The sequence below is a fragment of the Myxine glutinosa genome, chromosome 6 (genome assembly GCF_964187855.1).
Source record: "Myxine glutinosa chromosome 6, kmMyxGlut1.1, whole genome shotgun sequence".
Lineage (NCBI taxonomy): Eukaryota > Metazoa > Chordata > Myxini > Myxiniformes > Myxinidae > Myxine > Myxine glutinosa.
The window spans coordinates 7263537-7335625 of record NC_136266.1 but is presented as its reverse complement, the minus strand read 5'-3'; positions in this window follow the sequence as shown (position 1 = coordinate 7335625).

Below are 72089 nucleotides of genomic sequence, written 5' to 3'. Positions count from 1 at the left end.
TTTGCAGGGAAGTTTGTCATAACCAAGTACATATGAGAAGATTCTCCGTTGACTGAGATCCAGGTCGGGAAATTGACAGATTGTGTCAGTCCTAACGAGATGCAGAAGTCCTTTGCTGAGGAGCCGTGGCTGGTGAGAGAGATACCCACACCCAGCCAGCTGACATGATGACAATTAAATCACCACATATGAGGAAAAGAGAGTTGGGATGAGTGGATAGAAGTTGGTCCATGTTATCAGACAGCGAGATGTAGATGGAGTCATCACTGTTTGGTGGATGTGTTACGGATTCGCCACTTCCGTTGTTGTGGTTCTCATCCACTGTAAACATTTTTGGTTGCATGTACTATTATTGTTATCGTTTCAGTGAATTGGAAATAACTGTTTTCAAAAGGTAAAAAATAATAATCTTTTTAAAAGAAACAGGAAACCGGATCGGGACCCGGATGAAGAAGAAGAGGAAGAAGAGGAGGAGGAAGAGGAGAAAAGGGAGGCGGAGCGAGTGAGGTCGGAGAAGGAGCCGAGCTGTGTTGAGGTTTTGAGCAAACGCTGGCGAACGGGGGTCACAAGTGAACTTTGGGTTTCCTGGGAAAGGGATTCCTGTGACAGAGCTGTTATCGCTGTGACAGTTAAACCTGCGTGACAGGTTTTGCAGTTGATTCCGAAGAGAATCATTGGAGTGCCGTTACGTCTCGAGAACGGACCGTTGGACATTTTGCCTCACGCCGGATTTCGCATCGCTCCAGGTTTTTCACCTCGCTTCAACCATTTCACCGCATCCAGACGTAACCTGGTGTGTGCGTGTAACGTGGATTTTGAGTGGGAATTTGCGGTTCGCCGATTGGGAGCCTTTGAACGTCCATACCCGAAGGTGTGATTTCCCAGCCGCCTCTTGAGGACACTTTTGCCTATCTTTGGCAGTGTGACTGTCAACCGAGCGGGATTCTGGTCTCGATACAACATCGTTCTGACGATCACTGGAGCGTAGATCGACTTTGGTTTGAAGCTGGGACAGAGACATTGGGAATGTTATTTTCACTCACTTGGAGCACTGTGAGTTATATTGTGCAAAACTGATGGTACCATCATTGGAATGATATATTGGTTGTACAATTGATTAATATTGTTATTGTACTGTTATTCTTGTGTGACCTTAATACAATACTTGTTTGTTGGTAACAATTGGTGTGGTTTCACCATTGATCTTTGACACACAGAAGAACACATCTTTCTGCCGTGACTCCTCTCGGGGCTCGGAGGTACACCATGACCGGTGTTTGGGGACAAGCATGTAACAGAAATTGAGTGCTCATCCGGGATAGAATTCCCCAACATTCCCAAAATTCCCAAATTAGGAATTTTCTAACATTCCCAAATTTTTCGAAAAAATTGAAAATTTTTGTGTGAAGGTTAACAGGTGCTAACTGAGAGTCACCATGGTGTTTGATGCAGAAAAGTTTGGGGCGTCCCCTAATGAGGCACAGTTCCAGGCATTAAAAAGATCTGAACTCATGCTATTGGCCAAATATTTTAACTTGGAGGTCCGAGTTAGTATGAAGAAAGCAGAGATGCAGACATTGGTGGTGGAGTCTCTAGTGGGACAAGGAACATGGGAAGAGCCTGAACTCTCCAGCCTGAACAGGAAGAGGAGATGAGAGAAACCCATTCAGGGCCACACGTTGACTACGACTAGAGAGGAAGTCCGCCAGCCATGCGTGGAGAATTCCATGGATACCAAAGGAGGAGAGTTTGGTGAAATCGAAATTGGAAATTGGAATGGAAAGCCGAGGAAAGAAGAGCAAAGGAACGAGCAGAACAGGAACGAGAACTCGAGGAAAGAAGAGCAGAGGAAAGGAGAGCCGAAAGGGAGTTAAAGGAACGTGACATGGAGTATCAGAAGGAACTTAAACTCAAGGAGCTGGAATTACTGGGAGAACCGAGAGAAGTAGTATCCATGCCGGCTAGTTCGACAACTTGTGAGAACTCTTGGTATGTTGGTAGGCATGTGAGGCTGGTTACACCCTTCAATGAAAAGGAGGTGGCCAAGTCATTTTTACATTTTGAGAATGTGGCTCAAATGCTAAAATGGCCTGTGGGGTCCTGGACTATGTTAGTGCAAAGTGTTCTGGTGGGTAAAGTTCAAGATATCTATTCGGCTTTACCGATTGACCAATGTGCAGATTATGAGATAGTGAAGAAAGCCATTCTCAAAGCCTATGAATTGGTCCCTGAACCTTACCGGCAAAAATTCAGGAATGCCAGGAAGAGGGAAAGTGAGACCCATGTGGAGTTTGCCAGAATGAAGAAACCATGTTTGATAGGTGGTGTGACTCGAAGGAGATTGAGAAAGACTTCAACCTGTTACGACAATTGATCTTGGTGGAGGAATTCAAACAGTGTGTCCACGTGGACATTAAAGTACATCTGGATGAGAAGAAAGTACCAGAGTTGTATGAGGCAGCAACCGTGGCAGATGACTATGCCTTGACACACAGGATGGGGTTCCACAAACCTAACTTCCCGCCTAGAGTTTTACAGGGGAGATATAGTAGATCAGGTGCGGAGAACAGATTTTCATGGAGGCGGCCGAGAGAGGACTATGGGGACAAATCTGATACCGTGACGTTTAGGGGTCAGAAGACTACAGTTCCAAGACAGACTTATCTTCCGGGGGGCCCGAGGCAGACCACGAGTTTTTCCTCCGGGCCGACTTGCGCTTTTTGCAAGAAACCTGGGCATTTGATGTCCCAATGTTATGCCCTGAAAAGGAAAAATCAGGAGCGGAATCAAACTAGTGCAACTCCGAATGCATTGGCCAATGCGAGAAATCGTCCTTGGAGGACAGTGCCTTGTGAAGGTTCCCATGCCAAAGTTACGGCATCACAGAACGACCTTGTTCAAGAGGGTTACAAACCCTTTATTTCAGAGGGGTTTGTGTCACTGGATGGAGACTTAACGAACCAGAGACCTGTTAGGGTATTGAGGGACACAGGAGCACATCAATCTTTGATACTTGAAGGCATTTTGCCATTGTCAGAGAAGACGGCAACTGGTGTTACTGTTCTTTTACAGGGGGTTGGTAGCTATGTTAAAGCTCCTCTTCATGTCATACATTTGAAGTCTGATTTGGTGTCGGGACCGGTCACTGTGGGGTTACAAGCCACTCTTCCTGTAGAGGGAATCTCTTTTATTATCGGGAATGATTTGGCCGGTGGTCAAGTTTCTGCTAATCCGATGTTGGTTGAAAAGCCCAGTATGGAAAATAACACCGCACAGTTAGAGCAGGAGAATCCGCGTATCTTTCCATCCTGTGCAGTGACTCGTGCTATGGGTAGAAAGCGCTCTGAAGAGAAGGAAAAGGAGGGCGATGTGGATTTGTGTTCCTTAGAGGTATAGGAGGAAAATTCTGAAAGAGGTAATAGGAAAGGGAGTGACATCAAGGAACCGAAGGAAAAGGTGGCATCTGGAACAAAAGAGGAAATGGAGTGTGTGTCGGAGACATCTGGGAACGAGGTTCAACAAACAGTGCTGATCCGAAAGAGACTTGTTGAAGAACAACACGGAGATTCGGAGATCCGGAGTTTAATTGTTAAAGCCGTTACAGAGGAAGAGGCTATGAAGTTACCTGTTGGTTACTTCATGAAAGGGGAAATACTCATGAGAAAATGGAGACCACCAGAGGTGCCAGCAAACGATGAGTGGAAAGTTCATTCCCAAATTGTGGTGCCACCGCCGTACCGGAAGGAGATATTGAGTTTGGCGCATGAGACACCTTTGGCCGGGCACCTTGGAGTGAACAAGACCTGTGACAGAATATTGGTACATTTTTTCTGGCCAGGATTGCGACGTGATCTGGCGGAGTTCTGTAAATCTTGCCACTCTTGCCAGCTGGTGGGAAAACCTAATCAGAAAGTCCCACCCGCACCTTTAAAACCAATTCCAGCTTTTGAAGAGCCATTCAGCCGAGTCATTATTGACTGTGTCGGCCCTTTACCTAAAACTAAGGCTGGACATCAGTATTTGCTGACCATCATGTGCACTTCCACAAGGTTCCCAGAGGCAGTGCCTCTTAGAAAAATTACTGCGGCAGTTATTGCGAAGGCCTTGATTAAAGTTTTCACTTTCGTTGGCCTACCTAAGGTCATCCAGTCTGATCAGGGTTCCAATTTCATGTCAACGCTTTTTCAGCAAGTGGTACACCTGTTGGGAGTGGAGCAAGTAAGATCAAGGACTTACCATCCCGAGAGCCAAGGGGCCTTGGAAAGGTTTCATCAGACATTGAAGAATTTGATCAGTAGGGATTGTTTTGAATGTGACAAGGATTGGGATGAAGGAATACCCTTATTGTTGTTTGCTACGAGGGAATCTGTTCAGGAGTCATTGGGATTCAGTCCTTTTGAACTTGTGTTTGGACACGCAGTGCGAGGACCATTGAAATTGGTGAAAGAACAGTGGCTACAGGAGGAGTCACAGTCAACAGTGGTAGAGTATGTGTCAACGGTTGGGCACAGATTAGCAAAGCTTGTGTAGTTGCGAGAGGAAACTTGAAAGTGACACAGGATAAAATGAAAGTGAGACATGACAAGAAATCTCAGGTAAGAAATTTCAGTCCTGAGGACCGAGTGTTAGTGTTGCTTCCTGTTCCAGGTCAGCCACTACAGGCTAGATATTTTGGTCCCGATGCAATCGAAAGGAGGGTTAATGAAACAGATTACGTGGTGACAACTCCCGACCGACGGAAAAAGCGGCACCTGGGTCATGTCAACCGACTGAAGAAATGTTATGAGAGGAAGCCTGTGGGAAAAATGGTTCCTGTCTCACCTGTCGTGCCTGTAGTCGGGGTGCAAGAGAATCCAGAGGTTGAGGCCAGTTTGAAGTTTGATAACTTTGATGACCAGGCTTGTCCCAGATTGATGAACACGGAAGTGTTGAGTCATTTAGATGAGAAATTAGGTCATTTGACGAGGGAACAACAAGGACAACTATCCAGCCTAATTTTTGAGTTTGCACATTCGTTCACAGATGTACCTGGTCGTACTGACTTGGTATATCATGATATTGAGGTTGGGGAAGCCACTCCTGTGAAGCAACACCCCTATCGCATGAACCCTGTGAAGATGGAGTATCTTCGGAAGGATGTTCAGTGTATGTTGGAGAATGACATCATCGAACCAAGCAGCAGTGAATGGAGCTCACCATGTGTGTTGGTTCCAAAACCCGATGGCAGTTTTCGCTGTTGTACGGATTTAAAACGGGTTAATGGAGTGACCAAGACCGACTCCTATCCCATCCCGAGGATTGATGACTGTATTGATAGAATAGGCCCAGCTAAATTTGTAACTAAATTTGACTTGCTGAAAGGGTATTGGCAGATTCATCTTACTGATAGAGCCAAGGAAATCTCGGCTTTAGTCGCACCAAATGGGTTGTATCAGTACAAGGTTCTTCCCTTTGGATTGAAAAACGGGCCTGCTACATTTCAACGGCTGATTAATAAGCTCATTGCAGACCTTGAGGGGATGGAGGCTTATCTGGATGATGTCATCATCCACACTATGACCATGGAAGGTCATATTAAACAAATTCATGCATTTTTCAAGAAACTGACCGAGGCAGGGTTGACCATCAACTTATCTAAGAGTGAGTTTGTAAAGGCACAGGTGGTGTTCCTAGGCCATGTAGTAGGTCAGGGTCAGGTGCAACCAGTGACAGCCAAGATAGAAGCCATTGATCGCTTCCAAGTTCCAAAAGGGAAGAAGGAGCTTATGAGATTCTTGGGTATGGCTGGTTGGTACCGGCGGTTCTGCAGGAATTTTTCTGATGTGGTAGCCCCTTTAACGAATTTGCTGAGGAAAGAGACCAAGTTTGTTTGGGATGACAAATGTCAAGCTGCCTTTGCCCACGTCAAAGCAATATTAATGAGCTCTCCTGTCCGAGCAGCCCCGGATTTTCAAGCACCTTTCAAGTTGGCCATTGATGCAAGTGATGTGGGGGCTGGGGCAGTTCTATAACAGGAAGATGAGGATGGAGTGGATCACCAGGTGTGCTACTATTCCAAAAAGTTTAACAAACACCAGGCAAATTATGCCACCGTGGAAAAAGAGACCCTTGCTCTCCTGCTAGCGCTTCAGCATGATGAGGTGTATCTCGGAACTACTACTTTTCCAATAAAAGTCTTCACTGATCGCAACCCCTTAACCTTCATTCACAAAATGAAAAATAAAAATTAGAGGTTGATGAGATGGAGTTTGGCTTTGCAGGAGTTCAACTTGGAAATTGAGCATGTAAAGGGCAGGGACAATGTCGTTGCTGATGCTTTATCCAGAGTGAACTAACTTTGGAAATTCCTGTAGGTTGTTTGGAAGTTTTGTTGCTTTATTGTGGGGAATATTAATTAATGTTGCTCACGTGAATTGATCATTTGGGGGTGAGTTTTACTTTTGTTTGTTAAAAGAGTTTTTGCATGCAAACAAAGTTTTCACTCTGTTCCAACTTTCTTTCATGAGGGGGGGGGGGGGGGGAGGGGAAGTGTTACGGATTCGTCACTTCCGTTGTTGTGGCTCTCATCCACTGTAAACATTTTTGGTTGCATGTACTATTATTGTTATTGTTTAAGTGAGATAGAAATAACTGTTTTCAAAAGGTAAAAAAAGTTAGTGTTTTAAAAGAAACTGGAAACCGGATCGGGAACCAGACGAGGAGGAAGAAGAGGAGAAAGAGGCAGAGCGAGTGAGGTCGGAGAAGGAGCCGAGCTGTTTGGAGGTCTGGAGCAACCCGATGGCCATCGAACGTCCATACCCGAAGGAGTGATTTCCCAGTCACCTCTTGAGGACACTTTTGCCTATCTTTGGCAGTGTGACTGTCAACCGAGTGGGATTCTGGTCTCGATACAACATCGTTCTGACGATCGCTTCAACATCGACTTTGGCTTGATGCCAGGATGCGGGATAGAGACATTGGGAATGTTCTTTTCGCTCACTTGGAGCACAGTGAGTTACATTGTACGAAACTGATGGTACCATCATAGGAATGATATATTGGTTGTACAATTGATTAATATTGTTGTTGCTGTTATTCTTGTGTGACCTTAATACAATACTTGTTTGTTGGTAACAATTGGTGTGGTTTCACCATTGATCTTTGACACACAGAATATCACATCTTTCTGCCGTGACTCCTCTCGGGGCTCGGAGGTACACCGTGAACGGGGTTTGGGGAGGAGCAAGTAACAAGCTGATATTTGGACATGCCAATGACCAGGTGATTTGGCTGCGAAGGCTATTTTTACTCACGCCAGGGAGTAATGCATTCACTCGTGTCCGTGTGTGTGTGTGTGTTCGTGTGTTGGTGAACAAGATATCTGGAAAAGTTCTGAACGGATTTGGATGAAAGTTGGTGGGATGAATGCCCTTGGGATAAGGAAGAATTGATTAGTTTTTGGTGAAGCTCAGGATATTATTCCCGATCCAGGAATTTTTTAAAGGATTTTTTTTTACCATTGGAAGATATTAAGGCTCATTTTTTTTAACATTATCTTCTATTTATTCTATATTTAACATTGTGGTATGAAAATAGTTTTCATATTTGTTGTAAATGTCGTTTAAACTCGTGGTTATGCGTTAGAGCAGTGTATTTTTTTTAGCAGCGTCGTCTTCAATGTTCATTTTTTTTTTCTAATAAAGACATAGTCTGTCATTTTAAAACCACCAACGTGTGTATTAGGTTTCCACGTTTCATAAAATGTATCGTTTGATACGTATAATGCTTTAAAACTGTTTTTTTTTTTGTTTTTTTTTTACCTCAGAAGAGATATCAACATTTAGCTCAGCGAATGTCATTCGTGGTGTCAGTGTTTGATGAACTTATAAAGACTTAGTTCCAGATTTGTCAATGGCTGAGGTATATTAACAAACAAATAAAACAGATTTGGCAAAATTCCAACTTTTTTTTGAAAAGATTGCATCTTCACCCAGGGTTGTGAAATGCTGAAGAAGAAGAAACCTCGCATGGGCTTCCCAGACCAAATAAATAATTCTGTTTCTGGCTCTGTGATTTTCAGGTTTATTACTCCCGACAAGGAGTAACGCATTCGATCGTGTCCGTCCGTGTGTGTGTGTGTTCGTATGTTCGTGTGTTCGTGTGTTTGTGAACAAGATATCTGGAAAAGTTCTGAACGGATTTGGATGAAAGTTGGTGGGATGATTGCCCTTCGGTGAAGGAAGAATTTATTAGTTTTTGGTGGAGCTCAGGATATAATTCCGGATGCAGGAATTTATTTTGTAAAAATTTTTGGGAAAGATTTTTTCTGTTTTACTGCATCAAAGATGCCAAAATGGCCGCCAAAATGTTCTTTTACCTATTATATCCGGTCTTCCTGAGGTCAAATGCACAGTTTAGAAGTGTCATCCATAGATATGATGTATCACCATCTATAAATTTGTTGTCCTATCAAATTATAATGTTGTCTTTTCTTAGCAATTCATTATAATCACAATTATAATGTGATTGCACTGCCAGAAATGAATGGTGACATTCGTACAGGATCCAAAGCCATTCTGTCTCAAGTTCTGACAGCAGAAACACCATGCCCACCGATGCTGGCACCAGATGAGCTCGGTGGCAATGCAACCATTATTTTTGATGGACAAGCCTTGGTGATTGCCATTGGGAAGCCACACGGACTTTCTACATTTGGAGATCTGGCTGATGTCTTCAAAAACACTGTCCTTCAGATCGGATATTTGTTTGACCGCATTGATGTTGCATTCGACAGATATTATAAGGTGTCCATTAAATCCGGGACGAGGAAGAGGCGTGCCAAGGGCATCAGACCCATTCGAAGAGTCATTGACAGCCATGAGGTGCCCTTGCCAGCTGACTGGAGTAATTTCCTGGCCTTCGGGGAAAACAAGGCAGACCTGGCACGATTTCTTTCTGAACATATGGTAAGGCATGATCAGCATGACAAAACCATCGTTGTGGCTGGTGGATTCACTGATGAAGAGAGGGTTGAATCAAACAACCCGGATGTGGACACATCCCTGCTTGAAGCTCGGCATGAAGAGGCTGATACCCGTATTATTTTACATTGTGTTAAAAACCAAGCTGACAGAATAGTGGTTCAAGCCAGGGATACTGACATTCTGGTTCTTCTTCTGGCTCACTTCCCTCTAATGTCTTGCATAAAACTCTGGCTCAAAGCGGGCACAGCTAAGAAAAGAAAACATATACCTATTCACACAATAGCAGAACAGATGTCGTTTGGTCCGACTGTGCTGGAAACTATTCCAGCCTTCCATGCTTTGACTGGAAGTGATGTGACATCCTTCTTCTCGGGCCACAGCAAATCCACTGCATGGAAAGTCTTTACAGAGCATCACGGACTAGTGCAAAATCTTGGAAATGGAGATCTTACAGAAGGAACTGCTAAAGATGCGGAGCTGTTTGTCTGCAAAATGTACAAGATGCAACACGGTGACACAGTTGACAAGGCTCGACCAGTACTCTTCATTAAGTCCCGCGCTCCAGAGTCACTTCCCCCAACAAGTGATGCACTATTCTTCCATGTGAAACGTTCACATTATCAGGCAATGTGTGGAGACGAGCACATCTGAACTACCCAGATCTGCCTCCACCCGAGTCCATGGGTTGGAAACAGAGCGAGGACAAACTGGTGCCCATTTTGATGTCATTTCCACCTGTACCCCAGTCGTGTCTGGAACTGATTTCCTGTAGCTGCAACACTGGCTGTATGAATTTACGGTGCAAGTGCAGAAAGTCTCGTCTGTTGTGTACATCACAATGCAAATGCAAGGATAACGACAACTGTCACAATGAGTAGAACTGTATATGAATGACTGTGTGACACAATTGCAGAAAATTCGATCATTTTCATGTGAGACATTGGAGGGAGATGCACATTCTATCAGATAACATCACATGTACATTGTATTATATATGGCTAAATTTATTTGAATACATATAAAGTAGCATTATGTACTGCTTCAATGCTTGTACCTTATCTAATTCACTGTTTGTCATCATATGAATGTGCCTACAAATAGCCTCTCGTGTCGCCTTCATATTTCCTATATTGGCAACATACCGATTAACAATGACAGCCATCTTGAAATTCAATATGGACACCATCAACCTATGTTAAGAAACTAATAACAGTATTTTGCATATTTGAGAATCATTTTGTACATAATGATGCTTTTGAAATGAGGAGAGTACTGAACTTTGTATTTAATTAGGAGAGGTATTAATAAAATACAGTAAACTTGAATCTTTGGCAGCCATTTTGTTTTCGGCCATTTTGGAAGCTTTTGCCTTCATTTGAGAGGGTGACAGACAGCAAGAATGGACTCAGCACCCCCAAATTATGATAAAAAGGTGGTCTGTCAACTTTTCCCCAAAAATGCTTCTCGGATTTTATAGAAGCACATTTATCAGATTTCCGACCAGTCCAAGAGGGGATGTTAAACAAAACGTATTATTCCAACTAAACCCACGGCGGGAGTATGCGCTCCACTGAGTGGCGTTCTAGTTGATTTATTAATTAATCAATTCATCAATTAATCGATTAATTATTTAATTATTCGATTAATTACTAAAAAAAAAAAATCAGTAACAGATTCTGATGAAATGGTGGTGGTTTTTTTTTTTTTTTTTTTTTTTTTTTTTTGTATACAATATCGAGGCTCGTGAAAGAGCGAACATTTAATCACACAGAAAGACAAACCGACACATAAAACATATAACATAGGGAGCGGTAGACAAGATGGGGAGAGAGGGGGAAGGACACAAACACAACATTTGAGAGCAGGGACCGATTTGGTTTATGTGTTCTGTGACCGAATTGATTAATAATTTACATTTTTAATGATTATTATTTATTTATTTTCATTATTAATCATTTATTTATTTTCTTTCTCATTTGGCCAATATCTCAGGCACCTTTTGAGCTGAGAAGCTAATATTTGGACATGAGTGACCAAGTGATGTGGCGATCAAGGATTTTTTTTTTTTTTTTTTTTTTTTTGTATACTGAATCGAGGCTCATGAAACAGCTAACATTTATTTCACAAACAAATCAACCAGACAAACAAAACATACAGAAAGAGGGAGTGGAAGACAAGATGGGGAGAGGAAGGGAAGCACACAAACACAACACCTGAGAGCAGGGAGAAGCGCGGGAGTGAGAGGGTCTGGGGGGAGGAGGCGTGGGAAGGGGGGGGGGAGGAGACGTGGGTAGGGGGGGGGGGAAGGTATAAAACAGAAGGAGACCAAGGACTTCCAGGACAGAAGTTGGTATTTCAAAAAAGTGTAGAATTTGGGGTGAAATTAGCGGGGGTAGAAAAGATCAAAGATACCAAAGGAGGAGAGTTTGGTGAAATCGAATTTGGAAATTGGAATGGAAAGCCGAGGAAAGAAGAGCAAAGGAAAGAGCAGAACAGGAACAAGAACGCGAGGAAAGAGGAGCAGAGGAAAGAGCAGAGGAAAGGAGAGCCGAAAGGGAGTTAAAGAAACGTGACATGGAGTATCAGAAGGAACTTAAACTCAAGGAGCTGGAATTACTGGGAGAGCAGAGAGAAGTAGTATCCATGCGACAACTAGTGAGAACTCTTGGTATGTTGGTAGGCATGTGAGGCTGGTTACACCCTTCAATGAAAAGGAGGTGGCCAAGTTATTTTTACATTTTTGAGAAAGTGGCTCAAATGCTAAAATGGCCTGTGGGGTCCTGGACTATGTTAGTGCAAAGTGTTCTGGTGGGTAAAGCTCAAGATATCTATTCGGCTTTACCGATTGACCAATGTGCAGATTATGAGATAGTGAAGAAAGCCATTCTCAAAGCCTATGAATTGGTCCCTGAAGCTTACCGGCAGAAATTCAGGAATGCCAGGAAGAGGGAGAGTGAGACCCATGTGGAGTTTGCCAGAATGAAGGAAACCATGTTTGATAGGAGGTGTGACTCGAAGGAGATTGGGAAAGACTTCAACCTGTTACGACAATTGATCTTGGTGGAGGAATTCAAACAGTGTGTCCACGTGGACATTAAAGTACATCTGGATGAGAAGAAAGTACCAGAGTTGTATGAGGCAGCAACCGTGGCAGATAACTATGCCTTGACACACAGGATGGGGTTCCACAAACCTAACTTCCCGCCTAGAGTTTTATAGGGGAGTTATAGTAAATCAGGTTCAGAGAACAGATTTTCATGGAGGCGGCCTCGAGAGGACTATGGGGACAAATCAGATACCACGACTTTTAGGGGTCAGAAGACTACAGTTCCAAGACAGACTTATCTTCCGGGGGGCCCGAGGCAGACCACGAGTTTTTCCTCCCGGCCGACTTGCGCTTTTTGCAAGAAACCTGGGCATTTGATGTCCCAATGTTACGCCCGGAAAAGGAAATATCAGGAGCGGAGTCAAACTAGTGCAACTCCGAATGCATTGGCCAATGCGAGAAATCGTCTTTGGAGGACAGTGCCTTGTGAAGGTTCCCATGCCAAAGTTACGGCATCACAGAATGACCTTGTTCAAGAGGGTTACAAACCTTTTATTTCAGGGGGGGTTTGTGTCACTGGATGGAGACTTAACGAACCAGAGACCTGTTAGGGTATTGAGGGACACAAGAGCACATCAATCTTTGATGCATGAAGGCATTTTGCTATTGTCAGAGAAGACGGCAACTGGTGTTACTGTTCTTTTACAGGGGGTTGGGGGCTATGTTAAAGCTCGTCTTCATGTTATCCATTTGAAGTCTGATTTGGTGTCAGTACCGGTCACTGTGGGGTTACGAGCCACTCTTCCTGTAGAGGGAAGCTCTTTTATTATCGGGAATGATTTGGCCGGTGGTCGAGTTTCTGGTAATCCGATGTTGGTTGAAAAGCCCAGTATGGAAAATAACACCGCACAGTTAGAGCAGGAGATTCCGGGTATCTTTCTATCCTGTGCAGTGACTCGTGCTATGGGTAGGAAGCGCTCTGAAGAGAAGGAAAAGGAAGGCAATGTGGATTTGGGTTCGTTAGAGGGATAGGTTGAAAATTCTGAAATGGGTAATAGGAAAGGGAGTGACCTCAAGGAACCGAAGGAAAAGGTAGCATCTGGAACAAAAGAGGAAATGGAGTGTGCGTCGGAGACATCTGGGAACGAGGTTGAACAAACAGTGCTGGTCTGAAAGAGACTTGTTGAAGAACAACACGGAGATTCGGAGATCCGGAGTTAAAATTTTAAAGCCGTTACAGAGGAAGAGGCTATGAAGTTACCTGTTGGTTACTTCATGAAAGGGGAAATACTCATGAGAAAATGGAGACCACCGGAGGTGCCAGCAAACGATGATTTTTTTGATTTTTTTTTTGTATACTGAATCGAGGCTCGTGAAAGAGCTAACATTTATTTCACAAACAAATCAACCAGACAAACAAAATATACAAAAAGAGGGAGCGGAAGACAAGATGGGGAGAGAAGGGGAGGCACACAACCACAACATTTGAGAGCAGGGAGAAGTGTGGGAGGGAGAGCCCTTGGGGGCAGGAGGCGTGCGAAGGGGAGGGGGGGGGGGGGAGAGGTATAAAACACAAGGGGACCGAAATTAGCGGGGGTAGAAAAGATCAAGGTTTTGGATGGGGGAGGATAAGAGATGGTGGTGAACAGCTGTTTTAAAGACCTGGAGGGTGGAGTGGGATTGAAGAGAGTGAGGGAGTTTGTTTCAGAGGCGGGAGAAAAGAGGAATGAAGGAGTGAAGGTGAGCAGAGAGTCTTGATTTTGGCAGTTTAACCATAAGAGGGTTGCAGGCAGATCTTGTGCGACCTGTAGGAATATTTGGGGGACAGAGCCCAGAGAGGGCTGGGGGGGCAAGGCCAGAGAGGAGTCGGTAGAAGACGGAAAGACCACCAACCTGCCTGCGGTGAGTGAGTGAAAGGCCCTTGGAGTTAGCTTCATCGCGGGAGATTCCAATGATTCTGAACGCTTTGGTTTCAACAGCGTGAAGACGGGCTAGGTGTGAGGCAGGAGCACCAGACCAGAGGGGAGGGCAGTATTCCATAGAGCTGCGGATGAAAGCCTTGTATGTGGTGAGGAGCTCAGGTGTGCCAAGGAAGGCCTTAGCACGACGGAGGATGCCCAGTCGGCGACTGGCTTTGGAGGCCAGATTTGAAATGTGGTTTTCCCAGGAAAGATCATGGCAAATAGTGAGACCCAAAAACTTGAGTGACAGAACTTCTTGGAGAGGATTATTCAGAAAGTGGATGGGAGGGTTTTCCAGTCGGTCCTTTCAGAGAGACATCATAAGAGTGTGAGATTTATCAGGATTGAAAGACATGTTCCATTTGTTTGCCCAGTCTGTGATTTTGTCCAGGTCTGCAGAGAGTGAGGAGGCTGCAGACTGCCGATCTGAGGGATGAGGAATGGAGCGACAGAGAGTAGAGTCGTCAGCAAAGAGATAGAGAGGATTTTCAAGAGAGTCAGAGAGATCATTGATGAAGACCAGAAAAAGCACAGGGCCCAGAACACTACCTTGGGGAACTCCAGCCTGAACGGGAAGAGGAGATGAGAGAAACCCATTCAGGGCCACACGTTGACTACGACCAGAGAGGAAGTCCGCCAGCCATGCGTGGAGATTTCCATGGATACCAAAGGAGGAGAGTTTGGTGAGCAGAGCAGGGTGCCAGACCGTATTGAAGGCACGTGAAATGTCAAGGGAGACAGCTCTAATTTCCTGTTTGGCGTTGAGGACCTCCATCCATTGTTGAGAAAGCAGAAGCAGCATGTCCAGAGTAGAGTGACCAGGTCTGAAACCAAATTGATGATCAGAGATCAAGCCATTGGAGAAGAGGAAAGATTTCATATCTGAAGCAATGATGGATTCCATGACTTTGCTGATAATTGGGAGAAGGCTGATTGGTCTGTAGTTGCTGGGATCTGTTTTTGCACCTTTTTTGTGCAAAGCGGTGATGTTGGCTGATTTCCAAGCAGATGGCAGATGACCTTGAGCAAAAGAGAGGGTGAAGAGAACAGAAAGAGGGAGTGAAAGAGCAGAAGAACATGATTTTAGGACCCGTGGGCTGATGCCGTCAGGACCAGTTGCAGAATTAGAGTCGAGGGTTGACAGAAACTTTTCCACCTTGTCAGGAGGAAAGGACACAGAGTCCAGGAGCAGCTGGGTACGACTGGGTATGGTGGGTACAGAGAGGGATGGGTTTGGGACACAAGATTTAGAGGCAAACACAGAGTTGAGGCATTCAGATTTTTCATGTGCGGAGTCGGCCATTAAGCCATTTGAGGTGAGGGAGGGGATGGAGGGGGAACAAACACCAGAAACAGATTTGACCAGACGCCACCAGGATTTGGAAGAGGGAGACAGATAAGAGAGTTCGGTCTTGAGAACGGTGAGATATTGTTTCCTGGCTCTCCTGAGGGTGGACACACACTTGTTTCGGGCTTTGTGAAAGGAAATGAGATTTCCTTCCGTTGGATTTGCTTTCCAGGAGACGAAAGCAAGTTGTTTCAGGGCAACAGCCTCACCACAAGATTCCGTGTACCATGGACGGGAGGAAGGGTATGACAACTGAAGACGAGATGGGATAAATCTGTGCATGAGAGAGAGCAATTTACTTTGTAAGAATTCCCAGGATGAGTTGATGTCAGAGGCGGTAGAGATGGGAGACCAGTCCAGATGATTGATGGCTGCTTGAAGACCGTGCCAGTTGGCCTGAGTGAAATGTCAGACTCGTCGACGCTGAGGAGGCTCTCTGAGAATGGTCAGAGAGATGTCCACTTTGACAAGCACATGATCAGATGAGCCGATTGGAGCAGAAGAAGAGCAGCAGACATTTTCAGGGAAGTTTGTCATAACCAAATCCAGAAGAGAAGATGCTCCGTTGACTGAGATCCGGGTCGGGAAATTGACAGATTGTGTCAGTCCCAGTGAGTCGCAGAAGTCCTTTGCTGAAGAGCCATGGCTGGTGAGAGAGGTACCCACACCCAGCCAACTGGCATGGTGACAATTGAAATCACCACATATGAGGAAGAGAGAGTTGGGATGGGTAGATAGAAGTTGGTCCATATTATCAGACAGCGAGATGTAGATGGAGTCATCGCTGTTTGGTGGACGGTACAACACACATATGAACAAAAGGTGGGATCGAAGGGGAAGCCGTAGCCAAAGGTATTCCTGGGGGTGAGGTGGAGAGAGGGCAGTGGAGGGCGAGTGAGGGATAGAGTTTTTTTTAAAGATAGCAACCCCACCTCCAGGACGAGGCTCAGGTCTATCATACCGGAGGAGGGAGTAACCTGGGAGAGATACCAAGGCATCAGAGACATCATGAAGGAGGGAAGTTTCTGTTAAGCAGATCACATCTGGTTTGTCAGAAGCAACCTGTATGGAGAGATCAGTCAAGTTTGAGCGAAGGCCCTGGATGTTTGAGGTCCATACCGTTAATGAAGAGGAAGGGGGAGCATCGGGTCCAGAACAGGGGGGGAGGGGTAGGGTAAGATGTGGAAGAGGAGGAAGAGGTAGGGAGAGCTGTTGAAGGTGTGTCAGAGATTTCAGAATAGCTTGGAGAAAGGGAAGAATGGGGCAGACAAAAGGTTTTATGGAGATTGGGTGAGGCACAGTGAGGTGTTATTTGAGGAGGGGGAAGAGCGAGGCAGAAGGTTGGGGGAGATGAAGTCGTCTAGGCAAGAAATTCAAAAATGTGCTTATTTAAGCTGCATGAGGCATTTTTGAGGAAAAGCAAACAAGATAATCATATTCAGCACAAAATTCCCTTTAAGAAAAACCTATTTGTTTGCTTTTCCTCAAAAATGCCTCATGCAATCACATTTGCTGGAAATTGAACCAGTCTAAAAGCTGAAATTGGGAAAACTAAATGGTCTATTTTACTCCCAGGGGTCCCAGGATTACCCACCCAAAATATCTTTGCGATCGCTTCAGCAGTTTTTGCGGTACCTTCGAACAGACAGACGGACATTTGGTGAATGATAGTAAGATGAGGCGTTTCCAATGCAATGGCAGATCAAACACGAGCGGGGGTAGGGAGGGTTATGTGGGGGGGTGGGGGGGGAGGGGGGTTTGGGGGAGAATAGCGCGGCTTACCTGTCGGTCTGACGGTGTCTTCACCCTGAAAATCAACTCAACCCGACGCGGATGTAAAATGTACAAATATAAATATTTATTACGCGACGGAAGAACTAAAACCTTGATTGGGATCCCACTCACAGACTTCAAATACAGCACAGGGGAATGAAGAATAAAATAAAACGTTGTGTCCGTGTTTGTGTTGGGCTTATCTCAGTCTGTGTCTCGGGTCGATCATGCTCCGTCCGACGTGGCTCCGGTCGGCACGAATCGCTCGGCTCGTCTGCTGGTGTTCCACCGGCCCTCCCAACGACTAGAACGAGTTGAGCGCAGCTCACTCCTCCGGCTGTGCCCGGACCCGTCTCGCGGAGTCGCCCCCTTGTCCGGAACCAAGATGAGAGGTCCGCCAGCACAGGAATGCGCAAAGGGCAACAAAATAAGAAAGGAACGGTCTCCATCGAGTGGAAGGCAGGAAGAGGCAGAGGCGAAGAGGGAAGCGAGAAGAGGAAAAAATGTCCGTCTCCCTTTACCTCTATCAGACGTCTTCTGATGTCAGCTCTCTATCTCTGCCAATTAGTGCGTCGTTTCCTTGCGGCTTTTTGCACCTTCCTCAGGTCCTGGTCTTTTTCCTCCAATCAGCGCGTCGTTTGTTGGAAGCTCGTCCGACCGTGCAACGGTCGCACGTCCTTGTGGTGTCCAATCAGTGTTGCGCGTCCTTCATCCTCCCTACGCTCCATCCGGTGCTCAGGTTGTTGCTCGCCCCTCCCCCTCCTGTCAATCACGAGTTATCCGAGGCGTGACTCTCGGCCAGCCTGTGCGATGTCTGCTTGCCATGGCGCCGTAGTGTGCGGTCGCTTGCTGTCTGCTCTTCCGGTCAGTTTTATCGTCTTGTGGCGGAGGGAAATTTAATTAGTGTGTGCACTAATGGATCTAACTAATGTATGTGATGTGTTGCGTCTGCTCTTCCGGTCAGTTTTATCGTCTTGTTTCGGAGGGGAATTTAATTAGTGTGTGCACTCATGGATCTAACTAATGCATGTGATGTGTTGCTGTCTGCTCTTCCAGTCAGTTTTATCGTCTTGTGCCGGAGGGGAATTTAATTAGTGCGTGCACTAATGGATCTAACTGTTACGGATTAGGCCCTCATTATGGTTGTTGTTATCATTGTTGGTTCTAGATATTATGCTTATTGTGACTTAAGGGAAAGGGTTGTTGTGGTTAAAAGATTTAAAAGCACTCCTGGTAAAATGTGGCCGGAAATCCGGATCGTGTCCGGAAGAGGTGGAGCGAGGAAAAAAGAGGCAGGAGGACATCGAAAAGAGACGTGTTTGTTGAAGCTCCGGCCCGAGCGTTCGACGTACAGTGCGAGTGAACTTTGCGTCCTTGAAGGGAAGTTCGGGCGATGAGAAATATCGCCGGAGTGCGTGGAGCCTGTGTCGTCGGGTATTCTCATTGAGGTTCCGGAGGATCCGGGCCTCAAAGTCCGGGTTGGAGCGAAAGCCGTCCGCCATCTTCGCCACACGAGCAACCTGCAGTGGACAGGCTTTTGTCGTGTCGGCTGGGCATTATTCCCTGGTGGTTTGCTGGGGACGGCTGTGCAAGAAAGGGGCACGTGAGAATTATACGGAGGCTCACGGATTGAACCGCAACGTGTATGTCAGAGGGCGTCTTTGTGAGGTTCCTCTCCACCGCTGTGTTGCTGGGGGCTGAGCCCGTGACCTCGGGGTCGTCTCACTCGTCTATGCCTCAATTGACCATCGGGCCTTGACTCCCCAATCGAGGGAGCGCACAGAGACATTGGGCATTCGCCTTGGAGGGGCGCAGAGACATTGGGGGAGGTGCCGTGAGTGTGGGGTTAAGGGGCTTGACAAGGATATTATCGTAAGATTTGAAAGTAGGGGTGATTGCCCCCATTGTTGTATGGCTCTTTGGGTGTGATCTATAATATATTATGGTTTGTTTATTACCTGGTGTGGTTGCATTATTGATTCGACTGTTTCATTTGCTGGTTCCATTGAGGGACATTATTTGCTGGGTTTCAACCAAGGATAACACATCTTTCTGCCGGGGACCCTCTCGGGGTTCGGAGGTCCACCGAGACCAGGGGTAAGGGGGGGGGGTGGGACCCCGTAACACTAACTAATGTATGTGATGTGTTGCTGTCTGCTCTTCCGGTCAATTTTATCATCTTGTGTCGGAGGGGAATTTAATTTGTGTGTGCACGAATGGATCTAACTAATGTATGTGATGTGTTGCTGTCTGCTCTTCCGGTCAGTTTTATCGTCTTGTGCCGGAGGGGAATTTAATTAGTGTGTGGACTAATGGATCGAACAACACATGTGATGTGTTGCCATAAGGGACACCGAATGATCACAGAGGTTTGACATACCGGGGAGTTAGCCTAATCCCTCTTCTACCTATCACCCGATCATCCTCGCATGATCACAGCTGCACACTTAATCCGACATTCGGGCTACAGAACTTATTACATCGAGATTCCCTTTCCCGACAGATGAAGCACCGACCTATGCAGATCTACCTGGATCTATATTGGCCGACCCAACCAACATAACACATGTTTATTTATTCCATATACTTATTTTGATTGATGTAATTTTATATTTATTAAATTTATTAATGTAATTTTATATGATTCATATTATTTTTATGTACATTTGTAAGTTTTATGAAAGAGTTTTATTATTGTAAACTTGACAAATTTCAGTCTTCGAACTGCCTTGTCCAGTGTTTAAATATTTCAATAAACCGAAATGAATGAATGAATGGACTATTTAACTTTTAAAATCGTTAATGTAATGAATACCGTCCCTTGGACCTATAAATTATATGATTTGAATGGGGAAGAAATCTTGGGTTCATTTTATTCCCAAGAATTACAAAAGACCCAAATAAGCAGATAATGCCCTTGAAAGCAATGGGTTGGCGCTTCACAATCCTCTTCTATACACCGCTATGGACACTCGAGGGCCAAGTTCAGGGCGTATAGTAGGGGGCATCTGCTAAGGTATTAAAAATAATAAATAAACAATCCATGTAATGGGGGACGTTCGCAGATCTGTGAACCCCAAACACAGAATCCTCAACTGAATAACCAGTCAAGGCTTAACTTCGAATCTATTTGACCTTGCCGGACACCCAACCGGTCCCCGAAGTTTCGTCCAAATCCGTCCACAACTTTTTGAGATATCCTGCCATGTATCGTTTTGGCCCCATCTCCCAATGGTGAAGAATCACTTAAAAATTCTAGTCGCCGAATCCAGATATTCAACAAAATCTAATCATTTCGTCCTTGACACAAACGCGACATCTCTGCCTGCGACCGTTCACTTGAACTAGATTCTTATATTCTGATGTGAAAAGCGAAATGTACAACATTTAACAACTAAACGCGGACGTCGTAGGAAACACCGTTTAGATTTCCCGCCCGTTGTGTGTTTTCTCTTGAACTTCTCCCGCCGCTGGTCGTGTCTTTTGACCAAGCAGGAGTTAAATTAATTCAAATGATTTAATCTGAAAGCTCCGGTGAGTAATCCTCAAGCGATCTCTTGTTATTATCTTCCACTGATTTTAAAATAACATTTACCTCAGCTGAGGAAGAAGCCAGGACGAGCATTTCATACGATCCACAGGTGCTTGGAGTGCTGACCACGCCCAAAAGGTGAATTATTGTGTTGTAGAGAAGTAAAGTCGTCCTGGTTTTAACAATGTTTCATTTATAATTCAGCCATTCTGCACTCTGTCTGCGGAAATATTCACATTTCTTCTTTGACCAAGTTGCACTTTCACCCCTGATCGTTTGCCCACCACTTCCGCCTCTTCCGTTGCCGAGCAACGGGTTTTGAGACAGATCTTCGAAGGAATGAGGGAGAAGAGTGAAGGATGAAAGAATGAGGCGAGCAGCAGGGGTGTGTTCCATCAGCAAGCCGCTTGTAATGTCGATAATAACAGGTGTCGAACACTCCGCTCTGTTACCTTGGAGTGCTTACTTGAGCGCTTTGAATCAAGCGAGCCGCTTGGCGAGCGGTAAGCGAGCTGCTTGCTAACGGAACACCCTGGGAATTGAGGCCCACATGGTCCGCTGGCTGGTCGTGCACCCCCACCCCTAGTACCATACCTGGGTGGCATCTTTTGATTCCTTTGGATGTCCTGCGTGAGTAATACGATGTTAACATAAAATATATTGGGTTGGAAATTTGTACTTCAGGTACCTTGTTGATAGGTGCCCATAGTCACGTGACGTGAACTTCATACTCTGAAATTTCGGGAATATGGTTGCTCAGCAACCTCCTGCCTCAATTTGAATAAACCTTTCGTTGATTGTTGCATATCATTTGAAAGGTTAAATCAATTGTCTGTTCAAGGATGTAGCAAATATTCATTTCTGATGAATATTTATCCGGACAGTCATGAAATCACAATAATAAACGAGACCGTCACAAGGAAGAGCACACATACCTCCACCTGACTGTTTATTTATTGTTATTTTTTTTGTATACAAGATCGAGGTTCGTGTAAGAGCTAACATTGATCACAAAAAGACAAACTGACACATAAAACGTATGATAAAGGGAGCAGGAGACAACATGGAGAGCAGGGATATCGGGAGATCTGTGGGAGGGTGTGGGCTTGGGGGGAGGAGGCATGGGAAGGGGTTTGGGGAGGGGGTGGGAGACGTAAAAAAACACATGGACACTGCTAGGGCTTCCAGGAAAGAAGTCGGTATTTCAAAAAAGTGGGTCTGGGGTGAATTAAGGCCAAACAAAAAATATTCATGTTTAGCGTCCCCGCCCGCTTCCTTTTTTCTTTTATTTTTCTTGTTTTTTTTTAAACATCGTTCGACTGATCGCGAGCAATCAATTTTCTCACTCTCTCGATTTGATAGTCTCCATCATAATTGTTTCATGGCCGCTCACACAAAATAATCCCGTCTGTGATACACGTACATACAGGTCCAGCAGTAATATGCGGCTGGTAGTTGTAGACTAGCAAAACGTGTGAGCGTGCTATAGAATGTTCGCTAGCGCTGGCGTGCTGTAGTTTATTTGCAAAGTAGAGTACACGTAGCTTTACCATGTTAGGAAGAAGATATGGTTGAGAAATAATGAAATATAATGTAAAATGCATTTAGATACATTATTGTATTGTAATAATAAAATAGGTAAGATATTGTTTGCAAATCTCATCTTGAATTTTTCTGTATACCTGTATAAAGACACAAAAGAAAACAAAGTACAGTTGTGTAGCGGTTGCCGCTGAACATACACAATCGCCTTACACCTGCCGAGGACGCAACCATGGAGCGATCGCTGTGCCGGGCTCGCCCAGACCACCCGGAGACGCTCAGTCTCGCCTTTCCCGGGCATGCCCGGACTCGCCTTTCCCGGGCCCGCCCGGCCTGTCCGGCGACACCCAGTCTCGCCGTTCCCGGGCATGTCCAGGCACGCCTGGCCCATCTGGCGACACCCAGTCTCACAGTTCCCGGGCATGTCCAGACTCGCCCAGGTCTCCCGGACACGCCCAGTCGCGCCTTTTAAGGGCAAACGCTCCGGCATGAGATATTCGAGTGCTTGTATATAATGCTTTCGCCCTCTCATCGGTGGAACGCGCACGACGCCTGCTCGACCTGCCCGAGCTCGGCGACACGCGCCTGTCCGAGCGAGTGGATTACATGCTCTCGTTGCTCGGGGAGCAGCCCCGGATTTTCTTTTTCAAGAGCTGTTCCTCCGTCAGCTGCCTAGCCAGGTACGCCTCGCCCTGGCAAGCACGCAGATCACGGATCCCCGCGCCCTCGCCAGAGAAGCCGACAAGATCTCCTCGGCAGGCCAACGCATCGGGGCAGCGACCTGGAGCCCGCCGCCGTCCGAAGCAACGCCCATGGCGCCCGAGCACCCAGCACGGTCGGCGGCCGAACTGCCGGCGCAATTGGCGGCTGCTACACTGCGCCGACCGCCTCCAACACGACGACCGGGGCCTACACCTGACCAGGCGTGGTGTTACTACCATGCCAGGTTCGGACAAAAGGCCCGGACATGCCGACCCCCATGCACTTTCGGCAAGTCGGGAAACGGCCGGGCTGGCGTTCATTACCAGCCATGAGTGCCAGTCACACGGGCAACTTACTTTTTATCAGGGACAAAGCGTCCGGACGGTGCTTCCTGTGTGACACCGGCGCCCAACTGAGCATCATACCCACCTCCGATCAGGACAGGCAGTCCGCGGTTTGTGGCCCCTCCTTGGTGGCGGCCAACGGATCGGCCATCTGCACCTTCGGCCCACGCAACGTCACCCTCTGCTTCGGCAGCCAGCGCTTTCATTGGACTTTTGTGACCGCAAGCGTGCCCATGGCTCTGTTGGGCGCCGAATTCCTCTGCGCACACGGGCTGCTGGTTGACGTCAAACGGCGTGGCCTCGTCAACGCCGAGACCTTCAGCTCCCTCGCATGCACGTTGAGCAGCTCCGCGCCGACCGAGCTAGCATGCGCCCTCCCGGCGGCGAACGAGTTTGCTCGCCTGCTCGCGGAGTTCCCGGCCCTCACGCGGCCGACGTTTTCGGCCGTCGCGGTACGACATGGTATCGAGCACCACATACCAACTACGGGCCCGCCGGTCTACGCCAGAGCCCGCCGCCTCGACCCAGCCAAGCTCGCCATGGCCAAAGCCGAGTTCGACGCTTTGGAACACCTCAGCATCATGCGGCGCTCCGATAGTGCGTGGGCTTCGCCACTACACATCGTACCGAAGCCGGGGGGCGGCTGGTACCCATGTGGTGACTACCGCCCCCTTAACGACGTTACCACCCCCGACAGGTATCCGATCCCGCACATTCAAGACTTCTCCGCTCGTTTGGCAGGATGGGTCATTTTTTCGAAGATCGATTTGATACGGGGATACCACCAGGTACCTGTCAGGCCGGCCGACGTCCCAAAAACGGCCGTCATCACGCCGTTCGGCTTATTCGAATTCCTTTGAATGCCATTTGGCCTCAAGAACGCGGCTCAGGCGTTCCAGCGCTTGATGGACGGCATGCTGCGCGACCTGCCGTTCCTCTTCGTCTACCTGGACGACATCCTCGTCGCCAGCGCGTCCCGGGCCGAGCACCTCCTCCACCTCCGAACACTGTTCGGGCGCCTCAGCGAGCACGGCCAAATTGTCAACCCGGCCAAATGCCACTTCGGCACGACGGCCGTTGATTTTTTGGGCCACCACATCACCAAGAACGGGGCCGTGCCGCTGCCTACCAAGGTCGAGGCCATCACCGCGTTTCCGCATCCCCGCTCCATCAAGGCCCTGCAGGAGTTCCTCGGAATGGTGAATTTCTATCACCGCTTCGTGCCCCGTGCTGCTCAGCTCATGCGGCCCCTCTACGAAGCCCTCCGGGGCAAGCCGGCCAAACACGACGTCGTCTGGTCCACAGCCATGGACGCGGCATTTACAAGCTGAAAGCTGGCCCTCGCCGACGCAACACTGCTCGCTCACCAGGTGCTCAACGCTCCCATCGCCCTCACCACGGATGCCTCCGACTACGCGATGGGCGCCGTACATGAGCAATGGGTGAACGGGGTTTGGCAGCCACTCCCTTTTTTCAGCCGGCAACTCCGCCGAACGAGCTCAAATATAGCATGTTTGACCGCGAGCTCCTCGGTCTACACTTGGCCGTTCGCCATTTCCGCCACCTCCTGGAGGGCCGACCCTTCACGGCTTTCGTCGACCACAAGCCGTTGGTTTACGCAATGGCCAAAGTCACGGAGCCGTGGTCGGCCCGCCAGCAGCGCCACCTCTCTGCCATGTCGGAGTTTACCACGGACATCCAGCACGTCGCCGGCAAAGACAACGCCGTGGCCGACTGTCTTTCTCGGGCCAGCGCGAACGCGGTCCACCTCGGCGTGGACTTCGCGCTTATGGCGGCTGACCAGACCACCGACACCATGGTGCAAGCCCTCTGGGCGGCGGACATGGGCCTCCTCCTGGCCAACGTCCCCTTCGCGGACACTGTCCTGCTCTGCGACGTCTCCCAAGGCCAGCCTCGCCCCATCGTGCCCGTGACTTGGCAACGCCGCATCTTCGCCTCCCTCCACGGCCTTTCCCACCCAGGCCGGAAAGCTACCCAGAAGCTGGTGTCGGCGCGATTCGTCTGGCACGGCCTTCGACGGGATGGCCGCGATTGGACCAGCACCTGCACGGCCTGCCAACAGGCCGAGATCCACAGACACAACCAGGCCCCGCTGGCACCTTTCACCATGCCCGAACGGCGTTTCGACCACGTCAACGTGGACCTGGTGGGCCCCCTCCCCCCATCACGGGGTTTCACACACCTGCTCACCATGGTGGACAGGACCACCAGGTGGCCGGAGGCCGTTCCCCTCGTCTCCACCACCACCGCCGACGTGGCGCAGGCTTTCTTCGCCACCTGGGTCGCCTGTTTCGGCGCACCGGCGGACGGACCGCGGGCCGCAGTTCACCTCCGAGCTGTGGGGCGCGGTCGCCCGCAACCTGGGGGTCAGGCTCCACCGTACCACGGCCTACCACCCCCAAGCCAACGGGTTGTGCGAGCGGTTCCACCATTCCATGAAGGCCGCGCTCATGGCCGGCCTTCAGGACTGCGGTTGGACCGACCGGCTACCGTGGGTCCTTTTGGGCCTCCACACGGCCCCCAAGGAGGACCTCCGGGCGTCCACCGCCGAGCTGGTCTACGGCCAGCCGCTACGCGTCCTGGGCGAATTCGTGCCCGACGCTACCAGTCCCTGGTCCGCAGCTCGACAGCGCTCGGACCTCCAGGAGACCGCCCGACGGTTTACCCCCGTGCCAACGTCCCACCACGGTGACCCCCAGGCCTACGTCCCCCCAGCGCTTCACACAGCGGAGTACGTTTTTGTCCGTCCACCGGGGGCCACTCAGGCCGCCGTACGACGGACCCTTTCGGGTCCTGCGACGGGACGACAAGTCCTTCATCATCAACGTCGGCGGCAGGTCGGACCGGATTTCGGTGGACCGCCTCAAGCCGGCGCACGTGGACATCGACCAACCACCTCGGTTGGCCCTTCCTCCGCGGCAAGGCCGCCCCCCGTCCACGGTGCCTCCCGCTCGACCACCCACCCCCACACCGGACACCCCCCCCCCCCCCACGACCCTCCAGGGGTCGCTTCGGCCAGGTCATCAGGACCCCCCTTAAATTGACCCTGCCGGTGCAAGTCGATTCTGGGGGGGCGTGTGTAGCGGTTGCCGCTGAACATACACAATCGCCTTACACCTGCCGAGGACGCAACCACGGAGCGATCGCTGTGCCGCGCTCGCCCAGACCGCCCGGAGACGCTCAGTCTCGCCTTTCCCGGGCATGCCCGGACTGGCCTTTCCCGGGCTCGCCCGGCCCGTCCGGCGACACCCAGTCTCGCCGTTCCCGGGCATGTGCAGGCACGCCCGGCCCGTCCGGCGACACCCAGTCTCGCCATTCCAGGGCATGTCCAGACTCGCCCAGGTCTCCCGGACACCCCCAGTCACGCCTTTTAAGGGCAAACGCTCCGGCATGAGATATTCGAGTGCTTGTATATAATGCTGCCCGATAAACGGGCTTTTCAGAGTACCCGAGTTGATTTGATGCAATAAAGAAACTCGGACGAATTCCAGCTTTTTGTCGCGTCCATTCTTTCGATTCGAGTTGGAGCACAGCTCCTTCAGTATGCAAATATATGAAATGGTCTCTTTTACTCGGCTTTTATTAATATGTTACTCAGTACGTGTTGTATTTTGTCAACACAGATCGTCAAGACCCAAACATTCTACATGTATTTCAAATCCAAAGAAACAAAAAAGCAGGCGACCATCTTGGGAAAAATGAGCCTGGCGGCCATTTAAAAAAAAAAAAAAAAAGGTGCCTCCTCCTCCTTTTTTTTCAAAAAGGCAGGACGCTAAACATGTTTTTTTGGGGGGGGCCTAACGAGGGTAGTAAAGATCAAGGTTTTGGATGGGGGAAGATAAGAGATGGTGGTGAACAGCTGTTTTAAAGACCTGGAGGAAGGAGTGGGATTGACGAGAGTGAGGGAGTTTATTCCAGAGGTGGGAGGAGACGAGTGAAGGTGAGTAGAGAGTCCTGATTTTGTCTTGATTCAGTCTTGATTTTGGCAGTTTCATGAGAAGAGGGTTGCTGGTAGATCTTGTGCGACATGTCGGAATATTTTGGGGACAGAGCACAGACAGAGCTGGGGGAGCAAGGCCGGATAGGAGTTGGTAGAACACAGAAAGACCACCAACCTGCCTGTGGTGAGTAAGTGAGAGGACCTTGGAGTTCGCTTCATCGCAGGAGATTCCAATAATTCTGAAAGCTTTGGTTTCAACAGTGTGAAGACGAGCTAGGTGTGAGGCAGGAGCACCGACCCAGAGGGGAGAACAGTATTCCATTGGGCTGCGGATGAAAGCCTTGTATGTGGTGAGGAACTCAGGTGTGCCAAGGAAGGACTTCGCACGACGGAGGATGCCTAGTCGGTGACTGGCTTTGGAGGCCAGCTTGGAAATGTGGTTTTCTCAGGAAAGATCATGGCAGATAGTGAGACCCAAAAGCTTGAGTGACAGAACTTCTTGTAGAGGATTCTTCAGAAAGTAGATGGGAGGGTTGTCCAGTCGGTCTTTTCGGAAAGACATAGAAAGAGCAGAGTTCCCAGGACCGAACTCTCTTATCTGTCTCCCTCTTCCAAATCCTGGTGGCGTCTGGTCAAATCTGTTTCTGGTGTTTGTTCCCCCTCCATCCCCTCGCTCACCTCAAATGGCCACACGGCTGACTCCGCACGTGAAAAAGCTGAATGCCTCAATTCGGTGTTTGCCTCTAAATCTTGTGTCCCAAACCCATCCCTCTCTGTACCCACCGTACCTAGTCGTACCCAGCTGCTCCTGGACTCTGTGTCCTTTCCTCCTGACAAGGTGAAAAAGTTTCTGTCAACCTTCGACTCGGATTCTGCAACTGGACCTGATGGCATCAGCCCACGGGTCCTAAATTCCTGTTCTTCCGCTCTTTCACTCCCTCTCTCTGTTCTCTTCACCCTCTCTTTTGCTCAAGGTCATCTTCCATCTGCTTGGAAATCTGCCAACATCACCGCTTTGCACAAAAAAGGTGCAAAAACAGATCCCAGCAACTACAGACCAATCAGCCTTCTCCCAATTATCAGCAAAGTCATAGAATCCATCATTGCTTCAGATATGAAATCTTTCCTCTTCTGCAATGGCTTGATCTCTGATCATCAATTTGGTTTCAGACCTGGACACTTTACTCTGGACATGCTGCTTCTGCTTTCTCAACAATGCATGGAGGTCCTCAATGCCAAACAGGAATTTAGAGCAGTCTCCCTTGACATATCACGTGCCTTCGATATGGTCTGGCACCCCGCTCTGCTCACCAAACTCTCCTCTTTTGGTATCCATGGAAATCTCCACGCATGGCTGGCGGACTTCCTCTCTAGTCGTAGTCAACGTGTGGCCCTGAATGGGTTTCTCTCATCTCCTCTTCCTGTTCAGGCTGGAGTTCCACAAGGCAGTGTTCTGGGCCCTGTGCTTTTTCTGGTCTTCATCAATGATCTCTCTGACTCTTGAAAATCCTCTGTAGCTCTTTGCTGATGACTCTACTCTCTGTCGCTCCATTCTTCATCCCTCAGATCGGCAGTCTGCAGCCTCCTCACTCTCTGCAGATCTGGACAAAATCACAGACTGGGCAAACAAGTGGAACATGTCTTTCAATCCTGACAAATCTCACACTCTTACGAAGTCTCTCCGAAAAGACCGACTGGACAACCCTCCCATCCACTTTATGAATAAGCCTCTCCAAGAAGTTCTGTCACTCACGCTTTTGGGTCTCACTATCTGCCATGATCTTTCCTGGGAAAACCACATTTCAAATCTGGCCTCCAAAGCCAGTCGCCGACTGGGCATCCTCCGTCGTGCGAAGACCTTCCTTGGCCCACCTGAGCTCCTCGACACATACAAGGCTTTCATCCGCAGCTCAATGGAATTCTGCTCTCCCCTCTGGGCTGGTGCTCCTGCCTCACAACTAGCTCATCTTCACGCTGTTGAAACCAAAGCATTCAGAATCATTGGAATCTCCCGCGATGAAGCTAATTCCAAGGGCCTCTCACTCACTCACCGCAGGCAGGTTGGTGGTCTTTCCGTCTTCTACCGACTCCTCTCTGGCCTTGCCCCCCCCAGCTCTCTCTGGGCTGTGTCCCGCAAATATTCCTACAGGTCGCACAAGATCTGCCTGCAACCCTCTTATGGTCAAACTGCCAAAATCAAGACTCTCTGCTCACCTTCACTCCTTCATTCCTCTTTTCTCCCGCCTCTGGAACAAACTCCCTCACTCTCTTCAATCCCACTCCACCCTCCAGGTCTTTAAAACAGCTGTTCACCACCATCTCTTATCTTCCCCCATCCAAAACCTTGATCTTTTCTACCCCCGCTAATTTCACCCCAATTCCACTTTTTTGAAATACCAACTTCTGTCCTGGAAGTCCTTGGTGTCCTTGTGTTTTATACTTCTCCCTCCCCCCCCCCCTTCCCACGCCTCCTCCCCCCAAGCCCTCTCCCTTCCACACATCTCCATGCTCTCAAATGTTGTGTAGTGTGCTTCCCCTTCTCTCCCCATCTTGTCTTCCGCTCCCTCTTTTTATATATTTTGTTTGTCTGGTTGATTTGTTTGTGAAGTAAATGTTAGCTCTTTCACGCGCCTCGATTCAGTATACAAAAAATAAAAAATAAAAAAAGTGTGAGATTTGTCAGGTTTGTAAGACATGTTCCACTTGTTTGAACAGTCTGTGATTTTGTCCAGGTCTGCAGAGAGTGAGGAGGCTGCAGACTGCCAATCTGAGGGATGAGGAATGGAGTGGCAGAGAGTGGAGGCATCAGCAAAGAGATGGAGAGGATTGCGTTTGTGCTCAACCCAATCGTTTTATTGCGTCCCCATCTATTCAGTCCTATGCTCAACAACTTCGTCATTCTGGTTTCCAGTTGTTGAGCAAACGCAGGAATTGTCTTCTCTTGCGTTTTGGTCTTGGTCTTTTAAAATGTGATCGTCACCGTGACATTCTTCCTCCGACCCGACAATCCGTGTCTCGATATAATATGCAACTCAGGAATGCTCAACATCTTGACCTACATCGGTGTTAGACTCAGAGATACAAGAATTCAACAATTCCTTTTTTGATTGAAATGCTTAATTCTGTTATGTAGGTGCATCTTACTATAATTCACCAAATGTCCATCTGTCTGTTCGAAGGGAACCGTAAAAACTGCTGAACCGATCGCAAAGATATTTTGGGTGGGTAATCCTGGGACCCCTGGGAGTAAAATAGGCTATTTAGTTTTCCCAATTTCTGCTTTCGTCTCCAGCATTCTCAGGTTTGGACTCCCGCATAACATTCGCGTTCGCGTAATGTTCATTGTGATGATGTTCTCATTGTGACGATGTTGTGACGATGTATGTGTTCACGGTAGTGTTTGACGTGAAGGTGTGAACGTAATTTCGTAATGTTTTTCATTTCGTAATCCTTTAATGAACGTTTAATGTTTAATGAACGTTTCATGTTTAATGAACGTTTAATGCCCTTCGATGTCGAGGGCCGCACGCGCGCTACAGTGGACTTGCCAGTTTCAGCTTTCGTGCCAGTTTCTTGGCACGAAAACTTGCCAGTTTCAGCTTGCCAGTTTTCAGCTTTCGCGCGCTACAGTGGACTTGCCAATTTCAGCTTTCGTCTCCAGCATTCTCAGGTTTGGACTCCCGCATAACATTCGCGTTCGCGTAATGTTCATTGTGATGATGTTCTCATTGTGACGATGTTGTGACGATGTATGTGTTCACGGTAGTGTTTGACGTGAAGGTGTGAACGTAATTTCGTAATGTTTTTCATTTCGTAATCCTTTAATGAACGTTTAATGTTTAATGAACGTTTCATGTTTAATGAACGTTTAATGCCCTTCGATGTCGAGGGCCGCACGCGCGCTACAGTGGACTTGCCAGCGTGTACCATGCCCTTCGCCGTTAGGCTCGGTTAAACCGCTGAGCCCCATCTGTGATGGGAACTGGGGCTTGAGACAGTATACTTCATTAAAAGTATAACAAGGCGGCCATCCTGGATTTTGACGTGGCGACCCAATTTTTAATAGCGTTCTCCCTTATGTATAGATACACACACACACCAGATTAGAAGTTGGTACTTCGCTTATTTTTCAAGGTATTCCACTCACAAGGTTCAGACATACATGGCGGCGGCCATCTTGGATTTTGACGTGGTCACCCAATTTTCAATAGCGTTCTTCCTTATGCCAAGATACACCCACACACCAGATTAGAAGTTGGTACTTCGCTTATTTTTCAAGATATTCCGCTCACAAGGTTCAGACATACATGGAGTCAGACATAAATGGCGGCGGCCATCTTGGATTTTGACGTGGGTTGCACCCGCACACCAAATTTGAATTCGGTCCTTCGCTGACGCACGCACGCATGTACATACGCACGCACGGACGGACACACGGAGGAGGGGAAAACCATAGTACCCCTTTCGCTCCGTGGTGCGACGGAGGACAATAAACGCTGTCTCCATCGATCTTGCCAAGGCCGTAACAGCTATCGGCTCAAAATCCTTTTAACTGTTGATTTGGTACATTTACACGTATCGGGAATTTGGTACACGTATCGGGAGTACATATGACACAGCGATTGTGAACACTATTATCGATCACGATTCACGATCACGATCATCACGATCATAGTGTGTCGATCACGATTTGAAACACTATGGAATAATATTTACCGATATGAACAGTGATGTGGCTTTTATTGAAATTCTAAAGATACTGTTTAGATTGTGATGATTTGCGTGTGATATGATTCAACGGATGTTTACATGAATCGTTTAAAATAAAAAAAACCTTCAATTTCCGATATTTTTTTCCTTTTCATTTGGCCTTCCCAATTGAAGCCCCGCCCATAGGGTGGGTACCGTTGCCAGTTCATATAAACATCCGTCAAATCATATCACACGTAAATCATCAAAATCAAAACAGTATCTTTAGAATTTCATTAAAAGCCACATCACTGTTCATATCGGTAAATATTATTCCATTGTAGCGGCTACCGCTGGGTTTTCACAATCGCCTTGCACCTATCAAGGACGCGGAGCGATCACCATGCCGGGCTCGTCCAGGACGCCCGGGCAGGCCCGCGCTCAACTTGCCAGGCCTCGGTCGGGACGCCCGGGCATGCCCGGGCATGCCCGGGCAGGCTCGCCCTCAACTTGCCAGGCCGCAGCCAGGACGCTGGGCCACGCCCCCTCTCGCCTTTCCTGGGCAAACGCTCCGGGATAATATGTATATATATTGCTGCCCGATAAACGGGCTTTTCAGAGTGCCTGAGTGTTTGGTTTGAATAAAGCAACTCGGATGAATTCCAGCTTTTTGTCGCGTCCATTCTTCCGATCGACGTGGGAGCCCCAGCTCCTTCATTGGTGACCTACCGACATGGACACGGCAGTCACCCTTAAACTGCCTACCTTCTGGGAGGCTCACGCGGCGGTTTGGTTCGCACAGGCAGATTCCCTGTTCGCCCTGCGAGGCATCACGGCCGACGACACCCGCTTCCACCATGTGGTAGCAGCGCTCGGTTCGGCCACCGCGGCCCGTGCCCTGAGCCTCCTCGAGAGCCCGCCAGCCGCTGACAAATACGGCGCGATTAAGAAGCTTCTCCTCGACGCTTTCGCCCTCCCATCGGCGGAACACGCACGGCGCCTGCTCGACCTGCCCGAGCTCGGCGACACGCGCCCTTCCGAGCGAATGGACTACATGCTTTCACTGCTCGGCGAGCACTCTCCGGCATTCCTGTTCCGGGAGCTGTTCCTCCGTCAGCTGCCTAACCCGGTACGCCTTGCCCTGGCAAGCACGATGATCACAGATCCCCGGGCCCTTGCCAGAGAAGCCGACAAGATCTCCGCCGCAGGTCAGCGCATCGCAGCGGCGACATGGGACCCACCGCCGTCCGACGCAACACCCATGGCGCCCGAACACCCGGCACGGTCGACGACCGAACTGCCGAAGCAATTGGCGGCCGCTACACCGAGCTGACCACCTCCAGCACGACGACCGGGGCCTCCACCTGACCAAGCGTGGTGTTACTATCATGCCAGGTTCGGACAGAAGGCCCGGACATGCCGACCCCCGTGCACCTTCGGCAGGCCGGGAAACGGCCGGGCCGGCGTTCATTACCAGCCATGAGCGCCGACCACACGGGCAACTTACTGTTCATCACGGATAAAGCGTCCGGACGGCGCTTCCTGTGCGACACCGGCGCCCAACTGAGCGTCATACCCGCCTCTGACCAGGACAGGCAATCCGCGGTTTGCGGCCCCTCCTTGGTTGCGGCCAACGGATCGACCATCCGCACCTTCGGCCCACGCAACGTCACCCTCTGCTTCGGCGGCCAACGCTTTGCTTGGACGTTTGTAACCGCAAACGTGCCCATGGCTCTGCTAGGCGCCGACTTCCTCTGCGGACACGGACTGCTGGTGGACGTCCAACGGCGTCATTTAATCAACGCCGAAACCTTCAGCTCCCTGGTATGCACATTGAGCAGCTCCGCGCCGACCGAGCTGGCATGCGCCGTCCCGGCGGCGAACGAGTTTGCTCGCCTGCTCACGGAGTTCCCGGCCCTCACGCCGCCGACGTTTTCGGCCGTCGCAGTACGGCATGGGATCGAGCACCACATACCAACCACGGGCCCGCCGGTCTACGCCAGGGCCCGCCGCCTCGACCCAGCCAAGCTTGCCGTGGCGAAGGCCGAATTCGACGCGTTGGAGCACCTCGGCATCGTGCGGTGCTCCGATAGCGCGTGGGCCTCGCCACTGCACATCGTGCCAAAGCCGGGGGGTGGATGGCGCCCGTGTGGCGACTACCGCCGTCTCAATGACGCTACCACCCCCGACAGGTACCCGATCCCGCATATCCAAGACTTCTCCGCCCGTCTGGCGGGACGGGTCATTTTTTCGAAAATTGATCTCATACGGGGATATCACCAGGTACCTGTCAGGGCGGCCGACATCCCTAAAACGGCAGTCATCACGCCGTTTGGCTTATTCGAATTCTTGCGGATGCCGTTTGGTCTCAAGAACGTGGCTCAGGCGTTCCAGCGCTTGATGGACGGCGTGCTGCGTGACCTGCCGTTCCTTTTCGTTTACCTCGACGACATCCTCGTCGCCAGCACGTCCCGAGCCGAGCACCTCCTCCACCTCCGAACACTGTTCGGGCGCCTCAGCGAGCATGGCCTCATCGTCAACCCGGCCAAATGCCACTTCGGCACGACGGCCGTTGATTTTTTGGGCCACCACATCACCAAGAACGGGGCCGTGCCGCTGCCAACCAAGGTCGAGGCCATCACCACGTTCCCGCGTCCCCGCACCATAAAGGCCCTGCAGGAATTCCTGGGAATGGTGAATTTTTATCACCGCTTCGTGCCCCGCGCTGCTCAACTCATGCGGCCCCTCTACGAAGCCCTCCAGGGCAAGCCGGCCAAGCACGACATCGCCTGGTCCGCAGCAATGGATGCGGCCTTCCAAAGCTCAAAGCGGGCCCTCGCCGACGCAACACTGCTCGCTCACCCGGTGCTCAACGCTCCCATCGCCCTCACCACGGATGCCTCCGACTACGCGGTGGGCGCCGTACATGAGCAATGGGTGAACGGGGTTTGGCAGCCACTCGCTTTTTTCAGCCGGCAGCTCCGGCCGAACGAGCTCAAATACAGCACGTTTGACCGGGAGCTCCTCGGTCTACACCTGGCCGTCCGCCATTTCCGCCACCTCCTGGAGGGCCGACCTTTCACGGCGTTCGTCGACCACAAGCCATTGGTTTACGCCATGGCCAAGGTCACGGAGCCGTGGTCGGCCCGCCAACAGCGCCACCTCTCCGCCGTGTCAGAGTTTACCATGGACATCCGGCACGTCGCCGGCAAAAACAACGCCGTGGCCGACTGTCTTTCCCGGGCCAGCGCGAACGCGGTCCACCTGGGCGTGGACTTTGCGCTTATGGCGGCGGACCAAACCACCGACACCACGGTGCAAGCCCTCCGGGCGGCGGACACGGGCCTCCGCCTGGCCGACATCCCCTTCGCGGACACTGTCCTGCTCTGCGACGTCTCCCAAGGCCAGCCTCGCCCCATCGTGCCCGTCACCTGGCAACACCGCATCTTCGCCTCCCTCCACGGCCTTTCCCACCCGGGCCGGAAAGCTTCCCAGAAGCTGGTGTCGGCGCGATTCATCTGGCACGGCCTTCGTCGGGACGTCCGCGATTGGACCAGCACCTGCACGGCCTGCCAACGGGCCAAGGTCCACCGACACACCCAGGCCCCGCTGGCACCTTTCACCGTGCCCGAACGACGTTTCGACCACGTCAACGTGGATCTGGTGGGCCCCCTCCCCCCGTCACGGGGGTTCACACACCTGCTCACCATGGTGGACAGGACTACCAGGTGGCCGGAGGCCGTTCCCCTCGTCTCCACCACCACCGCCGACGTGGCGCAGGCTTTCATCGCCACCTGGGTCGCCCGCTTCGGCGCACCGGCGGACATCTCGTCAGACCGCGGACCACAGTTCACCTCCGAGCTGTGGGGCGCGGTCGCCCGCAACCTGGGGGTCAAGCTCCACCGTATTACGGCCTACCACCCCCAAGCAAACGGGTTGTGCGAGCGATTCCACCGCTCCATGAAGGCCGCGCTCATGGCCGGCCTTCAAGACGGCTGTTGGGCCGACCGGCTGCCGTGGGTCCTTTTGGGCCTCCGCACGGCCCCCAAGGAGGACCTCCAGGCATCCACCGCCGAGCTTGTCTATGGCCAGGCACTACGCGTCCCGGGCGAATTCGTGCCCGACGCTACCAGTCCCTGGTCCGCAGCTCACCAGCGCTCGGACCTCCAGGAGGCCGCCCGACGGTTTGCCCCCGTGCCAACATCCCACCACGGTGACCCCCAGTCCTACGTCCCCCCAGCACTTCACACAGCGGAGTATGTTTTTGTGCGTCACGACGCACATCGGGGGCCACTCCGGCCGCCGTACGACGGGCCCTTCCGGGTGCTGCGACGGGACGACAAGTCGTTCGTCATCGACATCGGCGGCAGGTCGGACCGGATTGCGGTGGACCGCCTCAAGCCGGCGCACGTGGACGTCGACCACCCACCACGGGTGGCCCTTCCGCCGCGGCGAGGCCGCCCCCCGTCCACGGTGCCCCCCACTCGACCGCCCACCACCACACCGGACCCCCTCCCACGACCCGACAGGGGTCGCTTCGGCCGGGTCATCAGGACCCCCCTCAAATTGACCCTGCCAGTGCAAGTCAATTCTGGGGGGACGTGTGTAGCGGCTACCGCTGGGTTTTCACAATCGCCTTGCACCTATCAAGGACGCGGAGCGATCACCATGCCGGGCTCGTCCAGGACGCCCCGGCAGGCTCGCCCTCAACTTGCCAGGCCGCAGCCAGGACGCTGGGCCACGCCCCCTCTCGCCTTTCCTGGGCAAACGCTCCGGGATAATATGTATATATATTGCTGCCCGATAAACGGGCTTTTCAGAGTGCCTGAGTGTTTGGTTTGAATAAAGCAACTCGGATGAATTCCAGCTTTTTGTCGCGTCCATTCTTCCGAACGACGTGGGAGCCCCAGCTCCTTCACCATCGTGTTTCAAATCGTGAAATCAACTGTACGCTTTTCTTTAGGGAAAATAATTGAATGATTTTGTACCTCTTCTTCAGCTTAGAACTTCAGGATAGACGACATTGCTGATAAAAGTTCCTTTTCTCGAATTGCACGAATATGTGAATTGTGATTGTTTCATTGTGATGTTTGTGCGGCGACGGGCGGTGTGTACAAGGGGCAGGGACTTAATCAACGCGAGCTGATGACTCGCGCTTACTGGGAATTCCTCGTTCGTGGGACACTGTCTCAAGCCCCAGTCCCCATCACGGATGGGGCTCAGCGGTTTACCCGAGAGCAAGGTAAACGCTGGCCCATCCAGTGTGGCGCGCGTGCGGCCCCGGACACCGAAGGGCATTAAACGTTCGTTAAACATTAAACGTTCATTAAAGGATTACGAAACGAAAAACATTATGAAATTACGTTCACACCATCACGTCAAACACGACCGTGAACACATACATCGCCACAACATCGTCACAATGAGAACATCGTCACAACGAACGTTATGCGAATGTTATCCGGGAGTCCAAACCTGAGAATGCTGGAGATCAAAGCTGAAATTGGGAAAACTAAATGGTCTACTTTACTCCCAGGGGTCCCAGGATTACCCACCCAAAATATCTTTGCGATCGGTTCAGCAGTTTTTGCGGTACCTTCGAACAGACAGACGGACATTTGGTGAATTATAGTAAGATGAGGCGTTTCCAATGCAGTGGCAGATCAAACACGAGCGGGGGTTGGTAAGGGGTTATGGGGGGGGGGAAGGGGGGTTTGGAGGGAGAATGCTGCGGCTTACCTGTCGGTCTGACGGTGTCTTCACCCTGAAAATCAACTCAACCCGACGCGGATGTAAAATGCACAAATATAAATATTTATTTCGCGATGGAAGAACTAAAACCTTGATTGGGATCCCACTCACAGACTTCAAATACAGCACAGGGGAATAAAGAATAAAATAAAACGTTGTGTCCGTGTTTGTGTTGGGCTTATCTCGGTCTGTGTCTCAGGACGATCATGCTCCATCCGACGTGGCTCCGGTCGGCACGAATCGCTCGGCTCGTCTGCTGGTGTTCCACCGGCCCTCCCAACGACTAGAACGAGTGGAGTGCAGCTCGCTCCTCCGGCTGTGCCCGGACTCGTCTAGCGGAGTCGCCCCCTTGTCCGGAACCAAGATGAGAGGTCCGCCAGCACAGGAACGTGCAAAGGGCAACAAAATAAGAAAGGAACGGTCTCCATCGCGGGAAGGTAGGAAGAGGCAGAGGCGAAGAGGGAAGCGAGAAGAGGAAAAAATGTCCATCTCCGTTTACCTCTTTCAGACGTCTTCTGATGTCAGCTCTCTATCTCTGCCAATCAGTGCGTCGTTTCCTTGCGGCTTTTTGCGCCTTCCTCACGTCCTGGTCTTTTTCCTCCAATCAGCATGTCGTTTGTTGGAAGCTCTTCCGACCGTGCAACGGTCGCACATCCTTGTGGTGTCCAATCAGTGTTGCGCATCCTTCATCCTCTCTACTCTCCAACCGGTGCTCAGGTTGTTGCTCGCCCCTCCCCCTCCTGTCAATCACGAGTTCTCCGAGGCGTGACTCTTGGCCAGCCTGTGCGATGTCTGCTTGCTGTGGCACCGTAGTGTGCGGTCGTTTGCTGTAGGCTCTTCCGGTCAGTTTTATCGTCTTGTGGCGGAGGGGAATTTAATTAGTGTGTGCACTAATGGATCTAACTAATGTATGTGATGTGTTGCTGTCTGCTCTTCCGGTCAGTTTTATCGTCTTGTGTCGGAGGGGAATTTAATTAGTGTGTGCACTAATGGATCTAACTAATGTATGTGATGTGTTGCTGTCTGCTCTTCCGGTCAGTTTTATCGTCTTGTGTCGGAGGGGAATTTAATTAGTGTGTGCACTAATGGATCTACCTAATGTATGTGATGTGTTGCTGTCTGCTCTTCCAGTCAGTTTTATCGTCTTGTGCCGGAGGGGAATTTAATTAGTGTGTGCACTAATGGATCTAACTAATGTATGTGATGTGTTGCTGTCTGCTCTTCCGGTCAGTTTTATCGTCTTGTGTCGGAGGGGAATTTAATTAGTGTGTGCACTAATGGATCTAACTAATGTATGTGATGTGTTGCTGTCTGCTCTTCCGGTCAGTTTTATCGTCTTGTGTCGGAGGGGAATTTAATTAGTGTGTGCACTAATGGATCTACCTAATGTATGTGATGTGTTGCTGTCTGCTCTTCCAGTCAGTTTTATCGTCTTGTGCCGGAGGGGAATTTAATTAGTGTGTGCACTAATGGATCTAACTAATGCATGTGATGTGTTGCTGTCTGCTCTTCCGGTCAGTTTTATCGTCTTGTGCCGGAGAGGAATTTAATTAGTGTGTGCACTAATGGATCTAACAACACATGTGATGTGTTGCCATAAGGGACACCGAATGATCACAGAGGTTTGACATACCGGGGAGTTAGCCTAATCCCTCTTCTACCTATCACCCGATCATCCTCGCATGATCACAGCTGCACACTTAATCCGACATTCCGGCTACAGAACTTATTACATCGAGATTCCCTTTCCCGACAGACGAAGCACCGACCTATGCAGATCTACCTGGATCTAGAAAAGCCCATCCCAACCAACATAACACATGTTTATTTATGCCATATACTTATTTTGATATTTTGATTGATGTAATTTTATATTTATTAAATTTATGAATGTAATTTTACATGATTAATATTATTTTTATGTACATTTGTAAGTTTTTTGAAACAGTTTTATTATTGTAAACTTGACAAATTTCAGTCTTCGAACTGCCTTGCCCAGTGTTTAAATATTTCAATAAACCGAAATGAATGAATGAATACCGTCCCTTGGACCTGTAAATTATATGATTTGAATGGGGAAGAAATATTGGGTTCATTTTATTGACAAGAATTACAAAAGACCCAAATAAGCAGATAATGCCCTTGAAAGCAATGGGTTGGCGCTTCACAATCCTCTACTATACACCGCTATGGACACTCGAGGGCCAAGTTCAGGGCGTATAGTAGGGGGCATCTGCTGAGGTATTAAAAATAATAAACAAACAAGCCATGTAATGGGGGACGTTCGCAGATCTGTGAACCCCAAACACAGAATCCTCAACTGAATAATCAGTCAAGGCTTAACTTCGAATCTATTTGACCTTGCCGGACCCCCAACCGGTCCCCGAAGTTTCGTCCAAATCCGTCCACAACTTTTTGAGATATCCTGCTATGTATCGTTTTGGCCCCATCTCCCAATGGTGAAGAATCACTGAAAAATTCTAGTCGCCGAATCCAGATATTCACCAAAATCTAATCATTTCGTCCTTGACACAAACGCGACATCTCTGCCTGCGACCGTTCACTTGAACTAGATTCTTATATTCTGATGTGAAAAGCGAAATGTACAACATTTAACAACTAAACGCGGACGTCGTAGGAAACACCATTTAGATTTCCTGCCCGTTGTGTGTTTTCTCTTGAACTTCTCCCGCCGCTGGTCGTGTCTTTTGACCAAGCAGGAGTTAAATTAATTGAAATGATTTAATCTGAAAGCTCCGGTGAGTAATCCTCAAACGATCTCTTGTTATTATCTTACACTGATTTTAAAATAACATTTACCTCAGCTGAGGAAGAAGCCAGGACGAGCATTTCATGCGATCCACAGGTGCTTGGAGTGCTGACCACGCCCAAAAGGTGAATTATTGTGTTGTAGAGAAGTAAAGTCGTCCTGGTTTTAACAATGTTTTATTTATAATTCAGCCATTCTGCACTCTGTCTGCGGAAATATTCACATTTCTTCTTTGACCAAGTTGCACTTTCACCCCTGATCGTTTGCCCTCCACTTCCGCCTCTTCCGTTGCCGAGCAACGGTGTTTTGAGACAGATCTTCGAAGTAATGAGGGAGAAGAGCGAAGGATGAAAGAAGGAGGTGAGCAGCAGGGGTGTGTTCCATCAGCAAGCCGCTTGTAATATCGATAATAACAGGTGTCGAACACTCCGCTCTGTCACCTTGGAGTGCTTACTTGAGCGCTTTGAATCAAGCGAGCCGCTTGGCGAGCGGTAAGCGAGCTGCTTGGAAACGGAACACCCTGGGAATTGAGGCCCACGTGGTCCGCCGGCTGGTCGTGCACCCCCACCGCAGTGCCATACCTGGGTGGCATCTTTTGATTCTTTTGGATGTCCTGCGTGAGTAATACGATGTTAACATAAAATATCTTGGGTTGGAAATTTGTACTTCAGGTACCTTGTTGATAGGTGCCCATAGTCACGTGAAGTGAACTTCATACTCTGAAATTTCGGGAATATGGTTGCTCAGCAACCTCCTGCCTCAATTTGAATAAACCTTTCGTTAATTGTTGTATATCATTTGAAAGGTTAAATCAATTGTCTGTTCAATGATGTAGCAAATATTCATTTCTGATGAATCTTCATCCGAACAGTCATGAAATCACAATAATAAACGAGATCATCACAAGGAGGAGCACACATACCTCCACCTGACTGTTTATTTTCTTTATTTTTTTTGTATACAAGATCGAGGTTCGTGTAAGAGATAACATTCATCACAAAAAGACAAACTGACACATAAAACGTGTGATAAAGGGAGCAGGACACAACATGGAGAGCAGGGATATCGGGAGATCTGTGGGAGGGTGTGGGCTTGGGGGGAGGAGGCATGGGAAGGGGTTTGGGGAGGGGGTGGGAGACGTAAAAAAACACATGGACACTGCTAGGGCTTCCAGGAAAGAAGTCGGTATTTCAAAAAAGTGGGTCTGGGGTGAATTAAGGCCAAACAAAAAATATTCATGTTTAGCGTCCCCGCCCGCTTCCTTTTTTCTTTTATTTTTCTTGTTTTTTTTTAAACATCGTTCGACTGATCGCGAGCAATCAATTTTCTCACTCTCTCGATTTGATAGTCTCCATCATAATTGTTTCATGGCCGCTCACACAAAATAATCCCGTCTGTGATACACGTACATGCAGGTCCAGCAGTAATATGCGGCTGGTAGTTGTCGACTAGCAAAACGTGTGAGCGTGCTATAGAATGTTCGCTAGCGCTGGCGTGCTGTAGTTTATTTGCAAAGTAGAGTACACGTAGCTTTACCATGTTAGGAAGAAGATATGGTTGAGAAATAATGAAATATAATGTAAAATGCATTTAGATACATTATTGTATTGTAATAATAAAATGGGTGAGGGCTTGGGGGGAGGAGGCATGGGAAGGGGGTGGAGGAGGGGGTGGGAGAGGGGGTGGGAGACGTAAAAAAAAACACATGGACACTGCTAGAGCTTCCAGGAAAGAAGTCGGTATTTCAAAAAAGTGGGTCTGGGGTGAATTAATGGGGGTAGAAAAGATCAAGATTTTGGATGGGGGAAGATAAGAGATGGTGGTGAACAGCTGTTTTAAAGACCTGGAGGGAGGAGTGGGATTGACGAGAGTGAGGGAGTTTATTCCAGAGGTGGGAGGAGACGAATGAAGGAGTGGGTGAGTAGAGAGTCTTGATTTTGGCAGTTTCACGAGAAGAGGGTTGCTGGCAGATCTTGTGCGACATGTCGGAATATTTTGGGGACAGAGCACGGACAGAGCTGGGGGAGCTAGGCCGGATAGGAGTTGGAAAACACAGAAAGACCACCTACCTGCATGCGGTGAGTGAGTGAAAGGACCTCAGAGTTAGCTTCATCACGGGAGATTCCAATAATTCTGAAAGCTTTGGTTTTAACAGTGTAAAGACGAGCAGGGTGTGAGGCAGGAGCACCGGCCCATAGGGGAGAACAGTATTCCATTGAGCTGCGGATGAAAGCCTTGTATGTGGTGAGGAGCTCAGGTGTGCCGAGGAAGGACTTCGCACGACGGAGGATGCCTAGCCGGCAACTGGCTTTGGAGGCCAGCTTGGAAATGTGGTTTTTTCAGGAAAGATCAGGGCAGATAGTGAGACCCAAACGCTTGAGTGACAGAACTTATTGGAGAGGATTGTTCAGAAAGTAGATGGGAGGGTTGTCCAGTCGGTCTTTTCGGAGAGACATAGTGAGAGTGTGTGATTTGTCAGGTTTGCAAGACATGTTCCACTTGTTTGAACAGTCTGATTTTGTCTAGGTCTGCAGAGAGTGAGGAGTCTGCAGACTGCCGATCTGAGGGATGAGGAATTGACCGGCAGAGAGTGGAGTCATCAGCAAAGAGATAGAGAGGATTTTCCAGAGACTCGGAGAGATCATTGATGAAGACCAGAAAAAGCACAGGGCCCAGAACACTGCCTTGGGGATCTCCAGCCTGAACAGGAAGGGGAGATGAGAGAAACCCTTTAAGGGCCACACGTTGACTACGACCAGAAAGGAAGTCCGCAAGCCATTTTTGTAGATTTCCCTGGATTCCATTGGAGGAGAGTTTGGTGAGCAGAGCGGGGTGCCAGACCGTATGGAAGGCACGAGATATGTCAAAGGTGACAGCTCTAATTTCCTGTTTGACATTGAGGACCTCCATCCATTGTTGAGACAGCAGAAGCAGCATGTCCAGAGTGGAGTGACCTGGTCTGAAACCAAGTTGATGATCCGAGATCAAGCCATTGGAGAAGAGGAAGGATTTGATGTCAGAAGCGATAATTGATTCCATGACCTTGCTGATTATTGGGAGCAGGCTGATTGGTCTGTAGTTGCAAGGATCTGTTTTTGCACCTTTTTGTGTGAAGAGGTAATGTTGGCTGATTTCCAAGCTGATGGCAGATGACCTTGAGCAAAATAGAGGGTGAAGAGAACAGACAGAGGCTGTGAAAGAGCGGCAGAGCAGGATTTTAGGACCCTTGGGCTGATGCCGTCTGGTCCAGTTGCAGAATCATTGTCGAGGATTGACAGAAACTTATCCACCTTGTCAGGAGAGAAGGACACAGAGTCCAGAAGCAGCTGGGTTTGACTGGGAAAGGTAGGTACAGAGGCAAAATGGGTCCGGGACACAATATTTTGAGGCAAACACAGAGTTGAGGCATTCAGCTTTTTCACGTGCGGAGTCAGCTGTGTATCCGTTTGAGGTAAGGGAGGGGATGGAAGGGGAACAAACACCAGAAACAGATTTGACCAGACGCCACCAGCATTTGGAAGAGGGAGACAGGTTTGAGAGTTCAGTCTTGAGAGTGGAGAGATATTGTTTCCTTGCTCTCCTGAGAGTGGACACACACTTGTTCCGGGATTTGTGAAAGGAAATTAGATTTCCTTCCGTTGCATTTGTCTTACAGGAGGCGAAGTCAAGTTCTTTCAGGGCAACTGCCTCACCACAAGATTCCGTGTACCATGGACAGGAGGAAGGGTATGACAACTGAAGACGAGATGGGATAAATCTGTGCATGAGAGAGAGCAGTTTACTTTGGAAGAATTCCCAGGATGAGTTGATGTCAGAGGCAGTAGAGATAGGAGACCAATCCAGATGATTGATGGTTGCTTTAAGACTGTGCCAGTCGGCCCGAGTTAAATGCCAGACTCGTCGACGCTGAGGAGGCTCTCTGGGAATGGCCAGAGAGATGTCCACTTAAACAAGCATATGGTCAGATGAACCGATTGGAGCAGAAGAAGAGCAGCAGACATTTGCATGGAAGTTAGTCATAACCAAGTACATAAGAGAAGATTCTCCGTTGACTGAGATCCAGGTCGGGAAATTGACAGATTGTGTCAGTCCCAATGAGTTGCAGAAGTCCTTTGCTGAGGAGCCGTGGCTGGTGAGAGAGATACCCACACCCAGCCAGCTGGCATGATGACAATTAAATCACCACATATGAGGAAAAGAGAGTTGGAATGATTGGATAGAAGTTGGTCCATGTTATCAGACAGCGAGATGTAGATGGAGTCATCACTGTTTGGTGGATGTGTTCCGGATTCGTCATGTCCGTTGTTGTGGTTATCATCCACTGTAAACATTTTTGGTTGCATGTACTATTATTGTTATCGTTTAAGTGAATTGGAAATAACTGTTTTGAAAAGGTAAAAAAAATTAATGTTTTAAAAAGAAACCAGAAACCGGATCGGGAACCGGATGAAGAAGAAGAGGAAGAAGCAGAGGAGGAAGAGGAGAAAAGGGAGGCGCAGTGAGTGAGGTAGGAGAAGGAGCCGAGCTGCGTTGAGGTTTTGAGCAAACGCTGGCGAACGGGGGTCTCAAGTGAACTTTGGGTTTCCTGGGAAAGGGATTCCTGCGACAGAGTTGTTATCGCTGTGACAGTTAAACCTGTGTGACAGGTTTTGCAGTTGATTCCGAAGAGAATCATTGGAGTGCCGTTACGTTCCGAGAACGGACTGTTGGCCATTTTCCCTCACACCTGATTTCGCATCGCTCCAGGTTCTTCACCTCGCTTCAACCATTTTCACAACCATCCAGACGTTAATCTGGTCTGTGTGTGTAATGTGGATTTTGAGTGGGAATTTGCGGTTCGCTGATTGGGAGCCGTTGAACGTCCATACCCGAAGGTGTGATTTCCCAGCCGCCTCTTGAGGACACTTTTGCCTATTTTTGGCAGTGTGACTGTCAACCGAGCGGGATTCTGGTCTCGATACAACATCGTTCTGACGATCACTGGAGCGTGGATCGACTTTCGTTTGAAGCTGGGACAGAGACATTGGGAATGTTTTTTTTCACTCACTTGGAGCACAGTGAGTTCTATTATGCGAAACTGATGGTACCATCACAGGAATGATATATTGGTTGTACAATTGATTAATATTGTTATTGTACTGTTATTCTTTTGTGACCTTAATACAATACTTGTTTGTTGGTAACAATTGGTGTGGTTTCACCATTGATCTTTGACACACAGAATAACACATCTTTCTGCCGTGACTCCTCTCGGGGCTCGGAGGTACACCGTGACCGGTGTTTGGGGAGGAGCACGTAACAGAAATTTAGGGCTCGTCTGGGATAGAATTCCGCAACATTCCCAAAATTCCCAAATTTGGAATTTTCTAACATTCCCAAATTTTTCTAAAAAATTGAACATTTTTGTGTGAAGGTTAATAGGTGCTAACTGATAGTCACCATGGTGTTTGACGCAGAAAAGTTTGCGGCGTCCCCTAATGAGGCACAGTTCCAGGCATCAAAAAGATCGGAACTCATGATATTGGCCAAATATTTTAACTTGGAGGTCCGAGTTAGTATGAAGAAAGCAGAGATGCAGACATTGGTGGTGGAGTCTCTAGTGGGACAAGGAACATGGGAAGAGCCTGAACTCTCCAGCCTGAACAGGAAGAGGAGATGAGAGAAACCCATTCAGGGCCACACGTTGACTACGACTAGAGAGGAAGTCCACCAGCCATGCGTGGAGATTTCCATGGATACCAAAGGAGGAGGGTTTGGTGAAATCGAAATTGGAAATTGGAATGGAAAGCCGAGGAAAGAAGAGCAAAGGAAAGGAGAGCCGAAAGGGAGTTAAAGGAACGTGACATGGAGTATCAGAAGGAACTTAAACTCAAGGAGCTGGAATTACTGGGAGAACGGAGAGAAGTAGTATCCATGCCGGCTAGTTCGACAACTACTGAGAACTCTGATTCCTTAATAACTCTTCCTGGTTACTCCCTCCTCCGGTATGATAGACCTGAGCCTCGGCCTGGTGGTGGGGTGGCTATCTTTGTCAAAAACTCTCTTCCTCACTCTCCTTGCACTGCTCTCTTTCCTCCTCACCCGCAGGAGTACCTCTGGTTACGGCTTCCTCTCCGCTCCCACCTTTTGTTCATATGTGTTCTGTACCGTCCCCCAAACAGTGATGACTCCATCTACATTTCAATGTCTGACAACATGGACCAACTTCTATCCACTCATCCCAACTCTCTCTTCCTCATATGTGGTGACTTCAACTGTCATCATGCCACCTGGTTGGGTGTGGGTTCCTCTCTCACTAGTCATGGCACCTCAGCAAAGGACTTCTGTGACTCACTGGGATTGACACAATCTGTCAATTTCCCGACCCGGATCTCAGCCAATGGAGTATCTTCTCTTCTAGACTTGGTTATGACAAACTTCCCTGCTAATGTCTGCTGCTCTTCTTCTGCTCCAATCGGTTCTTCTGATCATGTGCTTGTCAAAGTGGACATCTCTCTGGCCATTCTCAGAGAGCCTCCTCAGCGTCGACGAGTCTGGCATTTCACTCAGGCCGACTGGGACGGTCTTCAAGCAGCCATCAATCGTCTGGATTGGTCTCCCATCTCCACTGCCTCTGACATCAATTCTTCCTGGGAATTCTTCCAAAGCAAACTGATCTCTCTCATGCACAGATTTATCCCATCTCGCCTTCAATTGTCTTACCCTTCCTCCCGTCCATGGTACACTGAATCTTGTGGTGAGGCAGTTGCCCTGAAACAACTTGCCTTTGCCTCTTGGAAGGCTAATCCAACTGAAGGAAATCTCAGTTCCTTCCACCAAGCTCGGAACAAGTGTGTGTCTACCCTCAGGAGTGCCAGGAAGCACTATCTCTCCTCACTCAAGAATGAACTCTCAAACCTGTCTCCTTCCTCCAAATCCTGGTGGCGTCTGGTCAAATCCGTTTCTGGTGTTTGTTCCCCCTCCATCCCCTCCCTTACCTCAAATGGCCACACAGTTGACATCGCACGTGACAAAGCCGAATGCCTCAACTCTGTGTTCGCCTCGAAATCCTAAGTCCAAAACCTATCTCTCTCTGTTCCCACCTTTCCCAGTCGAACCCAAATGCTCCTGGACTCTGTGTCCTTCTCTCCTGACAAGGTGGAGGAGTTTTTGTCAAACCTCGACTCTGATTCTGCAACTGGACCAGACGGCATCAGCCCACGGGTCCTAAAATCCTGCTCTGCCGCTCTATCTCACCCTCTCTCTGTTCTTTTCACCCTATCTTTTGCTCAAGGTCATCTGCCAGCATCCTGGAAATCAGCTAACATTACCGCTTTACACAAAAAAGGTGCAAAAACAGATCCTTGCAACTACAGACCAATCAGCCTGCTCCCAATTATCAGCAAAGTCATGGAATCCATCATTGCTTCGGATATGAAATCTTTCCTCTTCTCCAATGGCTTGATCTCTGATCATCAATTTGGTTTCATACCAGGTCACTCTACTCTAAACATGCTGCTACTGCTGTCTCAACAATGGATGGAGGTCCTGAATGCCAAACAGGAAATCAGAGCTGTCTCCCTTGACATATCAAGGGCCTTTGATACGGTCTGGCACCCAGCTCTGCTCACCAAACTCTCCTCCTATGGTATCCATGGAAATCTCCATGCATGGCTTGCGGACTTCCTCTCTGGTCGTAGTCAACGTGTGGCCCTGAATGGATTTCTCTCATCTCCCCTTCCTGTTCAGGCTGGAGTTCCCCAAGGAAGTGTGCTGGGCCCTGTGCTTTTTCTGGTCTTTATCAATGATCTCTCTGACTCTCTGGAAAATCCTCTCTATCTCTTTGCTGATGACTCCACTCTCTGCCGCTCCATTCCTCTTCCCTCAGATAGGCAGTCTGCAGCCTCCTCACTCTCTGAAGACCTGGACAAAATCACAGACTGGTCAAACAAGTGGAACATGTCTTTCAATCCTGCCAAATCTCACTCTCTTACTACGTCTCTCCGAAAAGATCGACTGGACAACCCTCCCATCTACTTTCTCAACAATCCTCTCCAAGAAGTTCTGTCACTCAAGCTTTTGGGTCTCACTATCTGCCATGATCTTTCTTGGGAAAACCACATTTCCAAGCTGGCCTCCAAAGCCAGTCGCCGACTGGGCATCCTCCGTCGTGCGAAGTCCTTCCTCGGCACACCTGAGCTCCTCACCACATACAAGGCTTTAATCCGCAGCTCAATGGAATACTGTTCTCCCCTATGGGCTGGTGCTCCTGCCTCACACCTGGCTCGGCTTCACGCTGTTGAATCCAAAGCTTTCAAAATCATTGGAATCTCCCGCGATGAAGCTATCTCTGAGGGCCTTTCACTCACTCACCGCAGGCAGGTAGGTGGTCTTTCTGTCTTCTACCGACTCCTCTCCGGCCTTGCTCCCCCAGCTCTCTCCGTGCTCTGTCCCCCAAATATTCCTACAGGTCGCACAAGATCTGCCAGCAACCCTCTGATGGTTAAACTGCCGAAATCTCGGCTCTCTGCTCACCTTCACTCTTTCATTCCTCTTTTCTCCCGCCTGTGGAACAAACTCCCACACTCCCTTCAATCCCTCTCCTCCCTCCAGGTCTTTAAAACAGCTGTTCACCACCATCTCTTATCTTCCCCCATCCATAACCTTGATCTTTTCTACCCCCACTAATTCACCCCAGATCCACCTTGTTTGAAATTCCAACTTATTTCCTGGAAATCCTGGCAGTGTCCATATGTTTATACCTCTCCCACCCCCCCCCCCCTTCACATGCCTCCCCCCCTTCACATGCCTCCCCCCTTCACATGCCTCCCCCCCAAAGCCCTCTCCCTCCCACAGATCTCTCGATGTCTCCATGTCTCTCGGTCCCTGCTCTCAAATGTTGTGTTTGTGTCCTTCCCCCTCTCTCCCTATCTTGTCGACCGCTCCCGATGTTATTTGTTTTATGTGTCTGTTTGTCTGTTTGTCTTTCTGTGTGATTAATTTTCGCTCTTTCACGAGCCTCGATCTTGTATACAAAAAACAAAAAACAAAACAAAAAAAAAAAACTCTTGGTATGTTGGTAGGCATGTGAGGCTGGTTACACCCTTCAATGAAAAGGAGGTGGCCAAGTCATTTTTACAATTTGAGAAAGTGGCTCAAATGCTAAAATGGCCTGTGAGGTCCTGGACTATGTTAGTGCAAAGTGTTCTGGTGGGTAAAGCTCAAGATATCTATTCGGCTTTACCGATTGATCAATATGCAGATTATGAGATAGTGAAGAAAGCCATTCTCAAAGCCTATGAATTGGTCCCTGAACCTTACCGGCAAAAATTCAGGAATGCCAGGAAGAGGGAGAGTGAGACCCATGTGGAGTTTGCCAGAATGAAGGAAACCATGTTTGATAGGTGGTGTGACTCGAAGGAGATTGGGAAAGACTTCAACCTGTTACGACAATTGATCTTGGTGGAGGAATTCAAACAGTGTGTCCACGTGGACATTAAAGTACATCTGGATGAGAAGAAAGTACCAGAGTTGTATGAGGCAGCAACCGTGGCAGATGACTATGCCATGACACACAGGATGGGGTTCCACAAACCTAACTTCCCACCTAGAGTTTTATAGGGGAGATATAGTAAATCAGATTCGGAGAACAGATTTTCATGGAGGCGGCCTAGAGAGGACTATCGGGGACAAATCTGATACCGCGACTTTTAGGGGTCAGAAGACTACAGTTCCAAGACAGACTTATCTTCCGGGGGGCCCGAGGCAGACCACGAGTTTTTCCTCCGGGCCGACTTGCGCTTTTTGCAAGAAACCTGGGCATTTGATGTCCCAATGTTACGCCCTGAAAAGGAAAAATCAGGAGCTGAGTCAAACTAGTGCAACTCCGAATGCATTGGCCAATGCGAGAAATCGTCCTTGGAGGACAGTGCCTTGTAAAGGTTCCCATACCAAAGTTACGGCATCACAGAACGACCTTGTTCAAGAGGGTTACAAACCTTTTATTTCAGGGGGGGTTTGCGTCACTGGATGGAGACTTAACGAACCAGAGACCTGTTAGGGTATTGAGGGACACAGGAGCACATCAATCTTTGATGCTTGAAGGCATTTTGTCATTGTCAGAGAAGACGGCAACTGGTGTTAGTGTTCTTTTACAGGTCGTTGGTGGCTATGTTAAAGCTCCTCTTCATGTCATCCATTTGAAGTCTGATTTGGTGTCGGGACCGGTCACTGTGGGGTTACAAGCCACTCTTCCTGTAGAGGGAATCTCTTTTATTATCGGGAATGATTTGGCCGGTGGTCGAGTTTCTGCTAATCCGATGTTGGTTGAAAAGCCCAGTATGGAAAATAACACCGCACAGTTAGAACAGGAGATTCCGGGTATCTTTCCATCCTGTGCAGTGACTCGTGCTATGGGTAGGAAGCGCTCTGAAGAGAAGGAAAAGGAGGGCAATGTGGATTTGGGTTCCTTTGAGGTATTGGAGGAAAATTCTGAAAGAGGTAATAGGAAAGGGAGTGACATCAAGGAACCGAAGGAAAAGGTGGCATCTGGAACAAAAGAGGAAATGGAGTGTCCGTCGGAGACATCTGGGAACGAGGTTGAACAAACAGTGCTGGTCCGAAAGAGACTTGTTGAAGAACAACACGGAGATTGGGAGATCCGGAGTTTAATTGTTAAAGCCGTTACAGAGGAAGAGGCTATGAAGATACCTGTTGGTTACTTCATGAAAGGGGAAATACTCATGAGAAAATGGAGACCACCGGAGGTGCCAGCAAACGATGATTGGAAAGTTAATTACCAAATTGTGGTGCCACCGCCGTACCGGAAGGAGATATTGAGTTTGGCGCATGAGACACCTTTGGCCGGGCACCTTGGAGTGAACAAGACCTGTGACAGAATATTGGTACATTTTTTCTGGCCAGGATTGCGACGTGATGTGGCGGAGTTCCTTAAATCTTGCCACTCTTGCCAGCTGGTGGGAAAACCTAATCAGAAAGTCCCATCCGCACCTTTAAAACCAATTCCAGCTTTTGAAGAGCCATTCAGCCGAGTCATTATTGACTGTGTCGGCCCTTTACCTAAAACTAAGGCTGGACATCAGTATTTGCTGACCATCATGTGCACTTCCACAAGGTTCCCAGAGGCAGTGCTTCTTAGAAAAATTACTGCGGCAGTTATTGCGAAGGCCTTGATTAAAGTTTTCACTTTCGTTGGCCTACCTTAGGTCATCCAGTCTGATCAGGGTTCCAATTTGATGTCAACGCTTTTTCAGCAAGTGGTACACCTGTTGGGAGTGGAGCAAGTAAGATCAAGTACTTACCATCCCGAGAGCCAAGGGGCCTTGGAAAGGTTTCACCAGACATTGAAGATTTTGATCAGAAGGTATTGTTTTGAATGTGACAAGGATTGGGATGAAGGAATACCCTTATTGTTGTTTGCTACGAGGGAATCTGTTCAGGAGTCATTGGGATTCAGTCCTTTTGAACTTGTGTTTGGACATGCAGTGCGAGGACCATTGAAATTAGTGAAAGAACAGTGGCTACAGGAGGAGTCACAGTCAACAGTGGTAGAGTATGTGTCAACGGTTGGGCACAGATTGGCAAAGGCTTGTGAAGTTGCAAGAAGAAACTTGAAAGTGACACAGGATAAAATGAAAGTGAGACATGACAAGAAATCTCAAGTAAGAAATTTCAGTCCTGAGGACCGAGTGTTAGTGTTGCTTCCTGTTCCAGGTCAGCCACTACAGGCTAGATATTTTGGTCCCGATGCAATCGAAAGGAGGGTTAATGAAACAGATTACGTGGTGACAACTCCCGACCGACGGAAAAAGCGGCTGCTGGGTCATGTCAACCGACTGAAGAAATATTATGAGAGGAAGCCTGTGGGAAAAATGGTTCCTGTCTCACCTGTCGTGCCTGTAGTCGGGATGCAAGAGAATCCAGAGGTTGAGGCCGGTTTGAAGTTTGATAACTTTGATGACCAGGCTTGTCCCAGATTGACGAACACGGAAGTGTTGAGTCATTTAGATGAGAAATTAGGTCATTTGACTAGGGAACAATAAGGACAACTATCCAGCCTAATTTTTGAGTTTGCACATTTGTTCACAGATGTACCTGGTCGTACTGACTTGGTATATCATGATATTGAGGTTGGGGAAGCCACTCCTGTGAAGCAACACCCCTATCGCATGAACCCTGTGAAGATGGAGTATCTTCGGAAGGAGGTTCAGTATATGTTGGAGAATGACATCATCGAACCAAGCAGCAGTGAATGGAGCTCACCATGTGTGTTGGTTCCAAAACCCTACAGCAGTTTTCATTGTTGTACGGATTTAAAACGGGTTAATGGAGTGACCAAGACCGACTCATATCCCATCCCAAGGATTGATGACTGTATTGATAGAATAGGCCCAGCTAAATTTGTAACTAAATTTGACTTGCTGAAAGGGCATTGGCAGATTCCTCTTACTGATAGAGCCAAGGAAATCTCGGCTTTAGTCGCACCAAATGGGTTGTATCAGCACAAGGTTCTTCCCTTTGGATTGAAAAACGGGCCTGCTACATTTCAACGGCTGATTAATAAGCTCATTGCAGACCTTCACGGGGTGGAGGCTTATCTGGATGATGTCATCATCCACACCATGACCATGGAAGATCATATTAAACAAATCCTTGCATTTTTCAAGAAACTGACCGAGGCAGGGTTGACCATCAACTTATCTAAGAGTGAGTTTGTAAAGGCACAAGTGGTGTTCCTAGGCCATGTAGTAGGTCAGGGTCAGGTGCAACCAGTGACAGCCAAGATAGAAGCCATTGATCACTTCCAAGTTCCAAAAGGGAAGAAGGAGCTTATGAGATTCTTGGGTATGGCTGGTTGGTACCGGTGGTTCTGCAGGAATTTTTCTGATGTGGTAGCCCCTTTAACGAATTTGCTGAGGAAAGAGACCAAGTTTATTTGGAATGACAAATGTCAAGCTGCCTTTGCCCACGTCAAAGCAATATTAATGAGCTCTCCTGTCCGAGCAGCCCCGGATTTTCAAGCACCTTTCAAGTTGGCCATTGATGCAAGTGATGTGGGGGCTGGGGCAGTTCTATAACAGGAAGATGAGGATGGAGTGGATCACCCGGTGTGCTACTATTCCAAAAAGTTTAACAAACACCAGGCAAATTATGCCACCGTGGAAAAAGAGACCCTTGCTCTCCTGCTAGCACTTTAGCATTATGAGGTGTATCTCGGAACCTTTCCTATAAAAGTCTTCACTGATCACAACCCCTTAACCTTCATTCACAAAATGAAAAATAAAAATTAGAGGTTGATGAGATGGAGTTTGGCTTTGCAGGAGTTCAACTTGGAAATTGAGCATGTAAAGGGCAGGGACAATATCGTTGCTGATGCTTTATCCAGAGTGAACTAACTTTGGAAATTCCTGTAGGTTGTTTGGAAGTTTTGTTGCTTTATTTTGGGGAATATTAATTATTGTTGCTCACGTGAATTGATCATTTGGGGGTGAGTTTTACTTTTGTTTGTTAAAAGTGTTTTTGTATGCAAACAAAGTTTTCACTATGTTCCAACTTTCTTTCTTGAAGGGGGGGAAGTGTTACGGATTCGTCACTTCTGTTGTTGTGGCTCTCATCCACTGTAAACATTTTTGGTTGCATGTACTATTATTGTTATTGTTTAAGTGAGATAGAAATAACTGTTTTCAAAAGGTAAAAAAGTTAGTGTTTTAAAAGAAACCGGAAACCGGATCGGGAACCAGACGAGGAAGAAGAAGAGGAGAATGAGGCGGAGCGAGTGAGGTCGGAGAAGGAGCCGAGCTGTTTGGAGGTCTGGAGCAAACGCTGGCGAACGGAGGTCACTAGCGAACTTTGGGGTTTCCTGGGAAAGGGATTCCTGCGACAGAGTTGTTATCGCTGTGACAGATAAACCTGCGTGACATGTTTTGCAGTTGATTCCGAAGAGAATCATTAGAGTGCCGTTATGTCCCGAGAACGGACTGTTGGCCATTCTACCTTGCGCCTGATTTCTCATCGATCCAGGTTCTTCACCTCGCTTCAACCATTTTCACAACCATCCAGACGTTAATCTGTTGTGTGTGTGTGTAGCGTGGAATTTGAGTGGGAATTTGCGGTTCGCCGTCTGTGAGCCATCGAACGTCCATACCCGAAGGAGTGATTTCCCAGTCGCCTCTTGAGGACACTTTTGCCTATCTTTGGCAGTGTGACTGTCAACCGAGCGGGATTCTGGTCTCGATACAACATCGTTCTGACGATCGCTTCAACATCGACTTTGGCTTGATGCCAGGATGCGGGATAGAGACATTGGGAATGTTCTTTTCGCTCACTTGGAGCACAGTGAGTTACATTGTACGAAACTGATGGTACCATCATAGGAATGATATTGTTACAGATCGCTGACAGATGTTATGATGACCGAGCGGTGGTGTATTACCGCGACCTAACAGGATCCCTGACTCACCCGATTCACCCAGGACTTTGGCCGGATCGCACCACAGCTAGTCAATAGGGAAAAGACAAAGGCGACACGGATGTGAAGAAGAAAAAGAAGACAAAAAGGTTTGGAAATACTACTAAATTTATTGACTATTTACACACAAGCAAAAAGAAAGCAGTCACGTTTATTTACAAGCACATAAGACGCAGGTGACACAGGGAAAATACTAGCTTACCTACAGACTTAATTAAATACCCAGGGACAGAACAAACAAAACAAACTCACGTATACAAGAAGGATGGAATGGAATGAATGTTGGGAAGGTTGGGAAGGAAGGAGGAATGGGAAGGTTCAGCTGGGGCAGATGGTTCGGGCTTGATCCCGCACGGGACGTCGGCTGGACCTCGACGGCCACCGATGCCACCGCTATTTGGTCCCCGCGGGGTAACGGGTTGAAGCTGCCTGGTGGAGTCAACGCTGCCTCTCTGGCTCAGCTCAGGGCGCGTCTGCCGTCTCTGGCGCAACTGCTGGTAATGGCCCTTGGCACCTTCTCTCTCTTGGCCCTGGTGTCTCCTCACCATTGACAACTCAACGCAACCAACGCAACCACTGACCCTCCTCTGGCAACCGACTCAGACCAACTCACTACTCACTTCCGTTTGCGCCTTTTATAGCGCCTCCAGCGATTACGCCGCCGGCGTTTTGGACACGCCCACCGGGGTGCTCACCTCGGCCCTGGTTGGTCGCGCGACCCTCGGGCTCCGCCCTGGATGACGACGGGCGGGCACGCCCCTCCTCCCCGCTATGACGAGGTGGAGACACGCCTTTCTTCCCCCAACCCTGCCTCGTGGTCAATGGCGGATGAAGGGAAAACCGCCCAACATGCAGTTGGCAATGCGAATAGCAATTGACGGAAAGGGGGGGAATGGAAGTGTTGGGAGTGGGAATGAAGGGAATCTATCTCTTTCACTGGTGCAATGGAGTATTTCAATTAATGGAAGACACAGCCTTACACTAATACACATAATAAGGATATAACTGTCAAAAAAGATATATCGTGTCCTGCATGTATGTTTTATGGACTAACTACGGGAACGCCCTTTGACCTTTATACAACCACAAACGGAGGGAGGAGGGGTGATATTTTACAACAACCTTTTACAACAACATTTTACCACAACAATAAAATAAAAAAAACATTCTCATATCCACAACAATATATTGGTTGTACAATTGATTAATATTGTTGTTGCTGTTATTCTTGTGTGACCTTAACACAATCCTTGTTTGTTGGTAGCAATTGGTGTGGTTTCACCATTGATCTTTGACACACAGAATATCACATCTTTCTGCCGTGACTCCTCTCGGGGCTCGGAGGTACACCGTGAAAGGGGTTTGGGGAGGAGCAAGTAACAAGCTGATATTTGGACATGCCAATGACCAGGTGATTTGGCTGCAAAGGCTATTTTTACTCACGCCAGGGAGTAATGCATTCACTCGTGTCCGTGTGTGTGTGTGTGTGTGTGTGTGTGTGTGTGTGTGTGTGTGTGTGTGTGTGTGTCTGTCAATGAAAGAGAGGGATAGAATTGTGAGGAACAGAAATGAAAAAACGAGATGTGTGTGTGCTCATGTGTTGGTGAACAAGATATCTGGAAAAGTTCTGAACGGATTTGGATGAAAGTTGGTGGGATGAAAGCCCTTGGGATAAGGAAGAATTGATTAGTTTTTGGTGAAGCTCAGTATATTATTCCCGATCCAGGAATTTTTTGAAGGATTTTTTTACCTTTGGAAGATAGGGCTCATTTTCTTTTAACACTAGGACGTGCCCGTACGTGGGTGCCCGTTCCTTGCCAGAAAAAAAAAAAAAAAAAAATTTCCAAATTTAAATCAAGTTTACCTCCCTGTCTTTGCTAGCCATGACATTCGATGCCATTGACCATTGCCACTCCTACGCCACGGTGAGGCGACAGGGTAGGATTTGTAGGAGACCTGAAAGTGCAGTGTCAGTATGTATTCCATGTTCGAATTGTTTTAGTTTTAAAATAGTTAAAAAAAAAAAAGGTTTGCAAAGCATATCACCAAATTGAAACAGAATTGAAACAGAGCAGAATTCTTTATTATTATTATTACTACAAATTATTACAAATTATTACATTACAAATTTTATTCGTTAATGCTAATTCCCTGCCATCACCCTCTGCCATCACCCTCTGCCATCACCCTCTGCCATCACCCTCCCATCACCCTGCCATCACCCTCCCATCACCCTGCCATCACCCTCCCATCACCCTGCCCCATCACCCTGCCCCATCACCCTGCCCCATCACCCTCCCATCTCCCTCCCATCACCCTGCCATCACCCTCCCATCACCCTCTCATCACCCTGCCATCTCCCTGCCACCACCCTCTGCCATCACCCTCTGCCATCACCCTCTGCCATCACCCTCCCATCACCCTGCCATCACCCTCCCATCACCCTGCCATCACCCTCCCATCACCCTGCCCCATCACCCTGCCCCATCACTCTCCCCCATCACCCTCCCATCTCCCTCCCATCACCCTGCCATCACCCTCCCATCTCCCTCCCATCACCCTATCACCCTCCCATCACCCTCCCATCACCCTGCCATCACCCTCCCTTAACTCATCTTACTTAACTTAACATCACCCTCCCTTAATATTACATTAACAATTTTAATCATTACAAAATTTACAAATTTCATTACAAATAACAAATTACAAAAAAGTATCACCAAATTGAAACAGAATTGAAACAGAGCAGAATTCTTTTCGAAACAATTTTTGTTCAATAAACAAAGAATAATAAAAATTGTCTACATGTACATTGTACACACCTTTATGTCGTTAGCACCTCTTCATAAACAACATTGCAGAGGAAACGGCGCTTCTTCTTTGTTTCCTCGTCCTGGGCAAGAATGCGGAGGCTGCTGGATCTGCCAACCCTACAGGCCGCCACGTAGAACTGACAATGGCTGAAGAAGTCTCTTGGGCAGAAGATCCCAACATGGTGTAACGACTGCCAAAAAAAGTTGTGCACTTTTTTTGATGAATTCTTTTAGAAACAATTTTTCTTCAATAAATAAATAATAATAAAAATTGTCTACATGTACATTGTACACACCTTTATCTCGAAACATTGCTGAGGAAACGGCGCTTCTTCTTTGTTTCCTCGTCCTGGGCAAGAATGGGGAGGCTGCTGGATCTGCCAACCCTACAGGCCGCCACGTAGAACTGACAATGGCTGAAGAAGTCTCTTGGGCAGAAGATCCCAGCATGGTGTAGCGACTGCCAAAAGAAGTTGTGCACTTTTTTTGATGAATTATTTTCGAAACAATTTTTCTTCAATCAATAAATAAATAATAAAAAGTGTCCACATGTACACACCTGTATCTTGTTAGCAGCTCTTCATAAACAACATTGCTGAGGAAACGGCACTTCTCCAGGAGATCCTAACATGGTGTACGACTGTCAAAAAAAGTTGTGCACTTTTTTTGATGAATTATTTTCGAAACAAATTTTCTTCAATAAATAAATAATAATAAAAATTGTCTACATGTACATTGTACACACCTTTATCTCGTTAGCACCTCTTCATAAACAACATTGCTGAGGAAACGGCGCTTCTTCTTTGTTTCCTCGTCCAGGGCAAGAATGCGGAGGCTGCTGGATCTGCCAACCCTACTGGCCGCCACGTAGAACTGACCATGGCTGAAGAAGTCTCTTGTGCAGAAGATCCCAACATGGTGTAGCGACTGTCCTTGGGATTTATTCACAGTCATGGCAAAGCAGGGTCGTACCGGAAACTGCCGACGCCGCAGAGTGAACGGGAACATGTTGTCAGATGGACTCAAGGTTATGCGTGGAATGAGCAATGTGCGTCCAGAATTGACACCCATCACAGATTGTGCAACCAACAGATTTGGAAGGATCTGAAGTATGTTGTACCTTGAGCCATTGCAGTGCCCGCTTTGCTGGTCGAAGTTTCGCAGCAGCATGATTACCATACCCACCTTGAGAGAGATTCGATGTGGAGGCATACCAGATGGACAGAGGGTGTTCAGGAACTCAGGCGGATACAAATGATCACCCTCAGATTCCGCTGTATCGACGCTACAGCAAACATGTTCCTCCCCTGGAAATATGGTCGTCATGTAGGCATTTACCTGATCGACTTCGGAATTGGTCGGACATAGTATAACACGCTCGCATAGCCACTTGGGGTTGCTAATGTTGTTATGCAAGTCTTCGTACACCCAAGTGACAATATCCTGAAGTTTTTCACCTGGAAGAATGAGCGGTTCCCTGAGCTCAATAGCAAATTCACCCTCTTCTGGATTGACAGGAATCTTCCCTTCACCCAGATCCAGCAGGAATTTTGCAAAAGCAGATTCGTCCTGTTGTTCTCCAGCACCCTGCATGATCCTCATGTTTACTCTGAGACGAAGTATCTGCACTTTTCTCCACAGGTATGAGCTCTTGAAGCACCTTCCAACTATGTCAATACGGCTACCGTGTGGCACAACAGTAAGGATCTGCCTCCAGTCACCACTGAAAACCATTGTGATGCCGCCAAATGGTTCCTCTGAGCCCCGAAGCCACTGGAATGTTCGATCTGCTGCCTCCAATGCGCGACGATCCATCATTGAAACCTCATCCACCACCATTAGATTAGTCATGCGTATGAGTGCTGCAGTGGTGTCATTTTCACTGATGTTGCAAGTGGACTCATCAGTGAGAATGAGAGGACACTTGGTCCTACTATGGAAGGTGGCCCCTTTAGGCAGCAGCGTAGCTGCAATACCACTTGCAGCAGTTGCAAGAGCCACTTTGCCCATTGCTCGCACTTTGTTGAGTATATGAGACAATGTGAATGTTTTCCCAGTCCCACCACTTGCATCAACTGCAAGCATGCAGCCATGTCCGTGTTCCACACTCCGCATCACTTTATCGACAACAACGCGCTGCTCGTCATTAAGAAGGCACTCTGTTTGAGCGATGTGAGCCTCAAGTTCTCCTATATTGTGCACTGTTTCGTGCTCGATGACGCGCGGAATGCGAGACTGGAAATGAACTGGTTCAGGCTCAGGAAGGCCAAAGGTCTTACTGAGCGAAAAGCCGTGGCACTCAACTTTGTTCCTCAGCTCTAGTAGCACTGCACTCACAATGCGTCCATTTGGTTCATTCACACCTGCTGCACGCATGAAGTCCTCGCACAGCACATACTTGTGCCTTTCCCAGAACTGCACGTGGTTGCCTCTGAGAACGAATATGAGCATGTTGGCAAATACTTCGCGGACTGCAGGGCCAAATGCAATATTTGCAGCCTCTTCCATAACAGAATCCACCTCCTGGTCATTGTCAACGATGCCATATGCAATGCAGGCTGCCAGATAGGTCTCCATGACCCTACCACCAACACGACGGAGATCCTGAAAGCATGTGGGGCCAGGCACGCGGTACAGTAGCATGCGGAGATAGTACAACTCGGCAGTATGTGAGTTGACGGAAATAATGGGGAGCCGCCCAACCGTATCAGCCTTACGGTTATCCTGGAAACTCAGCCTTCTCTTCCGCAATTGAAACCTTTTCCTCAAGTAGGTGAAGTGTTGGAATACATCTGGATATAGAACATGACGCATGTGTGGATGGAGATTCATGGCTTCGAAAAAGGCGGTGAGGGTTGTTGCAGGGGGTCCTGACTCTGCCACGTTCTGTACGGCACCTTCGTCATTGAACGTGATCACCTGCTCATCCTGTAGATGGAGTGCCAGCATCTCGACTGGTGGGTACTTTCGTTGAATGGGGAAATCGTATATGCGCCAGTATCCCTCAGATGCGGTGATGTAACGCCCTAGTTCGTAGCGTGCCACTTCATCATGTCGTAATGCCTCTCGCATCCTCTCATGAGGCTCTAGTCTGACCAGGCACTGGTCCGGGCCCTTTTCAAGGTATTTGTACAGGTACTTGACACAGGTGACAGTACAGACGATCTCAAGGTTGATGTGAGCATCGTACCTGAGGACAATATATGGATTGTAAGGCACAACCCATGCATTGTTAACTAATACGTTAGCACCGCCTCGTATTGTCTTCATGATGGGATCACCAGGTGCTGCTTCTGCCCGTCTTCTGTACAGGGGATAGGAGTCATCAGAGAAGCTTGTCGTTTGTCGTAGGGCTTTGGGATAGTCCTTTGTGCACTTCCGGTCTGCCATGCAAGGGCTCAAGATGTTCCATTCCCCACATGGGCCGTGAATCATGTGTGATGTCACGATACGGTGTAGTTCCGGATTTGTGAGTCTGTCAGGAATCTCAGCAGAGACCACGCGATCGACATCTGCTGGTGTTCTGGGCTTGTCGCGAGGTACCACGGTCAGGAGCATGTGTATATGGGGAAGGTGACGCTTTTGCGTTTCCTTCACCATCACGTAAGCGTCCACATGCCCCAAGATGTCATGCTTGAGGATGTCTGCGAGGAGTGCTTCCACCTTCATATGAAACACCCGGGCGATGATATCAGGTCTTGCATTGGGTGGCTGGCCCTCAAAAACCGATTCTTTAATTTCTGGCCACTTTGGGTTGCAGGTGAATGTTAGGAAAAAGTCTGGTTTTCCCTTGACTCGGACTAAAGCCATTGCATCCTGAAACTCTTTGGCATACCAACGTGGCGACCCATAAATTGACGGTGGCAGAATGGAGAGGCGTCCAGGTAGCACCTCAGCATCACTGTTCAACGCATCAACGATGATCTTATACTTTTCTGCCTTAATTGACTTCTGGTTGCAGCGAATCCAATTGAGACGGTGTGACTCAATTTTTGCCATCATGTCGCATACGTACTGCTGTGTCAACTTTCCACCACGAAGCAGTAGATTGAAGTGATGAGTAGGATCACGTACTTGTAGATGGTAGCGGTAGAAAGTTGTTGGCGTTGTCCCTGCCAACTCAGTGTGGTACCCCTGAGAGCCGCAGGGTAGCAGAAGTATGTATGATAGTGGGTCATACGCTGGATGCATGGCGTCTATTGTCTGTAAACCTCCTCCTCTGAGGTGAACAGCGACTGCCAGCCTTCCAAACTGCTCTGTTGTCATTGCCCCTGGAGCAATGACAGCCACATCGCTGTCTGGTGAGGGAAGGTTGACGGTACCATGATGAAGGTCTCGGCGCCGCGTGCGACCTGTTAACACAATATTCAGTTCATTGGCACTATCATTATGAACCACATACTCAATGGCTGATTTGAATTGCTGGACGTATGGGTTGCACTCATGAATGGCCTGTTGTGCTCTTAGCAAAAACTGCTCATTCAGGCCACTGTTCGAGGTGTGGGCACGACGATAATCCAGCTCATGGGCTGGATCGTGAAAGTAGATCTGAGCAAAGCGTGGGGTACAACCCAGATCGGCAAGTGGAGCACCAATGTAATGGTAAACCTTACCTTGTATGCGCACTCCAGGATTGAAGCCAGGCATACGTATCTCTCGGACACCGATACTTGCCATTGCCAGCGCGTTGTTGTACTGTTTCGCGTGCTTCACAAAGTCCTGGTTAAGGAAAAGGTTTTTAATAGCATCTGGAGGTTGTGATGGAATTGAACCGGGTTTTGGATTCGTAGGATCATGCATAAGATCGACCTTGCCGTGGTTGCAGCAAAATCCTCTTCTCTCCTCATTCCACACCAAAGCAGCACAATGCGAGCATTTAGTGCATTGAAATATTGAGGTCCTGCTCAACGCGTGCCTGTACTCACCATGAAGTACCTCTCGGAAGAAATCGGTATCATCGTATCGAGCAAGGTTGCGATTGTCATGGTGAGCCTGCTCTAGTCTCACACGGTGTACATCCTGATGGCGCAGGGCATCCCTTACTTGCCGGTCTTCTCGCTGGTGAGGGATTTCTTCTGCACGACGCCTTGTCACGCGTCCAGTGTTGTCTGCCAAGCGAGCAGTCCGTTCCTCATCCGTTTCTTCTGCACGACGACTTGTCATGCGTCGAGTGTTGTCTGCCAAGCGAGCAGTCCGTTCTTCATCCGTTTCAGCTGCACGACGCCTTGTCACGCGCGTAACGTCGCGTGTCAAGCGAGCAGCGCGTTCTTCATCCGTTTCTTCTGCACGACGCCTTGTCATGCATCCAGTGTAGTCTGCCAAGCGAGCAGTCCGTTCTTCATCCGTTTCAGCTGCACGACGCCTTGTCACGCGCGTAACGTCGCGTGTCAAGCGAGCAGCGCGTTCTTCATCCGTTTCGTCTGCACGACGCCTTGTCATGCGTCCAGTGTTGTCTGCCAAGCGAGCAGTCCGTTCTTCATCCGTTTCAGCTGCACGACGTCTTCTCACGCGCGTAACGTCGCGTGTCAGGCGAGCAGCTCGTTCTTCGTCAGATTGCATTGCGCGTGCACGGCGTGCAGCTTCGTTCCTTCGTTCTCGTAAACGACGACTCGATTGGGGCATTGTCTTTATCTACAATCTATCTATAAGATAGACAGTAAGTATATAGACGGTAAGTATAATATAGATAAGATAGAATAGATAGATCTAACAATAAGACAGTGGTAAGATACAATCGAGACAGTTAGTCGGCACTTTCGTAAGGCCGGAAGTGAAGTCTTCACTGTCCGGAAGTTCGCAGATCGCAGTTACGATTATTCGCCATTTAGTGTTAATGCCCAAGTATTCAATTAGCGCCAACGTATTTTGGCTTTTTGCAATTTAATCGCAAGGAATCAATCAATTCAATTTAAAAAATGAAAAGGAAAAACATTAATAGCCTACGCAACAACGTGTTCTGTGATTGGCTGCCGGAAGTGAAGTCTTCACTGTCCGGAAGTTCGCAGATCGCAGTTACGATTATTCGCCATTTAGTGTTAATGCCCAGGTATTCAATTAGCGCCAACGTATTTTGGCTTTTTGCAATTTAATCGCAAGGAATCAATCAATTCAATTTAAAAAATGAAAAGGAAAAACATTAATAGCCTACGCAACAACGTGTTCTGTGATTGGCTGCCGGAAGTGCAGTCTTCACTGTCCGGAAGTTCGCATATCGCAGTTACGATGAATCGCAAATTAGTTTTAATTAGTTTTAAAACATAGTTTAACGCCAACATAGCGCCAACATAGTTTGCCAACGTGAAATAAATGAATACGCTCTCAAATGTGCCGTCCGAGGCAGAGTCTGTTCGCCACGTTCGGCACACGTGATAGCTCGCTGCTCTCTGATTGGTTGAATCGTTTTTTGGACATAGCTCGGTAACTACTTCTCCGATTAATATGAAACCTTGAAAAGGCACATCCTCAGGTCCCCAGCAATATATCTGGCAAGTTTCAAGTATATCGAACCCGTGGTTGTCGAGAAACAGCGGTCACAGACACACAGACACACAGACATACACACAGAGATTACTGGAATTATAGATAGATTATCTTCTATTTATTCTATATTTAACATTGTGATATGAAAATAGTTTTCATATTTGTTGTAAATGTAGTTTAAACTCGTGGTTATGCGTTAGAGCAGTGTATTTTTTTTAGCAGCGTCGTCTTCAATGTTCATTTTTTTTTCTAATAAAGACATTCTGTCATTTTAAAATCACCAAAGTGTGTATTAGGTTTTCACGTTTCATAAAATGTATCGTTTGATACGTATAATGCTTTAAAACTGTTTTTTTTTTTTTTTTTTTTTTTTTTTTTTTACCTCAGAAGAGATATCAACATTTAATAGCTCAGCAAATGTCATTCGCGGTGTCAGTATTTGATGAACTTATAAAGACTTAGTTCCAGATTTGTCAATGGCTGAGGTATATTAACAAACAAATAAAACAGATTTGGCAAAATTCCAACTTTAAAAAAAAAAGATCGCATATTCACCCAGGGTTGTGAGTGGCTGAAGAAGAAGAAACCTCGCCTGGGCTTCCCGGACCAAATAAATCATTCTGTTTCTGGCTCTGCGATTTTCAGGTTTTTTTATTTATTATTATTCATTTTTTGAATACAATATCGAGGCTCGTGAAAGAGCTAACATTAATCACACAGAAAGACAAACCGACACATAAAACATATACCATGGGGAGCGGTAGACAAGATGGGGCGAGAGGGGGAGGAACACAAACACAACGTCTGAGAGCAGGGACATCGAGAGATCTGTGGGAGGGAGAGGGCTTTGGGGCGGGGAGGCATGGGAAGGGAGGGGGGGGGTGGGAGAGGTATAAAACATGTGGACACTGCCAGGACTTCCAGGAAAGATGTTGGAATTTCAAACAAGGTGGATCTGGGGTGAATTAGTGGGGGAAGAAAAGATCAAGGTTTTGGATGGGGAAAGATAAGAGATGGTGGTGAACAGCTGTTTTAAAGACCTGGAGTGAGGAGTGGGATTGAAGAGAGTGAGGGAGTTTATTCCAGAGGTGGGAGTGAAGACGAATGAAAGAGTGAAGGTGAGCAGAGAGCCGAGATTTCGGCAGTTTAACCATCAGAGGGTTGCTGGCAGATCTTGTGCGACCTGTAGGAATATTTTGAGGACAGAGCACAGACAACGCTGGGGGAGCTCGGCCGGATAGGATTCGGTAGAACACAGAAAGACCACCAACCTGCCTGCGGTGAGTGGGTGAAAGGCCTCGGAGTTCGCTTCATCGCGGGAGATTCCAATAATTCTGAAAGCTTTGGTTTCAACAGTGTAAAGACAAGCTCAGTGTGGGGCAGGAGCACCAGCTCAGAGGGGACAACAGTATTCCATTGAGCTGCAGATGAAAGCCTTGTATGTGGTGAGGAGCTCAGGTGTGCCAAGGAAGGACTGAGCACGACGGAGGATGCCCAGTCGGCGACTGGCTTTGGAGGCCAGATTTGAAATGTGGTTTTCTCAGGAAAGATCATGGCAGATAGTGAGACCCAAAAGCTTGAGTGACAGAACTTCTTGTAGAGGATTCTTCAGAAAGTATATGGGAGGGTTGTCCAGTCGGTCTTTTCGGAAAGACATAGTAAGAGTGTGAGATTTGTCAGGTTTGCAAGACATGTTCCACTTGTTTGAACAGTCTGTGATTTTGTCCAGATCTGCAGAGAGTGAGGAGGCTGCAGACTGCAGACTGCCAATCTGAGGGATGAGGAATGGAGCGGCAGAGAGTGGAGTCATCAGCAAAGAGATGGGGAGGATTGCGTTGTACTACACCCAATCGTTTTATTGCGTACCCATCTATTCAGTCCTATGCTCAACAACTTCGTCATTCTGGTTTACAGTTGTTGAGCAAACGCAGGAATTGTCTTCTCTTGCGTTTTGGTCTTGGTCTTTTAAAATGTGATCGTCACCGTGACATTCTTCCTCCGACCCGACAATCCGTGTCTCGATATAATATGCAACTCAGGAATGCTCAACATCTTGACCTACCTCGGTGTAAGACTCAGAGATACAAGAATTCAACAATTCCTTTTTTGATTGAAATGCTTAATTCTGTTACGTAGGTGCATCTTACCATAATTCACCAAATGTCCATCTGTCTGTTCGAAGGGAACCGTAAAAACTGCTGAACCGATCGCAAAGATATTTTGGGTGGGTAATCCTGGGACCCCTGGGAGTAAAATAGGCTATTTAGTTTTCCCAATTTCAGCTTTCGTCTCCAGCATTCTCAGGTTTGGACTCCCACATAACATTCGCGTTCGCGTAATGTTCATTGTGATGATGTTCTCATTGTGACGATGTTGTGACGATGTATGTGTTCACGGTAGTGTTTGACGTGAAGGTGTGAACGTAATTTCGTAATGTTTTTCATTTCGTAATCCTTTAATGAACGTTTAATGTTTAATGAACGTTTAATGTTTAATGAACGTTTAATGCCCTTCGATGTCCAGGGCTGCACGCGCGCTACAGTGGACTTGCCAGCGTGTACCTTGCCCTTCGCCGTCAGGGTCGGGTAAACCGCTGAGCCCCATCTGTGATGGGGACTGGGGCTTGAGACAGTGTACTTCATTAAAAGTATAACAAGGCGGCCATCTTGGATTTTGACGTGGCGACCCAATTTTCAATAGCGTTCTCCCTTGTGTATAGATACACCCACACACCAGATTAGAAGTTGGTACTTCGCTTATTTTTCAAGATATTCCGCTCACAAGGTTCAGACATACATGGGGTCAGACATAAATGGCGGCGGCCATCTTGGATTTTGACGTGGGTTGCACCCACACACCAAATTAGAATTCGGTCCTTCGCCTACGCACGCACGCATGTACATACGCACGCACGGACGGACACACGGAAGGAGGGGAAAACCATAGTACCCCTTTCGCTCCGTGGTGCGACGGAGGACAATAAACGCTGTCTCCATCGATCTTGCCAAGGCCGTAACAGCTATCGGCTCAAAATCCTTTTAACTGTTGATTTGGTACAGTTACACGTATCGGGGATTTGGGACACGTATCGGGAGTACATATGACATAGCGATTGTGAACACTATTATCGAGCACGATTCACGATCACGATCATCACGATCATAGTGTATCGATCACGATTTGAAACACCATGGAATAATATTTACCGATATGAACAGTGATGTGACTTTTATTGAAATTCTAAAGATACTGTTTAGATTGTGATGATTTGCGTGTGATATGATTCAACGGATGTTTACATGAATCCTTTAAAATAAAATAAACCTTCAATTTCTGATATTTTTTTTCCTTTTCATTTGGCCTTCCCAATTGAAGCCCCGCCCATTGGGCGGGTACCGTTGCCAGTTCATATAAACATCCGTCAAATCATATCACACCTAAATCATCAAAATCAAAACAGTATATTTAGAATTTCATTAAAAGCCACATCACTGTTCATATCGGTAAATATTATTCCATCGTGTTTCAAATCATGATATTGTGGCGGACACAAAAGCCCACTGGCGTGGTGACATCATTCCGCGCACCAAGTGGGCGGTGGCCACGCCCGAGGGGTAGGCGTGGCCTCATGATATACACCGGGCGCGCAGCCCGGAGCGCGCCAGTGTTACAGTGAGCTCCTGAAATAAAGACGCTTATAAGTTACCGCTTGTCCGCTTCCTCCTTGCTCGCAAGCAGCGCGCGTAACGCCGCGCTTTACTGGTGACCCTCGACGTTGGATCTGCCGGAGCGATCCTTCCACACGCGACGCCATTGCCATGGCCAACTTCATCAAACTTCCCGAATTTTGGGAGGCTCAGGCCGAAGTCTGGTTCGTCCAGGCCGAAGCCCAATTTCAGCTTCGGCGCCTCACCGGCGATGACACGCGCTATTGCCACGTCGTCGCCTCCCTCGGGCCCGGCACGGCCGCTCGAGTTGTGTCCGTCCTTCGCCACCCACCGGACGGCCACAAGTACGAGGCACTCAAGCGGCTACTCCTAGCCACGTTCGGCCTCACGGACGACGCACGGGCCGACCGCCTCCTGGATCTCCCCGAGCTCGGTGACACGCGCCCGTCGTTCCGAATGGACCATATGCTGTCACTGTTGGGCGACGAAGCCCCCGGTTCTCTATTCCGGGCGCTTTTCCGTCGCCAACTCCCAGCGCAGGTTCGCCTCGCGTTGGCCAGGACCGGGCTAACGGAACCCCGAGCATTGGCAGCCGAGGCGGACAAGTACTTCGCCGCTTCGGACACGCGGGCGAGAGTCGGCGTGGCCGTCACGGCCCTCGTGGCTGATGCTGCTGATGCTGCTGCTGATGCTGCTGATCCACAGCATCAGCTTATACAGCATACGCAGCATGCTGATACGCACCTCGTGACCGCCGCCCCGCCCCGCCCACCGCCGCGGCGAAAACCGCCACCGCGGGGAAACCCGCCAACTCCACCGGCCTGGCGGAGCCAGTCGCGCTCCTCCAGCTCCACCACCTGGTGCTGGTTCCACGCATACAGAACAGGGGGGAGGAGGGGTAGGCTAAGATGTGGAAGAGGTGGAAGAGGTAGGGAGAGCTGTTGAAGGTGTGTCAGAGATTTCAGAATAGCTCGGAGAAAGGGAAGGATGGGGCGGACAAAAGGTTTGATGGTGATTGGGTGAGGCACAATAAGGTGTTATTTGAGGAGGGGGAAGAGTGAGGCAGACGGTTGGGGGAGATGGAGGTGAGAGTTGGAAGAGGGAAGAAGTGGGGAGGACGCTTTGAGGAGGGGAGTGAGAGGGGAGTGAGAGGGGGGAAATTGAGAAGAAATGAGGGTGGGGAGATTTGAAGGGGAGGGGCGAGGGGGGAGTTTAGGAGGGAAGGGACAAGGGGAGGGATTTGAAAGGGATGGGATATGGGGGAGATTTGGAGGGGAGGGGTGAGGCGGGAGTCAAGGAGGGGAGGGGTGAGGGGGAGTCTTGGAGGGGAGGGGTGTGGGGGGAGTTTAGGAGAGAAGGGGAAAGGGGGGAGATTTGAAAGGGATGGGTGATGGGGAGGATTAGGAGGGGAGTGGCAAGGGGGAAGATTTGGGGTGGAGGGGTGATGGGGAAGATTTGGATGGGAGGGGTTATGGGGAAGATTTGGAGGGGAGGGGTGAGATTGGATTTTATAAAGTGTACGATTAATGGGAAACGAACATTTATTGCAAAATGAGTTTCTTGTGACCTTCGAGTCAAAAATACGTTTAAGGACGCTGGAGGGAGGATGGAGTGCAGGAGAGTTTAGGGAATGTAGAAAAGAGGCACTGAAAGAGATGGAATTTTTTTTGGGGATGGATAGATTTGGTGAGCAAGTCGAAAGCAACCTTTTAAAGAAGAAGAAGAAAAAGGTGTTATAATATATTGTTACTGATCGCGGTTTAGATGTTACTTTGCCGAGCGAAGGCTCCGCAACCGAACAGTTACTCCCCGCTTAGAACCCGATTTCACCCAAACGTTGGCCGGATCGCACCGCAGCTAGTCAATAGGGAAAAGACAAAGGCGACACGGATGTGAAGAAGAAGAAGAAGAAGACGAAAAGGTTGGAAATACCACTAAATTTATTCCTACTATTTACATGCTCAAAGTAACCAAGGAGAAGGAAAGATAATAAAATAATATACAGAAGGATCAGAGACACAGTGCAATTATTAACTTATACCAGCTTAATTAACCCAGGACAGAACAAACAGAACAAACTCACGTACACAAGAAGGATGGACTGGCAGGAGGTGGATGGCTGGAGGGAGAGGGAGGTCCAAAGGGGTCCTGCAGCTCAACCGGCGCGTTTAGCAGCCGCCGTTCCTTTACGGTCCTGCTCCAAACCGCCGTTCAGGCCCCCGAGCTGCTGTTGTGGCTGCTGTGGACGTCGCGTGCTTTGCCAGGCCTTGTCCGACTCGTCTGGTCCAAACCCTCAACTCGTTCTTGGTCCACTCACTCTTTACCACCGACTCCTCACCGCAACCAACGCAACCAACTGACCACCAACTCCACGGACTGACTCCTCACGACTCTCTCTTGGCGACCAACTCTCTCTGGCAACCGACTCACTTGCTTCCTGCGTGCGCGCCTTTATAACGCCTCCGGCGATTAAGCCGCCGGCCTTTTGGACACGCCCATCGGGGTGCTCACCTCGGCCCTGGTTGGTCGCGCGACCCTCGGGCTCCGCCCTTGATGACGACGGGCGGGCACGCCCCTCTTCCCCTCTATGACGAGGTGGAGACACGCCTTTCTTCCCCGACTCGAGCACATGGTCAATGGTGGTTTTGGAGGGGATGTAATATGGGCAATCGAGGCTCGGCAATGACGAGAGGGGATGTAATATGGGCAATCGAGGCTCGGCAATGACGAAAGGGGATGTGAAGGAAATGGGGATTTTGGGGATGGGAATGAAAGGGGATCTATTCTCTTTCACTGGTGCAATGGAGTACTTCAATTAATGGGAGACACAGCCTTACCCTAAAACACAGAATAAGATATAACTATCAACAGGGGTATTCTATTACTTGGCTGATGTGTATGCTTGTGGACTAATTATGGGATGCCCTTTCACCTTTACACAGCTCCGGAGGTAGGGGGGGCGCAGAATAAACAATAATAATAATAATGCAGCACACAATCAAAAAAATACAGTCCTCATCTCCGCAACACTGCACCCTCCTCCTCTTAGGCACGGCCCGGGCCTACAACTTTTATTTAGTGTGACACGTAGGTGTAGTTCCCTCTACTTTTAACCTGACCCTGAGTGCGACAGTTTTAAAACATAAATAAATGTGTCCCGCTGCTCCATTTCACCCTGCCTAACAGACTTACGCCCACAGTTAACCGAATTGCGGAATGGTCTTCAAACTATACACTGACGGTGGGGAGCATTATTTACAATGACTCTGCTTTTATTTACAAAACTAACCCAGGACCTGTGATTGTTCTTTCTGGGGGGGAGACAGTCTGCTCTGCATCGACGCACCATGAAAGCACCCAAAAACGCACCCAAGCACCAATCGGTGCAGTCACCATTGTTCAACAATAAAAATAAACCAACAACCCCTAACCCTGCAGGTGATCTCTTGCTCTTCGGCTCCCTCTGCTGGTTATTATTATTTTCTTGGTGTTGTCATCTTCCCTTGCTGGCGGCCTATTTGCAATAAAAGAATGCACCTAACGTGTCCGTTTTTATTTTATTTATGGCCCACAGGGGCCGACTACGTGTGGTTCACCTGTGGGGCATCGGTGCCCTGTGGCCAAGGTCCGCCAGCAAGATTTCGGGCCCTCATGGCCGGTGCCAGCAGAGGGGCCATGCCCCAACCCATGGGGTCCATAGGTGGTGCTCGGCCACAGACATGTGGTCCATAATGTGGTGCATCGATGCAGACAGCTGGTTCTGGGAATTTCGGGCGCACAATGGCCGACCCACGCACGCTCCCCTCGGCACCCAATGGCGCACAGGTCATGTGGGAGACAAAAGGGGAAAGACAAATGAGCGAGGGGTAAGGTCACAAGGGTACACATCAATAAGGCAATGCAAGGCGAAATGCGTACGGAGGGCGAAGTGAGAAAGCTCGTCCCTACCGTACGTCACCCCCCTGTCACCTACACTACCCTTGCCCTTACCCCATATTTACAAAATCTACACATTACCAATCCGTCGCTACTGTCACGTCTTCCCCATATTTCCTCTATACCAAATTCGTCACCACAATCCCTCTACTTCAAAATTTGCCATCACCAAATTCATCATCAATCCTCATAAGGAGGAAGAGATGGAACAACAAAGCACAATGTCACACCCACGTCATGATGCATCTCACAATCCAAACATTTGCACAGTAAAAAATAATCAAAACATGGCATGGTGTGGAGTACCTGCCACCTCAGGTGAGTGGATGCAGATGGTGCGAGG